The 72,089-nt window shown below is 34.1% G+C and overlaps 3 protein-coding genes and 1 long non-coding RNA gene across 6 annotated transcripts in view; 2 read left to right on the plus strand and 2 right to left on the minus strand.

Moving 5' to 3' along the window:
- Positions 1 to 6,510: 6,510 nt before the first annotated feature.
- On the minus strand, positions 6,511 to 14,185 carry LOC127877496 (retinal homeobox protein Rx1-like). Its single transcript, XM_052423435.1, has 3 exons — positions 13,760 to 14,185; positions 9,265 to 9,620; positions 6,511 to 7,945 (listed from the first exon to the last, which is right to left on the minus strand). The coding sequence occupies exons 1-3, from the start codon at positions 13,896 to 13,898 to the stop codon at positions 7,376 to 7,378; spliced, it is 1,065 nt and encodes a 354-aa protein (XP_052279395.1). The 5' UTR covers positions 13,899 to 14,185; the 3' UTR covers positions 6,511 to 7,375.
- Positions 14,186 to 26,743: 12,558 nt separating this feature from the next.
- LOC127877494 (uncharacterized) lies at positions 26,744 to 55,646 on the plus strand. The gene is made up of 7 exons (XM_052423433.1): positions 26,744 to 27,236; positions 42,937 to 43,041; positions 47,451 to 47,597; positions 48,024 to 48,163; positions 49,084 to 49,222; positions 50,021 to 50,150; positions 54,768 to 55,646. Exons 1-7 carry the CDS (start codon positions 26,871 to 26,873, stop codon positions 54,860 to 54,862), a joined length of 1,122 nt encoding a protein of 373 aa, XP_052279393.1. The 5' UTR covers positions 26,744 to 26,870; the 3' UTR covers positions 54,863 to 55,646.
- On the minus strand, positions 32,811 to 33,593 carry LOC127877507 (uncharacterized). The gene is made up of 2 exons (XR_008048467.1): positions 33,439 to 33,593; positions 32,811 to 33,035 (listed from the first exon to the last, which is right to left on the minus strand). It is a non-coding gene; the product is annotated as an uncharacterized LOC127877507 (long non-coding RNA).
- A 9,743-nt stretch (positions 55,647 to 65,389) lies between the features above and the next one.
- Positions 65,390 to 72,089, plus strand: part of LOC127877489 (protogenin-like) — a 323,646-nt gene continuing 316,946 nt past the window's right edge. For 2 of the 3 annotated variants that reach the window (XM_052423422.1, XM_052423421.1), the window contains exon 1: positions 65,411 to 65,755. In XM_052423422.1, the coding sequence (XP_052279382.1) occupies positions 65,695 to 65,755 (61 nt within the window). In that variant the 5' untranslated portion in view covers positions 65,411 to 65,694. Of the gene's footprint in view, positions 65,756 to 72,089 lie in introns of all 3 variants that reach the window. The other variant, XM_052423423.1, reaches the window with a different exon arrangement.

The following is a 72,089-nucleotide window of genomic DNA, read 5'->3' on the forward strand; positions in this document are numbered from 1 at the left end:
CAAACTTAACAACTTAAGATTTTTAGAAGTTTTGATATCATCCGGAAAATCTTGTCAAAATTAATAACGTTGGTTTTGACAGATACTGTTTTAACCCATTCATGCCTAGCGTCTAGAAAAAAAGGACATTGCAAACAGCGTAGACCCAGATGAGACGCCGCATAATGCGGCGTCTCATCTGGGTCTGCGCTGTTTGCTTAAAGGAATTTTTATATGAAATATTCTAATTATATAAATAAATATGGTAGACATCCCTAATTTTGGAAATAAATTGATCCAATTTAGAAGGATGGGAGAGTTTATTAGACATGAATGGGTTAAATGTACATTTACGATTCAATTGCTCATGCATTAATTCCCAATCATACATAAATCAAGAACAAGAAAAACCAACAATATGATATGAAAATGTATCTACAATTAAAATAAATACTTTCTTAAAAGAAAATATCAATTGACATGTCCGCAGCAAAATGGGTTTTAACGTTTGACATTTCATCCAAACCGTTCAGCCTACTACATCGGACGAAACGTCACTGGCAATGTTTGTCCGAAACGTCCAATCCATGTGCATAACTCATTTATTACGCCTAATTTGTCGGATTTACGTTAAATAATGGACAATAGCTAATATCCTTAGCTCATTGAAAACCAATAAACCCCCTCAGACAAAATAATTTCCGACAAATAACCATGATCAACTACTTTCTACGAATTCCTGCCATCTCGTCAAGAGATACAATTTCATTAATTTACTCCAAATAACCAGCCAAATCGTTTGCACAGAAGCGATATTGTAACGCTGTTTTCGGGGACAAAAGCTAATAAGCGGCAATTCCTCGCTCAATTACTTTATATCTGAAGCAAGTATTTGAATCAGTTTAATTTCAGCTTGTCATTCGCAAAGAGCAAACTAATATGAAATAGAATTAAGTTCCCAATCTAATAATATGATGGACTAAACGAATAACGTCGCCCGGAGAAAACGCGGCTAATCGTTTAAGAATATAATTTAGATGACAAATAAGAACATGAAAAAGGAACTTTAAAAATTCAACAAGATAGTGTAGAATCTTAGGAAAATGAACATATACCGTTCGATAAACTGATGATATTTTAAATAATCCTAATTAACTATAATCTTAAAAATAACACAGTTTATAGAAATATTACTAAAGAAAAAGAATTCATCAATTGATTTAACAAAATTAAGCGGTAAACCTTATGACCCATCATTATATGTTAATATAAAATATATTGCCGAATAATTAAGATATTCAGTTGTAACCCTACATTAATTGGATACGAATTAATCGGTTTTAAAGTTACGAAAATTTAAAACAAACGATTTGCGCATTGCGTCAGTTACGATGTTCTTTTGTTAGCAATAGGGACACAGTGATATTGACCTTGAATTATATATATATAACAGCTAAAACAAAACGTTTACGTTTTGTATTTTGTACTCAATGTCGTGATTGGTTAATGACAAACAAAGTGTTAATGCAGCAAGATGGAATTGAAGTGCAAAATAACAGGTTCAGCAACACACATTATAGTCAAATGATACTGATCATTACACCCGTTGACAAAAGATCTTGGCAGATGTACGGTTGTTTATAAAATAAACATACAAACACATCTTCACAACCTTTACAAGTTGTAGCACTGCAATCTTTGCAAGATGAAATTTTTACAGATTAGTTGATCAAGGTACAGTACAATGAACAGCCGTGAAGCATACATTCTAAGCTCTTAACAACATAACCATTCACAATATAATTGGCACAAATTATGTTCATTCTCCATCTCACCATTTTGTGCCATGGCTGAATTAGCGAATAACCCCCTGGTCAGTTGGTCTAATACGATTACAATTTCGTTTTATATTTCATCTGAATTACAGAGTTGATAAAGCATCTCACTGCAGAACGCCGTTTGAGACAGGATTATCACGCAGTCCAAGTGATTATTAGTGTGATACACGCTGACTCCTACCGAGTATTAAATTCGCTTAATAGGGATCTAAGGATCTAAATCTAGTACGTGGAATGTTTAACCGTCTAATAGCATCAACCTTAAGGGGAATTAAACTTTCCTTTAAAATAAGCCTTTGTAGAGACTTCGTTGCAATTAGTTTAAATGAAGTACAGGCATTTTTAACAGCTGCTACCTTTTTTCGTTTTCGTACGTTTTCCAAAATACTATTTCAATAATAGTCGGTTGTAAAAGTGCAACATCCAATATGGCATCGTTTAGTAGTAGTTTATACATAACCATAGCACACAATTGAATACCCCGAGCAAAACATCATTTTACTTGGCTTCCATAAATGTCATTTTGTCATTGTACTCTATAAGGAAATACGGTATACTTAAAAGGTTTTAATTTAAAACACCGTTCTCTCTTTTCTGAAACAAGCTTTCGTATAAAGAGAATAATTGTGACGCTTATCACCGGTTTACAGTTGTTTATGGAGAAATAGTGTGAAATGGAAATGAGATTTAAAAGCAATGATTTTCCAATCAAGCAGACCACCGGAAATAGACTGGAATTGATTTCGTGGTATAAACACATATTACATCTCGTTTTGAAACGCAAACTCATTTGCATCCATCCTCTTCTAACACTACTATGATTGGTGACGTTATTAGGTAGATCAAATTAAGAGAATTTCGGAAACCGATTAACAATTTTGTGACTAGTAAAACAATAAATCAAGCACTCCCATTAAGATGGCGGATACCTCATTGTAACTAGATTCTTAAATCGCGTGCGGACCTGTACAGACGGCATTTTAATGTCGTAACAAAGGCCGACCGTGGAGAAAATTGTTGATTCGACTTAATATCCACTAATGGGGAAGAAATATAAAAAGATAGTTAACATATCACTTGCTAAAAGGAGTTCATAAAAGAACCAGACGAAGCTGATGATTTTATGCTGTGGTTGAAGTAGAATTAACCAAGCTCTAAAGAGAAATTTGTCGTTATATGCTGACGTCAGCAGACTAATGATTTAGACAAAAAAAACGTATAAGAACAGCTCTTATTTGTTAACTAGTAAAAGTAACATATTTAAGATATCGTATTGATACATGTAGAAGTAGAAGTTCTCATTTGCTGTTGTTGTTCTTATTGCTTAAGAAGAAGCAGCAGAAGTTGCAGTAGTACAGTCAACTCGCCAATAGGGGTCACACCAATAGGGGGTCACTATCGTGTATTTCATTAAAAAGTATAATCAAATAAAAAAAAACAATCGTTGCATAGTGTGTCCCTTGGATAAATGTACAATTTTACAAATTTGTGAAAAGATGCTCGAACTGTTGATCTGACAAGGGGGATAATGCTGTAAACAGTGATCCGTGGCGATAGTGAGTGCTTTTGTGAAAATAATTTTATAATAGGTATGGTTTATTTATTTTCAATGGAACCTTTTTTTAATCTGCAATATGGTTAAATGACAGCGTTATAAACTGTTTATTTTATAGTTTGTGTGATCATATTATATTTTTTCATTGTCGTACTTTCATTTGTCATTTTTGCAAAACATCAGGAGTGTATTGCGGCAAAATAATAATACAGAAAAATGATATAATAGCATTTATTTTTACATCTTGTCATATATACACAAAACCCAAAAGGAAAAAATTTTAATGGAAATATTTAACGCTTTTTGGCATGTGGTTCTCTATTGGCAAGTTGATAGCTACATCGCTACAGATTGATAACTAGACCCTTCTAAATTGTATCAATTTATTTCTTAAATTAGGGATGTCTAGTATATTTATTTCCATATTTAGAATAATTCTTACAACAAAAATCTTTTAAGCAAACAGCGCATCTTGCGGCGTCTTATCTGGGTCTACGCTGTTTGCCAAGGCCTTTTTTCTAGACGCTAGGCATGAATGGGTTAAGAAAAAAAAAAGAGAAAGAAAACATATTTACTCCAAATTGTAATATAATAGTATAACTTGTATACTCATAGACAAAAATTACCTATTAAAAGGCTGTTCGTTTGCTTTAATATTGACAGGATAGGAACTAATTAAAAACTGCTATATTTCATTAAAGGTTTAAAAAAAACATTCAACTCTATTCTTTATCCAGTCGTGTCTAGTTAAATAGCATGAACAAAACCGAAAGCTTCGTTATTCGTTCAAACTCTCCCTGCAGTGCCGTCACATGCAGACGACGAAAACCGTCAACCCAATTAAGAAAGTCTGTACTCGATAACGCAGCGAACAATTACAACAATTACGCGCGCTCTCTGTGGTCACAATTATTATTATGTCCAACATAGAGAAATTATCACTGGCAATGAAAATCTAGTTAGCCTTGTTCGGAATAAAGCCACTAGCCACGAGTGATATTGACGCTTCCATTTCATAATCATAATCATACAATGGAATTGTGATCTAATTTGGTTCGTTTGGGAATACGGTGGTCAATTAGCGATAAAATTAGCGCCCATCGGAGGCTGTCGTCGACTCAATAAATGGCGAATAATTTGTGATTGAGACCCGATCAGAAAAATGGGCGGTTGGTATAGAGTGCTAATGATGGGAAAAGGTTATACAATCTGCCTCCAAAGAGTGTTTAAAGCTGCATCAATTAGTTTACAGTCAAGAATTAACGATCTGTATGCCATCTACGTCAAAGTGATTCCATAAAAGTTGCTGGAAAACAGTTAACATATACACTTTATCGTAGGCCCAGGTCCTCAAAATAGCGTCCCTTATTAGACATATGAAATAAAGCGCATTTAACTCTCCACTCGATTTTTAAGAGATGCATCTATTAAATAATTTTAGCAAACTATTATTTTCGAACAACCATTTTAATTAGCAATATTCTACACGAAATTAATTATTGTTTCTATATAATTGCGATAACAATACATAATCAAAAACAAGAATATAAGTTAAAACAGTGTGAGCTGTGTTAACGGTGCAAAATGTTGAAAAGTTAGACAATTACTTGGTATGTTTACTTCAATAAAACTTGTTACGCCGATAACGACATGTGTACTCGTATTTTTGTAAAACTGAAAATGTCGGCGATTCGTATGAACTACACCGAATATGGGTTCTTTACCAACAGTATACATGATCAAATACATGAACTCATTATCGACTGTACAGCCAAAAAAAGGTTTATAAAAAACGCTTTTTACAAATAGTTAATCCAAATGCTCATGATTGAAATGTAAACACGTCAAACGTCATACAGCATATTCATTCCAACTAAAATTCACGGTCATAGCGATTTATTTTATTTCTTTAAAAATCGGATAGTATAGGAAAGATAAACTTGTTATTTCGGCTAAATCGCTATCATCTAGCGATATATCAGATTAAGCACGATTAAAGATGCTTCGACATGTCTCGCCGTTATTGTTTTTATAAGCATTAACTGCTATATTACAAAAGGTAGGACCCTAACCTTTTATTCTCTATATTGAATCTATGTGTATATATAATTATACAACGAAATGCCGCTCTTTATTGATGAAATAAAGATAATAAAGATTGGACTCTTAACTCAAATATTGCTTGGAGAATCTGTTTTTAGTTAAGGCATACATGTTTACTCGTATCCTTTCGTAAAACAAGATATTTTATTATGGGATGAACCCCACAATGTCGAGCAGAAATAGCAATATCTTACTGAAAAGTGACATTTGTGTATGGAAACTTCTTTGCAAAAATGGTATTAAGTTATCAGATTCATCAAATTTTTCATTTCATTTCAGGTAATTAAATTTATTCCTTTTCTGACTTGTTCAAACCAAAAATTTATATTTAAAGTGTTACTTTGTTGGTTTTGCTGGAAGGTTGCGTATTTTCTGGACATTGTTTTTATTTTGTATTTGCGTTTAAGAAAAAATCGAAAACATCAAATTTAAATACTAACTAAATAAGTGCCATTGACGATTTACAATAGTAGTGATACGACTAAGATATAGTGTCGTACATCCGCGCAACCTGCTGGTCTTTGCGCCACCACCTGGTCTTTGCGCCACCTCCTGGTCTAGCGTCACCTGCTGGATTTTGGTCAAGTGCCTAACATACAGATCGACCATCAACCACTCTTTTGTTAATGCAGAAATGTATTATTATCTATTATAAAATATATATATATATATCGATTTCATTATCAACGTGTTATATGATTTCTGCTTTTGTTTTGTATTAGTGAGATTTTCATGTCAGAAAAATCATCAATTTGCCGATTCAAAATTTGTATGATGTTTACAATTATTTCGGAATGCGTTGATATTGCATGTAAAGTCAAAGAATAAATTACTTTTCTGTATCGCATCACATTATCCGATTTTAAAAGGCGTTATTTTGTCAAAAAATATAAAACCTATTAACCTCCTTATGTTTTGCATAACAAACGTCTGGTCATTAGTGCCACATCAAGGGTATTGTTGGCTCTTTCATAAGTGCATCTCCAAAAAGAAGCGGGGTCAGCGAAACGTAAACAATTAAATTAAATACTACTGTTCTGCTGTTACCATAGGTATTTTTTTATTTATAAACGTAACGACCATTTACAGACAAAATTATCAATAACAAGTTAAATAACAACAACGATTAATAATCAAACAGACAATAAAACACACGCTAGCCAAAGAAATGTTTCCAGAAAGGTGTGCTAGCATACAGACGTTGTAAATTTGTAAAAATTCAGGCCTTTGAAATAAACGAACACACACAAGTATAACATTCATATCTAAAAGCAGATATTATAAACAATACATATTTTGAACATTTTGTACACGACTGTTATAATATATACAGTACTCTCCGCATCCACAATTTCACAAACGACATTGATCAATCTATCAACATACAAATAGTCGACTGTTGAGCTACAAACGGCTGCATCTGTATATCATTTCATCAGCAAATACAACAGTTTCCCGCTCAAATCTGGTCAATGTGAAAATAACTTTGAAAACAAGCACTACTTAAATTCATGTGAGTCGTGAAAACGGGGCCGAATACTTGTGCGTTAAGTGTCGTCCCAGATTAGCCTAAGCAATCCGCACAGGATAATCAGGGACGACACTGTTTGTTTCGTTTAATGGTAGTATCTTCAGAGCGATTATCCAGTTATGGCGGAAAGTGACGTCACTGATGACGCACATGTATTAAACCCCGTTTTCCATGAGCGCAGCTCATATACATAGATACCTCCTTCTGTCCTTGTGTTTGCTTGACTTCAGCATCCCGACTTAAGGTCGGGCAAAAATCAGCAATATTGAACATGTTACGCCCGGAGTGTTTTCCGGAATGGACGATGCATTCATGCTCTGGACATTGTTTTCGATATTTATGCGCATATTTTAGAACATAAATATGTTATTACACCGGTCTTTGTGGACTAGGGGTACCTCGTTTCGAATCCGGTGACCCCGGCTCTGATTTATCATTTTGTACCGTATGCTCTTTCGCTTTTAGTCTTAACTTATCGATACTGGACCTGCGGAAATCCAGACCTTGTTCCGGCTCGGATACCTGGAACCTGCCAACCAGCTGACTCGAAAGCGCCGCAGCCGCCTGAGCCTGTGCAATGGCGGAAATGTCAGAGAGCCCGGTACGCATGTACATATGCGGAATACCCGGGAAAGAGCTACCGGGTGCTGTCGATTGGAAATAGTTTGGAAAAAGCCCGGCTGAGCTGACTTTGTTGAAGTATTGTGCCATATTGCCAAGCATCGCGCTTCCGTGCGGCATGGACAGAAGGGGATTCAGACCCGGGAGGTTCGTCATGCGGTTCGACCAGTAGGCCTCAAGCGGGGATTGGTAGCCGAGATGGGACGGCGGCATATCCGGGAGTCCCAGACCACCTTCGCGCTGCATGAAGCTCGGACTCTCGCGCCCAAGCGTCTTCTCGCGCTTACGCCACTTGGCTCGTCTGTTTTGAAACCAAACCTGGAAGAAATATGCATAAGTATCAGTCAATGTTCTTTACGTTACTAAATCAAACAACTAAAATTACTAAATTAAAAATGATATATCTTATTCTGTATAATTAATGGTTACTCTTACATACAGATCTTACGTTATGTTTTGATTTACATTTATTAATTAACTAATGTTTTTGTACACTGTCCTTTGAACTAAAGGGCAATACTTAGTGATTAGCTCTTGATAATATTCGCTTGTATATATCTTGTATATAAATCAGATTTTTGCTTTAAATTTGCGTCTGCTTTCACATTGCAAAGCGACAGTGCGACGAAACATTTATCAGTAATCTTCGATGAATGTGGACCGAACCCGTCAACTCGAACATAGAAATAATATAATAGATGCATCCTTGTATTCATTGACCATTGTCATACAGCAGCATGCTCTTGCACGTATTCACTTTATTCCTTACATAACAACATCTAATTTCCGCATGGGGTACCGTAGCGTTTAATGAAAACGGTCTTTAGCTGTTGTGTCGGCATTCCTTCTCATTAAAGCATCATTGAACAACTATGTGGACTGAATACAAAGCTGAATGAAAATTATCTAAACAGCATAAAATACCTGTACGCACACTGACGTTTAATTAGGCTTTATTGATGTCCATTTTTTTCATGACAACTGCTAAATGCATATAACATGAAATTTACACAGTTTTAAAAATTGGAAACTTAATTAATAGACGTAGCAGGACTAAAAGTGGAAAATGTTATTGTAAGTGTCTTAATCATGCGTTTTATATTGAAGAACAGTGTGCTAATATTTATAAATCCATTCAGCATAATCATAGCCATGATCTCGGTTCTTGATAAGGCACCAACTGCTATTCTGCTTTAGTTAAATCCATATAATTCGTTTGTTTTTTGGCTTTAAGACGCGAATCCCTTAAAAGAGTCTTAGTTCATCAACCCACGGACATGTACATATCTATTATAAAATGACGTGACGCCATCTTCGTATAAACGCGGTATCCTTTGTAAATTAGGTACGCTATTTTCTTGAGTGTTAACAAAATACTGAGGCGTACATATCATTAGAAAACCTCTTATATTTTTATATTTAGAAGAACATTTTTTTTGTTATTTTGATATCATTTAAAGAAAATTAAAAGATATTTAAAACAAACAATTTAGCTAAAATACGACGTGTCACTAAGGTTACACACTTTACAATCCGCATTTTCAACGTCGACATATCCTGTTTTAAACGTGACCGTTAGCCAAGAAAAGTGTATTATATTAAAAAAATAATTGAAGTATAAAAGTAAATAATTTTACCTGAACACGTGCCTCGCTGAGATCTAATCGCAACGCTAACTCCTCGCGGGTGAACACATCCGGGTACTGAGTCTTCTCGAACGCTCTCTCGAGTTGATGAAGTTGGAATGTCGTAAAAGTTGTACGACTTCTGCGCAGCTTCCGGGGCTTGTTTCCAGCATTTCCGCTCTCTTCATTTTCACCGTCCGACAGCGACGTGTTCAGGTCCTCGTGGCTGTGTTCGTGCTTTTCTTCGTTCTCGGATTTTTCCGGGCTTGAGTCGAAATAGTTTTCACCGTTCCTGGAGGCACCCGGTGATCGGTCATTAGAATCCTTAGACGGGCTTTGAACTGACATGCATCCGGACGTTTGGGGACCTGGAATGCCAAATAAAAATAAAATATTTTTTGTCACCAGCATATGATTTGATTTGTTATTTTTACTTATTAGTATTCTGTTTGTACTTGTAATTCAGAAAGGAACATCTATTAAAAAATATTAATTTGGCACATTATGGCCTCGTCGCCTTGTGATAAAAAGGCTCATTTGTGTATGCCCAATTTACAACAATTCTGTATTGTGCACACCTATTTAAATGGTATTTAAATTGCAATTCCAACATTGCTGTCCATGTATTTAATGAAATATATCATTAAGAAAATGAAAATCTAATAGAACATAAATGCTGTTTAGCAGACGTAGTACAGCGCATCAATGATATAATAGAGACTCGTGTATGAATACACAAAAATACTTAATTACGACAGACTATTTCTTATTCAAAGTCGCCGATTGAAATGGTTCACTATTTAATATCTGATATTGTTACGTAAATTTGATTAGAGCGCGTGCCACAATTGTCTGATGAAATGACTGAAAGAAAATTGATATTCCTATTGAAAACATATATTTTGCTTGCAACTCCTGTATGGGCGTGAACACTGTTGCGCCAGGTAGTCTGCTACCTATGCGTGGCACATTGTGACGCTCCGTTACGTCAATTGTTACAATTTCTTTTTCATCAACAGGCTTTAAAGAGGTAGTCAGTTTATATAAACACAATTTGAGACATTCACAATTAACCACAGAAAACATTGTCCCCATGATACTCATCAAAGTATACTTCTTCCGTTTTGAAATTTGTAATTATTGAAATGCATTGACCAATCTTTTCCCAAATAAAATATCATTTAAACTATAAAAGGCTTAAAGGAGAATTGCAATTTAATATGTTTTGCGGTTGAATTGTCGAAATTGAACTAAGCAAGTTAAAATATTTGCTACTATCAGTATTATTATTTTCATTCATAGAGTATTACGTTTATTTGCATACTGTTGTACATTACTGTCAATTATAATCTTTTTGGAGAAAATATTGATTTGCAGATGACACATTCAATCGTTTCGGGCGCTGTGAAATAGGATTCTTTGTAGAAATGAAACATAATCATCATCATCGTCATCAGCTTCTTTATTAGCAGCAGCATAATCATCAAAAGCAATAACGAAAATTAAATCCTGATATTATATTTGAAATAATTATTCGCATAGTCGCATCCCTTTAACGATTTAGACGGAAAACATATATGTCTGTCAGTTACCTCTTCAAGGCTGGCAATGACGGAATAACTGTTAACAAATCAAAATCGTTTTATTGTTTAAGGCGCGAAATATTAGTTTTTCTGGCGCCTAATTCATTAGGTTTCAGCGTCGACGTAGTCAGGCGCTAACATAGGTGTTTCATCTTACTCTCATTGGTGGCAATTTCATGTTAAGCAGTTATATATGTAATTACTTTTTGATGCGTGGCAACACCAACAAAAAGCCAATGAGGAATGGTATTTCTGTGAAAGCATTCCATCCCGTTTTTTTCCAGATTTTCTACTACTGTCCACCCATATGACGCATGCGCCTGATGCGAGGTTGATATACTTACTACTACTTCTACTACTACCAAAATATGAACATGACCAATATTACATAATGCATATATATTCTGCATTTAACAAACAATTATATATTGTACATACTTATATACAATTTTCATAACGTCTTGTTATTTACTTATACACACGTAGGCTCCAGTTTCTATAAAAAGTATTTCTTGTTTACCTTCGAAATATCGTTTCGCTCGGTCGTAACGTATTTCTTCGGTGGAATTGTTTGCGTTATTTTTTAAATTTCTAGTAATTTAATGCCTATTGATTATATGTTGGAAAAAAAGACGTTATATGCATACATCCATAATATTGCATGAAATAATATTGACAATTTTGGGCATCCGATATCAATATTTTGTGTTATATTAGACTTGTGTAATTATGGTTAATTTAGGAAACACATGGTTGTTATACGTACTCTAACTTGAAAATAGTAAGAATACAAGCGAACATTTAAAAAAAATAAAAATAGAACGTTTATGGTAAATGATATACGCACATTTCTATGAAGATTGTGTTGCATGTGTGTGTTTCCTTTAAAAATATAAAAACAATCGAAAGTACATAATCTGATTGACGATTGACCGATTTCAAACTATTTTATAACAGATTCACAAAATAATATCGTTTCGTTTAAGAGTTTTATTCGTTGAAATTGCTAAAATAAGTAATAATGTGTAATTATTTATGGAGTGTTCTATTGAGTTTTAAGTGAAATCGTTGAAAAATGTGGATAATTTAAATTGCGGCTTTAATTTTTTTTCAGCCGTGATGGCTAGAGCCTAAGAATCAATCGGTTCCTGGTTCGCATCACGATGGTAGCGCATTACATTTGGGCATCGTTCTTGAAAAACAGGGCTTCATGCATGTGCACAAAGACTGCCTAGACTTCATGTTCGTTGAGAAGAGACTTCCCTCCAACGGAAAAAATCCCAAAGCGGAAAGTGTAGTCCTTGGTTAGCTTGCAAATGCTTATAAGGGATGACCTTTTTTCGCGCATGCATTAAGCCCCGTTTTCCCAGAGCGCAGCTCTTTTTTGAAGATCATTTTCTGTTTTAGTTGAACTTTTGAGTAATGATACTTAAATGTGTTACATCAAGACATTTAAGGCATATTTGTATATGAATAATAAGCAATGTATATATTGTGAACAAACAATTCAATACATATTAAACAAAGGGCTTAAATTTGATGCATCCATAAAACTCATGTAAACATTTTTTTTCTTACACTTTAGGTGCAAAATTTGTTGGTTGATGATAAAAAATTTTGAAACAATGTTTTTTAAAGTATAAAATAAAGTTATTTCCGTCATTGCAGAAAATAAACTTTGATTATGTTATAAATGATTATTAATAAAGTCATTTGTTCAATCTTAATTTAATTGTATAAATAACTTTGTTATGCTTATGATCGTTTAAACAACTGTACATAAAATACCAAGTATCGATGATGAATTCTTACGCATTATATTAACAACTTACAAAAAATATTGTGTTAAACTTGAAATATCTAAGCATTTAGTAACAGTTCAGTCCGTTAAAATGCGTGTTCATATATATATATATTAATATTTTCTTTTGAACTGCAAACGGATATGGCCAGAAAATATTTTTTATATAAATAACACAGGTATGGCGGGATGGTTTACAATTTAATAGCTCTAATGCAGAACACTTGGAAATTAAAAGCATCAAAAGAAGATGATTGTAATTTTCATTGAGCTTATTTAAATGTATTAAAACTACGCAGACGTGCAGCCATTTGCATGAAGTAAAACAACACGACACATTGCCATGTGTCATTTAATTCAATCATTTAAACAATATTTTGCATGCTGCTTTACTGTCAAACTGATAGAACGTGATGATAAATTGAAATGTTTTTCAAATATCAAACCTTTCACTGGTATTTGCGCAATATGAAGGATGAAAGTCATTTTGAAGTGGATCGGTACGAAAAGTTGCGTATTAAAATTAAACAACATCGTCAAAACAGTGCGAAATGTATACGCTGTGTGCATTAAGAAAAGTTCCACCATAAATAGGGATATATATATATATATATATATATATATATATATATATATATATATATATATATATATATATATATATATATATATATATATATATATATATATATATATATATATATAAAACAATATTTACGCATCATGTATTTAGAAAAACAACTTCCTAAAGCTTTCTTATATAAATATATTTTTTTTGAATTATTTATTTCGTAGAATTGTAAACGACAAAAAGTACCTCGCCCGTGTGTTCGTGTAGATAAACAACAACAACACAATTTCATGATCTATTTAGCTGCAAAATGTTTACAAACTTAATTCATTAAACTGAACAATAACTCCGGCTGCGTCAGAATTGAAATTGCATCTGACGTAGTTCTAAAAGTATTTTGGCATTAATAGTTTGTAAAACAAACACGATAGATGCTTTGTTTTGATTTATTAAACACGTTTTAAACAATGTTTTAAGAAATAAATGTTTCTTTATAATAAAACTTAATGCCAAGTTGTTTTTAATCATATTAATACGAATAATAATACTTACACATTATAACACTCGGCGAATTTCTCATTATTTCAACATCGTCAGGAATCGCAGAAAGTTTTCTCTCAGCTTTCCCCAAAATACTATCAATGCTATACGCGGACGGCATTTTGTGCTTAGCTTCCATGAGTTTTAACATATAGATTCAATATTAGTATCTATGTGATTTCGTGTATATTTAAAATCTATCTTCCATGTGTACACTTTGTTCCTTCTTAAGAGTCTCTTTATTGTTTCTTCTCCCAAAACACAAATAAGTCTGTCGTCTGTGCACCACTGTTTCCAAGTTATATTCCGTAGACTTTCGTGATAATTAAATCACTAATTTGCCATAAATTGAGCCTATTCATCTAGCGACAACACTTGAGAATAAATGCGAGGCTCTCATTGGCTAGCGCTATTGTTATTTTGTTATCTCCTCTATTGAAGAACTTAATATTTATTAACTGCGGGAAATCGATCCACCGTTGATAGTGCGTAATCCTCCGCGAGGGGGCGGGGCTTAGGTCTCTGTACAATAGCACCATGCAGGCGTCTATAGAAAAGACGTCGATCTTCAGCGTTATCTGTTCCGCGAAAGAAGCGAGTGTACCAGTTTATTAATTTTTAACGAGGGATGTGAAATCGGTCTCATTATTTCTATCATGGTAAATTGGCGTATAAATTCGCTTGAACACATTTACACAAAGTTGATGTGACCCCATGCTAATAACTGTCCGCTTCGCTGAATTCCGTCTATCAATTTTATTCTTAAACCCAAAAAGGATTGCCATGATAACTATAGAATTTTCATTTGATTTGGGATTCAAGAATTCCTTAATAAGGTCGGGAACATTGGGAGATTAGTTAAAGAATTGCCAGAGTTAAAGGTTTAAAGATTTTCGTATGAATGCAAGGCAATTAAAGACGTGGCCGTAGACATTGTTAATGGATTCCCTGAAATTGGCTGCCGTTTAACAAGTACATTGTCTGTTAAATTAACGAGTGTCAGTTGCAGAAAAGACCTGCACACAACATTCGGGGCCTAACGCAAGCTGGCGCTTCGCGAGCTTGGTACAAACTATGAAAACGGTTTGATAGGGCAACAAAAATGAGCGAGTGACACTTAAAGGAGACTGAATGGGTGCTGATTGCTGGATATTTATTGATAATTCGCGTTTTCGATTGGACTGGACAAAGAAATCTTTTTCCTGCAAACGCGTGTCCAGTTAACTATAATACGATTTAAAGTGATTTTTCAAGAGGAAAACATATTAGCGTGTTTGCCAAACATTACACGTTCTGCGGGGTCTTATCAGACCAGATATACGTTGACACTAATCTGAATACTGCGGCCAAAGTTTACAGAAATACTAATCAAACATCACTTAGAGTTTTGCAACATCTTCAAATCGTCCTACGACGAATCGAACACTATTAACAACGTCTTTCGTAAAGAGTGTCAAGAGTAAAGTGTTTGCTTTTCAAATTACCCGGTTAGTAAAATGTGTTGTAACTTACGCCTATGGACAGATTGTTTAAACAAATAAAACACACTTCGGACACTTCCACTAAGTAATTTTTTGTTTCTCGAGGGCCTTTTAAAGGGATCTTTTCACGCTTTGGTAAATTGACAAAATTGAAAAAAGTTGTTTCAGATTCGCAAATTTTCGGTTTAGTTATGATATTTGTGAGGAAACAGTAATACTGAACATTTACCATGGTCTAATAGAGCCATTATATGCATCTTTTGACGATTTTAAAACCTAAAAATTATAAAGCGTTGCAACGCGAAACGATTGAATAATTTGGAGAGTTCTGTTTTTGTCGTTAAATTTTGTGAAACTACGAAGATTGCTTATATAAGGTATAAAATACGTTCAGCATGTGTACTCGGCGGAATAGCTCAGTAGGCGAAAGCGTTTTTACTTCAGGACTCTGGCAGGACTCCAGGGGTCACTGGTTCGAAACCTGGTCCGGGCAATGTTCTTTTCCTTTTTTTAATTTTATTCTTGATTTTTTACTGGAGCTTTTACGATCCAATGTTTAAATTTATCGATATAAAGCATTTAATGAATAAGTTAAAAAATGCCAAAATCTGTGAAAAGGCCCCTTTAATATCTATACTCAACAATCAAATTAATATAATTTACAGTTCGCCACATGTTCCTTTTATATGGGGTTGTAAATCTCTACGAGTGTTAAATAATTAAATATACTATTCGATTGCGGTCGATGGGTACTTACGTCAACAGACAGCTCAATGGGGAAACATTTAATGTTATTTAAAGGCACGCTTTTATAACATCGACCGCAAAGATCACATGTTTAGGTAATTGTAATCTCTTCAAACAAATTTTACACGAACAATATTTTTATATCGGACAATTTTAAGTGCTCACTATGCTCGAAGTTTGGGCTACAGTTCAGTTCTTGTGTGTTTACGAACATACCATCTTTTATACGTTAAACTTCAAATTGAAAATAGAAACCTAGTTTTAAACTGATTAAACAAGTAAACTATGTACTGTTGGTTACGCATTATAAAAAGTGGATCAACAGAAAAGGTTATTAAGACATTAGAGATTGTAATTTTAGTTTTTCAGATTAAATAAGTAAACGCATGTGTTATCAATAGTGTCATAATGTAAGTCCATTTCATTTAAATAAAATGTTTATAAGATTACGCTATTTTTTATACAAACAAGGAGATAAGTGTCAGCGTATCACCCGCTGTTCCTGATTAGCCCGTGTCTCTCCTAATCCAGTGGATAATCTCTCAAATTACAAGTTACTTGTTAAGTTTTCAGATATGAAAATAATTATTTTTAACTGCGCGTAACAAGTTTATTCTAAAAGTATTATCGCTGAAATTATGACAGCATATTGCATTAGCCATTTAGTCCAGATAAAAATCGATTTATTTCTCTCTCAGTTCGGTTAATATTAGCGCTTCTACTTCAAGCACGTTGGTGGTCAATTTTAGCTAATTGAATATACTTCGCAACCCAGGTAGGAAGTGTGGATAAAACGCAAGGTGCGTCCGAATGAGTGATAATTTATGACAGATGACTATCGGTGCAATGTATCACCATTGGCAACTGAAATTGCACAGCGGTAATGGGGTAATATATTACCAAAACAATTACTTTGATGTTTCTTTTTATACCGGAGCAGCTGCATGGTTAACAAATAATCACAAACTTACGTACATAATCATGTAAAATCATCGTCTATATCCGCTTTGTTATTATGATGATGATGATGATGATGATGATGATGATGATGATGATGATGATGATGATGATGATGATGATGATCATCATCATCATCATCATCATCATCATCATCATCATCATCATCATCATCATCATCATCATCATCATCATCATCATCATCATCATCATGATGATGATGATGATGATGATGATGATGATGATGATGATGATGATGATGATCATCATCATCATCATCATCATCATCATCATCATCATCATCATCATCATCATCATCATCATCATCATCATCATCATCATCATCATCATCATCATCATCATCATCATCATCATCATCATCATTACCTCCACCAATGCCATCATAATATGTATATTTGAGTATGAAGACGATGTACTATTGTAATTTATAAGCCTGTCTGTCTGTCATCATTATCATCGCCATAGGCATCGACGCCGATAATGTAATAACTTTTTAGTAATAAAGTGTTTTGGTATATCTTTATTTAGGTATTCACAAACTATTTTTGTGCGTCTTTATTCACATGAAATAAAACACTGACGTATAATCATCTACTTCACCAGCATCATCCTCATCGCGACAGGCGTCGACGTCGTCATTGTTGAAGTGGAATGTCGTTACCAGCATCATCAGCGTCGTCCGTCAAACATCAATAAGCCGTATCGTGTTGTGAAACAAATCAGTATCCTGATTTGACATTGTTTTTAAAACAATGAACAGTGGATTTCTGTTCAAGTGTTTTTCTGTTCAATTTGACTCATTGACTTCAAACTGCGAATAAATAAGCGGAAATTACAATTCTAGACCATCGCGCGCTTAACTTGCGACAGCTTCTTCGAGAGGTTTTGACATTCCACGGTTATCGCCCTTGGTGATCCTTCAAAATACACTTCAGCTGAAAAGGCGGGAAATTGACTCGATAAGCACGCGCTAATGGCAGAATGGCAGAGATAGGGGTATTAATATTAAAATATCAGCAAATAATGATTCAATCTGCTCTTCGTTAAAAGCAATTAGCAGACTACGCTATAGAAAATGGGATTACGAGTGTAATGCGTTTCAATAATCGTGTACACAGCGTTATCTTTCTTTCCCGCCCTTAATCGCGGTAGTTGACACGCGCCTGATAGGACGAACAAACTGTTTACCTTTTTAACAGACTCACGAAATGAGTGGACATCATGTTTTTAGGCACAAGCTATCGCTCCGGGAGGTTATGCACGTCCATCTACTGTTACATGATTGTGTCCAAAAGGGCAGTCGTAACAGAAAGGAAATAAAGATGGGAACAAAAAGTTTTAAGTATAATAACGTGCACTTACTTTCCGGATTGTCACTTAATTTTGGTGTTATGGAAAAAATATAATCCTGTTTCATGATTGTGTCGAAAAGGGCAGTCGAAACAGACATGAAATAAAGATAAGAACAATACGATTTAAGTGTAATAACGTTCCGGATTGTTACTTAATGCTGGTGGTATAGAAAAAATAGTTTCAGTAAGCTGACCGCTTACTTAACAGAGCAAAAATACTTTTAATAGATGTATTTATTTGTGATTTTTTAATTGTTATAACACCAAATTTTGTGCTCATTACACAGAGTAGTATTATGCAGTTTCATATTCGGTATTCAGGCAGGGATGAAATCACATTTTTCGCACGTATCGAAAACCTTACATATTTGTAGAACGTCTCAACGTTGAATTATTTATCTCTACGCGTTAGTGAATTAATCGCGGTTATTGTAGATTACAATACAAGTCACACACGTTTACGTATATATTACATAATTTTCATGGGCATTCATATTACGTAACTTTTTATTGTAACAGCGAATAATATCATAAACTCTTTTTTAAATCTATTTTAACTAAAAAAAATTAACAAGATATATTGTATGTACATATGTCAAAGGAATCGTTCATTGAAAAACAGATAAATCGCTATTTTACATCTTGAACTTCGTTCATGTACAAGATTAGCACACGTATCCAGTTTTAGAACGCGAAAACATAGAGCGTCTGACACATAACGCATTAATGGCTTTTCTCCGATCATAATATATTGTGTTTGTTTTTCAACAAGCCCATATAATCATCATCTTGAGAAATTTAATCAAAAGAAGACTTATGCCAATTTGTCCGCAAACTATCGTCTTTTGTTTGAAAGCTATGATGTTTTCTCCCATTGACATGGAATATCCTCCCCAGTCACGATACGGATTCGTAACTCTTGATTACCGCCGATTTGCACGTGTCACTCGTGGAAATTGTGGTAATTTACCTGCGTGAGTAAGCGGCATAGCGCGGAACAAAAATATACGGTTTTAACAATGAAACATGGACATGTTGTATTTTGAAATTTACGAAGAGACTCTTTCTGTACTGTGTGGAACTGCGATATGGATGTTGTTGTGTTTGTTCTTTTTAACCAAAGTTTATGTTGCTAAAAATCCATAAGGGATTTTATTTTTATGTTCTAAATGTGTGTGCGATTGTTTATGTGGGTTAGTATTTTTAATGTAATGAATTCGTGAATGCGGACTCACATTCCACTCACAATATTTTTACAACGACCATAGGCTAAAAAACTATGGAGATCTTAAGCCGTTCACCACTTTAAGAAAGAGGCCTTTCATTGACCTAGAACGAGAACAATGCTAATATTTAATTTATAAATTATTACTGTGAGCATCAACGTGATGCATTTCGTTAAAAAACTTTGTTAATCACAGTAACGATGCGCTGAAGCTGGCTTTTATAAAAGCAACATCTTGACGTCTCGGAGAACAGTAGCGGACTACTTTAGCATTAACAATCAACCATATCTGGTCGCCCATGCCCACCCAGTAGTTGGCTATGTACAATCACTGTAGACTGGTCGTTAGCGGGTCCTTGGTCTATTTGTAGCACTCTGTCGCCATCAAAGTTGCAGGTCCAATCACCCGCAAAGCATAACATACTAACTGGTCTTTCGCTTGTACATGGGACATATAACCGAGGTGAGGTGAACATGGTGTCAATATATCAGGCACTTAAAAGGCCTATGGATGTCTCCTGAAAATTGCACTATCCCCCGTAACACAACTTATCTAATCTACTGGGATGCCGACCACTTTAATTGGAGAATCCCAGTGAACTCGATACAATTCTATTTCTTACACGTCTGTACGGAGGTACAGATATGAGATGAGCGTGTGTTTTTTTATTTATTGATTTCGTTCTCACTTTTTAGTAACTCATTCCCACTATTTAACAAATCTTAAATACTCGTAAGAACGAGACAACTAAATCATGTTAACGACCCAATCAAACAATCAGAATACTTTGAGTTTGAACAGCATCTAAAAACGCGAATTTGTCCGATTTATGTCGTCCGAAATTAATATCCCATGTATCAGCCATTTTGTAACATGCGTTAAACAACGTATATTTCGGTTGGTTGATTATAAGGTTATCCTGAAAAGTAATCTGTCCCCAATAATTAACAAGGCGTTTACACGAGTTAGCTATATCGTTTCCACGAGTAACATACTCATTCACACGACATGCTAACTCTTAAAAACGAATTCCTCATTAGATCCCACGACTTAATAAGTCGTTCAGACAACTTACTAACTTGTTCCAAAGACTTACTAACTCGTTCCCAAAAGTTAGTTATCTTAGCCGTGAGAACTAGTGCTAAGTCTTTTTGGTGTGTATAAAATAACTATCTGGAACATTTAAATTGAAAATATATTAATGTTAGGGTCATATTGTGTTTTTGGTGATGATGCTTGTTTAAAAACGTACAGTGTACTAGTAAAAGCATGGCGCACTAAATTCAAAACTGACACCATTCAACGTTTCTTACCAATTACGCACTTATAAACGCCGTCGTTTTAACGAGATATTTAATCCGTTACCTGGAATAAATGAGTATGCTTGACAGACATTTTCCTCGCAAATTTCATTATCAGCTCGATGGACACTCGGAAACGAGTTTCCGCATTCATAACGTCATTGGTTGTTTGCGTGATGCTCTTGCTAATTTATTATCGAGCTATTACCTGGGATTCCCTGTTTAAACCAGCATTTGACAGGCAAACGTTCGGAATATTACGTTACTAACACTCAGTGAAGACGTTTGTAACGTGCAGAATTTAAACACGACATTTTGATAGGATGTACATTTCATCATGTACTGTATATTCCCTTGGCTGCAAGAAAATGATTAGCATTATAATGTACCATGCATTTGCATTTGTTTTAAAATTATATAAATTGCTTTGCAAAATCATAATTGTGTATATAGACACCGTAACCGGAATATATTTTTTAACAATATTGTCTTTATGGCAATAGTAAACGACGACACACTCCCGTATTCCCATTGACAATGGTTGACTTCCCGGGGCTAGGAGGCCTTAAAGGGATCTTTTCACGCTTTGGTAAATTGACAAAATTGAAAAAAGTTGTTTCAGATTCGCAAATTTTCGTTTTAGTTATGATATTTGTGAGGAAACAATAATACTGAACATTTACCATGGTCTAATATAGCCATTATATGCATCTTTTGACGATTTTAATACCTAAAAATTATAAAGCGTTGCAACGCGAAACGATTGAATAATTTGGAGAGTTCTGTTTTTGTCGTTAAATTTTTTGAAACTACGAAGATTGCTTATATAAGGTATAAAATACGTAAAATATGTGTACTCGGCGGAATAGCTCAGTAGGCTAAGGCGTTTTTACTTCAGGACTCTGGAAGGACTCCAGGGGTCACTGGTTCGAAACCTGGACCGGGCAATGTTCTTTTCCTTTTTAAAATTTTATTCTTTATTTTTTACTGGAGCTGTTACGATCCAATGTTTACATTTATCGATATAAAGCATTTAATGAATAAGTTAAAAAATGCCAAAATCTGTGAAAAGGCCCCTTTAATCGTGATACATCGACTATCTCCGGAATCCTCCGTAAGATTGACCTTAAGCAATAAATCGTCGGCTACTCCAGAGTGATGGAGGCCTGTGTGTGTAAAGGCCATCATACACATGTGTGTAGGCTTCATACATTAATTGTGCGCATTTAAGGGCATTTTAAGACACCCCATGATACTTTAAACTGAAAAAATATAACTACATATTAATGCATAATCAGTGTAGTAATTCTAAATGACGAATGACATTGTATGATATTGCACATTTTGAAAACAAGCTATTACGTATTTCCTGGAATCTTCGCTGTTTTAATGACCTGAGAAAATATAAACAACATATGTAAACTATGTTTTTGTGAGGGGGTGAACGTTTGGACCACCAAATGAGCAATTTGGATAGTTAAACGAAAACGATAATTTGTTTGTTTTCACTAACACCTTTAATAGGAGGTAGATAGATTTGCAAAACTTTAATTGCTGACTTTTCTCCACTTTAACAATGATGCTCAATGAGAGAAGTTTTTGAAACTCTTTGGACAATTTCTTTTTTTTTATTTTATCTGGTTAATTAAGAAAATAAATTGTAGCAAAGATGACCGAACACTTATTTTGACAAACCATAACAATAGCTGGTACTGTACTGTTACTATGCACTCGAAGTATCGTTTTTATCTAAAAGTGTGATATTGACTTTTAAAGCTGGTAAAAACAGACACGTCTTGCTTATTCATTCGTGTTATTGAAAACCAGAAAAAAACGAATGTTATAAACTGAGATATGAATTTCTTATTACAATTAATGTTAATTCTAAAGATTTAACTTATCTCAAGAAAATTATGACAAGAAAATAACTCTATAAAAATACTTGTATCATATAAATTGTCAATGGATATTGTACTCTACATATCTTCTCAAAGTCTTTCGTGATTATGTGAATTTTTATTTAAATCTCTTTCGTGCTATTAGATTTATGATTTGCAGAATAAATAACGCTGTGTAATTGTGCTATATACAAAACACTGCCAAGGCCAATATCTCCAAATCAAATTACTCACAGTTCTGGTGTGACGATGCTTTTGAAGAGGATGGATATAAAAGCATCAATTTACGTTTATCACCACAATTATGTATGTGGTTACGAAAACAAATTTGGATACGAAAATTTTGGGTACGAAAAAAATATGCAAACAAAAAATTGAGTACGAGAAAAATTTGGATACGAATAAAAATTTGGGTACGAAAAAAATCTGGGTACGAAGAAAATTTCAGTAGGAAAAAAATTGGGTACGAAAAATTTTGAGTACGAAAAAAAATTGGGGATACGAGGAAGTACCGGTAGTACCCGTGGGGAACTTGACCCATTCAGCGAAACTGGGAGGCGGGTTACATTCTCGATCAAATCTAAAAATAACTACTTTTGGGGGTTTCCCAGCGTCAGGGCGTTTGAAGTGCCACCTGGCAGTTTTCGTGTCTGGTTCCTGTCCCGAACATCTCGATCAATTTGAAAGAGGACGGAAACCAAACTGCCTTTACCTTTATCAATGATAATCAGCGAAGTATGAGAAAATTTAGCTAACTCAATCGGTTCGGTCGCCATTTTGAAGACTATTTACATAGTATGATAACCTAGACGAGCTGCTTCGCTGAAACACAGACGATAGTTATAGTTTTTTTTTTATCTCTGCACTTACCCACAATATTCTGTGCAGATTTTTTTCATCGTCATAACTTGAATTGTAATTGAATTTAATCGCGCACAATAAAATCGACTTAAACACTTACTCTGTACAGGCATTATTCTCGTATTAGGTCAATGAAGTTCCATCTACATTTTATTTGAATTAAAAATGAAGTGCATTAAGAAGAGATTTAATAAATGACAATAACGTTAATAGTGTGTGAAGGCTATGGTACTTTTGTCTGCATATCCTCTTAAATCCCTTTATCAATAAATAAAGTTTCACTTGAATCGATACAATAACTTAGCACAACAAATTTACGTAATTTAAATACATAATGTAATTATGCTAGGCACACACACATAAAGACAGAGGAAAATTACTCCAATTATAATATATAAAGTGATATGGTCTATAAAAATTTGCTTCCTCTCAGTGTCCCATATAAATGTTAGAAGCTGTACCATATACACGTCAATTTACTTTAATATTTATGAATATATGCTTTACATAGGACAATAAACAAAAGGCACTACAATTGTACATCATGCAGAAATAGTTATTGTATTTTGAAATCGGTATTGTTCTGATCTTTCATTATAGCAAAGTTCATTTGAATACTTTCCATTCTGTCAAGGTTGTTTCCCATACAAGATTAGACGTTTCCATGCCTGTGCAATCCGTATCTGCAAAGCGGACCAATAATAGGTGATCGTAATACACCCTAGTGCCTCATTTTATGCCGATCCGGGAAGCATTACCACAAAAGCCATGTAGAGACATTTTAGTTACTTCTTATTTCTTATTTGTTATTACTTATAGTTCAGCCATTTTGAAAATCACCATACACAAAGACGACAAGAATAGATCCAACGTTGTTTTCATTGTATGCTTATGCTAGTGCAGGGTACTATTGCGACCTCGAACATTCATTTGTCTTGATTGTTTGTTATCTCACAATACCTTTTGGATGGAATAAAGTTGCAAGCACTATTTTCGCGTTTGCTTAGCATAACGATTACCGCCCGGAACTATTTAAACCCATTTAACGACGCATAGGTCTACGGAGACGGTCTCTTCCTATACATAATATACAAAATATTAGGTTTAAGTGATTAATGTTTAAGCAAAAGGATCTTATGCAAAAGACTTATGAAAATACTACGGGAGACACGGGATGAAAAGGTAAGTTCCGTCTTATAAATGACAAGTATTACTATCGTCTGATTTGTAGTTATTAATAATTTCTGATATTTTGGATGACTTTTTTGAATTTTTTTTTTACTTATATGTCATTACTCATTAATTGTTTTATATAACACATGTACTTTGTTCTGATTTCCTCAGCTTCATTATTTATGTAACTTTGAAATAAAAAAACTAAAATCCACGAACAACATCGAAACAAAATTAGATTCAAGATCAATAAAAATAGAAACGACTTCATTCTTTGTATGTGCTGATAGAGCGTCACATGGCATTACTTGTTTGAATGGTTGGAGCATTCAGAGGAAACTATTAGAGATGTTCACTCTGGTGCCTTATTTTTTTTCGAATGTCAGGGTTTGTTGTACAGACTTAAAAGTCTAAACACCTCACAAATTGACCATTCGCAGTATTTCGTGTCCTGCACAGCTGAGCTGTATCGTTTGATAAGCATACATAACCACTGCAGACACATGAAAGACCATTTGAAATGTATATTTTGATTACAAACGATTCAGACAAACATTCTGCATAAATACAAGCATACACCGATCGTTACATTATGACACATGAATGAAGACTTGCATGGTTTGTGTCCATAAGTATGTTATTAATATCGCTGAACAAACTGATAACTTAAAGCAAATAACTAATTTAAAATAAATAAGAGATAAGAAATAGTAAATATCTTAAACTTGCACTCAATGGATACCGTACATTACAATGATCACCTCTGCTTTAAAGGGATCTTTTCACGTTTTGGTAAATTGACAATATTGAAAAAAGTTGTTTCAGATTCGCAAATTTTCGGTTTAGTTATGGTATTTGTGAGGAAACAGTATTACTAAACATTTGCCACGGTCTAATATAGCCATTATATGCATCTTTTGACGATTTAAAAACCTAAAAATTATAAAGCGTTGCAACGTGAAACGATTGAATAATATGGAGAGTTCTGTTGTAGTCGTTTAAATTTGTGAAACTACGAAGATTGCAGGATAGCTCGATTGGCTTATGCGTTTTTACTTCATGCTGCGGGCTACTTTTTTTCCTATTTTTTATTTTATTTTTGATATTTAACTTGAGCTTCTTAAATTTAATGTTTACATTTATTAATATAAAGCATTTAATGACAAACTTCAAAACATGCCAAAATCTGTGAAAAGGCCCCTTTAAAGGGATCTTTTCACGCTTTGGTAAATTGACAAAATTGATAAAAGTTGTTTCAGATTCGCACATTTTCGTTTTAGTTATGATATTTGTGAGGAAACAGTAATACTGAACATTTACCATGGTCTAATATAGCCATTATATGCATCTTTTGACGATTTTAATACCTAAAAATTATAAAGCGTTGCAACGCGAAACGATTGAATAATTTGGAGAGTTCTGTTTTTGTCGTTAAATTGTGTGAAACTACGAAGATTGCCTATTTAAGGTATAAAATACGTCAAGTATGTGTACTCGGCGGAATAGCTCAGTAGGCTAAAGCGTTTTTACTTCAGGACTCTGGCAGGACTCCAGGGGTCACTGGTTCGAAACCTGCTCCGGGCAATGTTCTTTTCCTTTTTTAAATGTTATTCTTGATTTTTTACTGGAACTTTTACGATCCAATGTTTACATTTATCAATATAATGCATTTAATGAATAAGTTAAAAAATGCCAAAATCTGTGAAAAGGCCCCTTTAATGCAATACTACTGTGAAATTGAGTAAAAACTTTCGTGCAGTTTTCTTCGCTATTTGGGCTGTACGGCATCTTTACATATGATGCCATGGTGCAATTAAAAAAAGTAGCACACACAGTTAAGGTATTTATAATAAACTGGAAATACTTTAATCGATCTCCTCTTGGAGTAATGCGTGGAACCAGTCAATACTTATGGAAATGTTAATACTTGGTGTAACCTTTATTGGTTTAGTTGTCAGTAGCCGGTTATCTTTAACCGATTTAAATCACTATTTCTGGTTCTTTAATTTATGTAAGAATTGTGAGCTTTGTATAAAAACACAATAGTTTTTTTCCTTATTTCCAACAGATCTAATAACGATATGACTATTTCCTTTTTTACTTATTATGCTTACTTATAAGTTTGCCTGTTTCCAAGACCTGTCAAACAAATCGACCTGTGCAGACAAGATGGCGGACACCGATGAGGATGTTATTTCTAGTACCGAACAAAACTGTAATATTATTGAAAATGAATTGATAGTTTTATATCAACGGTGTCAAAATAATAGAAAATCTTCACGGCAAATCCGAAATGCAGCAAAACTATTTTTAGAAGAGGTCGATCCCAATGAAAAACGGTTAAAACAACACAGTGTTTTGTTTCCATGGTTTTTCATCGTGACATGTTCAGCTGTCGTCATCGGGGTGTTACTTCTCAACGACGATGTATATAGACTTGCAACGTCAAGCTGGCGAAAATCTTTGATAAAGGTTAACTTTCTTATAAGAAAATTATTTTAAATATGAAAATAGGTGCTACATAATTTACGGTCAAAAGCTTTTTGATAACCATGTAATGTAATAAAAATTTGGACATTATTGTGAACAAAACATCATAACTGTTTCCATACAAAAATAATGCATCCAAACAATTAAATCTTATTTTTTGCTGGATGAAGCATTTTCCATCTGCCAAGCTATTAGATCTTATATTTTATAATTGTGTGCTTATTTAGCCTCTGGAATTCAAAGATAGTTCTGTAGCTGCGGCGTAGTAGATATGGAGTCCACTTAGCAACTCGGAGATCTCAGTTTTGATCCTTTAAGTGAAATCATTCTTAAGATCACCTTTTAGAAACTAAGTACTGGTCCTACCCAGGAAACAGATTGTTTGTAATATGAATCAATTGAACTAAAGCTTTTCTTATATGCACGCTGTTCTTGCATAACTCGATTTAACATAGGCATTGATTCGTTTTTTTTGGGGGGACCCATCATTCTCAAACGTGCGTACTCGGGACGCATTGTTTAAAAATTCTGATTTTCAACATCGTCAAAGTTGTACATGATACCGAGTTCGATTCGTGGAGATAAGCGAAACACATGTTAACACCGTTTTGAAAAGTAGAACGGAAGAACATTCAGAATGTAATACGCGTATTTTGATTGGTTGAAATATATCAATTATCCAATCAGTTACGTCGTTTTATTTAAAAGTTAATTGGACGTTTAATTTGCTGCCCCGGATGGTAAACAAAGAAAATGCCACCCAAAAAGGTTTCCAAAATTGATCCTCAACAATTTAAACTCCCTCAGTGTGTAGATATTTATCGATAACGCAGCCTGGATGTACAACATGTGGTTAAATGTGAAGAATAAACGTCAGAAAACACAATTTGTGTTTGTCTGTTGTGAGCGCAGACAGTTATATTGTAAAGCGATGTTATTATACTTTTCTGGATTAATTGATCATTGTTGTTTTTTCTAAAGTGACAAGTAAAAATGTGCAAGTTCTGAAATAAATAGCATCTTTTATTTTTATACGGTACATACATAATAGTGATACAGATCGTACAGCATTCCGTCCTATGTAACGTAGAAGAATGTAAGTACATATAACAACACAGACTTCTGCTGTTCATACTGCAGGATGTGAGAGGGGTTTTTATGTACAGAATAAGGTCTTGACCAAATTAAGGAACAGTTTAATTGTAGGGAACCAAGACAAACTTATGAGAGTGAAGTTGTGCAATTTTTTCAGGAATGAATTTATGAAAAAAGCTCTCCCTGTTTGAAGAAGAAACAAGGCGAGAAGGCTACACGTCTTAAATACAGTATGAGTGTTGTTACACTAAATCTGAATTGAAGGTGTAAACCTTTGACTAAAGCAGATATTGTCTTTTGTCACACTGTTTGAAAGGGATAATTTTGACCAAAAAATTATAAACACTAGTCATCCAATTTATTTAAACTCTAGTCAGTCCAAATTGTTAAATAAGTTAAAAGTTCTTTGTTTACGATGTTATATGTTTCACTGTTTGTTATTTAAAGTAAAACAAATAAAGATTTTACTTGCTGTTAACCTATTTCTTTTTTAGCTATAAAATTGCATAAAAGAGCCCCTGGCTAAGGCGTATCATGTTAAGGAAATTATTTGTAACGAATTTACAAAGACACAATCTGGGACCCATTGTTTTCAGTTTGGACCCTTTGTTTAAAAATACAATGTATGCGAGTCCCAGGGACTCATTGATGTAGATTTCAAAATGAATCACTGCATAGGTTATCAAAATAATGTAATGTGTCAAATCAACTTTTATTGTCAGGATAATCAATGTATACTGATGTTGAACAGAGGGACAGCATACTTGTTTTGCAATTGAAATATTTCATACATATAGGTGTCTCACAGGGTTTTCGTTCATAAACTTGTGTTGCCTAATTTAAATTCTGTTGCACAAAAAAACTAGCAATTTTAAAGCAATACACAATCACAGTGAGTCTTAACTGCATACGCTTAGTTTGTAGCTGTATATTAAATATTTGAATTCTAACAAAAATGTCATATTAAAGGGGCCTTTTCAGATTTTGACATGTTTTGAAGTTTGTCAAAAATTCTTTATATTGATAAATATTAACCATGGATATAAAAATCCCCAGTAAAAAATCAAGGTAAAAAGAAAAAAAGGTAACCCGCAGCAGGACTCAAACCACTGATCCCTGGAGTCTTGGATTAAAAAGTCTCCCATTTAGACCACTCAGCCATCCTTCCGTATACAATGTTAGGTGTATTTTATACTTCAAATAACCAATCCGCATAGTTTCACAAAATATGACGACAGCAACAAAACTCTCCAAATTAATAATTCTGTGTCAATTACGCATAAAATGCCAGTCAGGACCCGTCATATTTGTTAATTTGCGTCCCATTCGCTATATTCCAGTAGACCATAACTCCTTGTGGCTAGACGAGTTGGTGACTTCCGGTCAAATGTGAACAGATTTGTCTGTTGAAACAACGAAAACAATCAACTTTGGTTGATAAAGTATGTTTACAAAATGTTTTTGTTTGTTTGATACTGATGGGTATTTTACCTTATTTATATTTGATTTTGTGTATTTGCACTCAAGTAATTGTCTCTAGATGTGTGTGCAGATTCTGATTTTGAACAATAATTATCAGTTACAGGATCAGTATCTTGGGTACTTTATGACATCTCGTTCCAAATTGCTTGTGTAATACTGTCTTCAGCAGGGTAATTGTTGTCATGGTGTCAGACCACAATTTCCTGTTTATTGGGCTCTTAATGTGATACCTCCTTTTACTATTGTTACACAATAGGAGACTGAAAAAACAAATATTAAAGATAATATATTTGACTTTTTCTTATCTACAATTTATGTTAACATGTATTACTTTAAAGTGTGGATGTTCTTGTTTTTGAATGATTTTATATGAAACTACATACATTGTCTTAAAGCGGGTATATACGATTTTTTATATGTGTTTATTTGTAATATATTGATAAAATATGTTACAATTACACAAAATAGACAAGGAAAACAATACATTTAAGCCGACTTTCATAAAATGCAGCAAAGAAAAATTAGCGGCCCGAGCCGATTGTGACGAACATATTTTCCTACAATAACCGAAGCATTCGTCTTTGTATTAGGATTGGAGTTAGTGCTCGTGTGTCGTATGAATAGATATCGTTGCAGAAATTCAAATAAACCGTTAAACTAAGTTTAGATTCACATTGTACATGTATGATATACATGCTGGCGAATTCGGCTGTACAGCCGTTTTCAATTTGAGAATTAAATATCTGGCTTATTTCGCATTTTTCGACACGTGTTCTATTTAACTTTTATTTTAATTTATATTGAAATATATATATAATTAGTTTTTTACACATTTTATATAAATTCATAAATATTTGACAAAATCGTATATACCCGCTTTAATGTGTTTTTGTGTTTTGTTTTAACCCATGCACTTGAACTTATTACATGTGTCTATTCAATATTTTTTTGATACTACATTGTATATAAATGGTAGTTTTATTTACAAAGAGAAACTCATCAAGATACTTAATACAATTAATCAATGAAAAATATGAGCTGAAAAACTAAAACAAATCAAATGCCTAAAAAATTAACCTATTCTGTTCACAATTCTTGTTATTACTTTTGGTATAATTATATTCTAAAATGTCATTTCAACTTATTATGAAATGACTGAATATTTTACAAGTATGAGAAGTAAACCATGCAATAACAATATTCACTTCAGAATCAATGTATTATTTGCCATCTTTTAATGTTTCAATTTTCTTAATTCAAATAAATATTTATATTAACCAATATTTTTATTATATTCATTTCAACCTTTTTTTCATGATTAGTAATAAATAATCATCAAAGATTGTGAAATCCTGGTAGATCCATGTTGGTTTCTCTGTATTGGCTGACCTAAAATCTGCGTTGTATACCCACCCTTGAAAAATAATGTTTGGTAAAAATCACTATTGGGATTACAATATGCACCTTGAACAATCCTGCACTTGTAATGAAGTTTCCACTACAGTACAATTATCAATGGTACTGTATGCATGCACATATACTTTTAATGTACATACTATTAGTAAATATTACAAAACCTTTTTATTTTACATTAGTACAAAGTACCCAAGAACAACATTATTTAGATCATTAAGAACATGGCCAATCTCAGTTTTGGCACGAAAATGGGTTTTTACATGTTCGCAATTGTGAAAACGACCCGCTTGTTCCGCGTAGAATTTCAAGGTCCTATCCAATCGGCTTTCAAAGTTATACCCATGTAAATGTGTGCAAAAATTTCAATAGAAAATGCGAACATTTCCAAAGTAAATGCGGCAGATGATAAAATATGAGAAAATTGTCTAACTCAAGCTTTGAAAGCTTGAGTTAGACAATTTTCTCATAATTTTTACAGAAAAAAATCACACGTTACTTAAAATATTATGACACATGTAGGGTTATTCGAAAAGTCATCATGCAAAATTTTAGCTTCATTCTGTAATTTAAGAGAAAAGAAGTTTTTTTCCTTCTTGTAAATATTAAGGTTGTTCATTTTTGCGGGGAGGGGACGATATGTTGTAGCTTTTTTAAGTTTCCTATTTAAATTAATTGCAGAAACAATATGTTAGAATGTGAATACAGACCATAGTAAGCCATTCTCTTAGCACTTGTTATAATTTTTTGTTCAGCAACTCGAAACTCTACAGCAGACTCTGAAAGATTACAACAGCGTGGCAAGCCTTAAGGCCGATCAGTTGAAAAAGCTTGGTCAACTGTACAACATTGACCCCAAGTTCCCTAAAAAGGCACGGATTGTGTTACTCTGCTATGTTCTCGGCCTTTCAACAACCGGTCACATTCAGACAGTGGCAACCAGAGACTCCTGTCAGCATTTAAATGATGATCAACAGAAACACTGACTGTAATAACTGTTATATCGCTGTGATAACTGTACATCTTTCGAGAAAATATTTTCGAAATTAATAAAGCTTACTTGTCCAAAATTTGTTGTATAAATCATTCCAGAAATGTTCAAAATAAACAAGTTTGGTCATATTTATGTTTTTCAATTGTCTGGTTCTTTCCCTGGTTACAACCCTATTGTGTCTAGTCATAGCAAAGAGCACACGTTTTAAAATTTACATTTGAGCCTTGTTTTGAGAAAACTGGGCTTAATGCATGTGCGTAAAGTGTCATCCCAGATTAGTCTGTTCAGTCCGCACAGGCTAATCAGGGATGACACTTTACGCCTAAACTTGATTTCCGGTAAGGATGGACATCCTTGAAACTAAAAATACCATTAAAGCGGAAAGTGTTGTCCCTGATTTGCCTGTGCGATCTGCACAGGCTAATCTGGGACATTTTATGCACATGCATTAAGCCCAGTTTTCTAAAAATGCGACTCATTTATTTATTTCTGTTTCAAATACAATTTAGTAATAATATTAAAGATCTATCATGTATGTAACAGTGTATGAATAAGAAATAATAAACACACACTCATTAGTTGTGTCATCTATGAACATTTAATAGCATTTTCAAGTTCAACATAAATATAAATTTCTAACTTTTTTTCGTTCGTGTCAAGCAAGTCACTAAAATAAGGGTTAAAGTCTGTGTCAATAATTAATGGCATAAAAGCTGCGGGTCTGCTAAACTGTTCCTTTGTAGCCTCCTGAAATCCGTGGTGAGCGGTTGATGGGAGGAGAAGGATCCATCGGATATCTTTAAATAGAAGTTGTTAAAATGGACCAGTTATCATTTAAAATCTAGTTCAGAAAAAGGATGTTCAATAACCTATAAGACAGCATTGTAGTATTTTAAAACAACTTAACAGTATACAAAAACAATATAGTCTTCTTTTGATAACACATAATATTTAAAATAATTGCAAATGCTATTTTTTATGTTTGAGCATTTGAGAACTGTGTTTTGTTGTATTGTATTCAACTAGATGAACGTTTTCAATTTACCCCACCCACTAAGCATAATGTTGAATTCCGAAATTATAATTTCGTCTTTAATTGAAACAGCACACTAATTGCAATAATATTTAGATATAAGTACACAATAAACATTTGAATGTTATTAATTAATAGATTATTATCATAAATATGAAACCACTTACCAAGTACGCAATGTTTCTCTGTTTCTTTTGTCCAAAAAATAATTCGCGAGACCGGAAACCGGAAGTCACCAACTCGAAAAGGAATTATGGTCTATTGGAAAGTCACGAATGGGACGCACAATCATTTTGACGTATTTGTTCTCGTAATGTGAACAAGAAACTCTGAAAGACAACTGCAATACGTAATTTTCTAGAAGGATGTACGAGTTGTCTCGCTTGTTGATTTATGGACCAATCGTGTTATCGCGCACCCGCCGTTGCTAGGTGCAAGTCCCAAATTGAGATTACATTGCGTAAATGTGAGCTATTTATGTCACTTACTGAGGTTACGATAGCTTATTATCTGGCAAGCACTTGAACTATAAAAATAAATACAATCTTTAATTTAATAGCTGTGTGTTAAATCTCGGCTATTGTTTACGTAAATAATCGATTTCTATACTTTTAACTAATTGACTTTGACACAGCCAGCATATTTAGCATACATCCGCTGCTTGTAACTCAAATGGCATGCATTTAAATATTCCCTTTTTTGTCTGCAAAAATGTCAAAACAAGGTGACCTACGAGCATTCTTTCAAACGAGTTCTAAAGATGCAGAATCAGCCAAACAAGTGCAAGGTTCCTGTGGGACTGAAACAATGCCCCCGCCACTAAAAAGGCTCGAACGTTTTTTCCGGAATGGCTAAATAAGTATCAATGGCTTTCATTCAGAAATGATTTGATGTACTGTGAAACATGCATGTCTGCGAAGGTGTGAATAACAGGAGTGCTATACTACTTATATATCACTTTTTTATGTTGGGACCTCCATTTTTATTGACAGGACCCCTGAAAATTATAAACTTGAGTCCTAGGGACCCCTAAAATTTGACGTGAATGTAAAACCCTGCATATAATGGCTATTTTAGAGCATGGTAAATGTTCAGTATTACTGTTTTCTCACATAAATCATTACTAAAACGAAAATTTGCGAATCTGAAACAACTTTGTTCAATTTTGTCAATTTACCCAAACGTGAAAAGGCCCCTTTAAATACATGTTTTTTAATTTTTACATTCCCCTAACACATGGAACAAACATAGATATATCAGTAATCATATGAGCTTATTATATGTCAGTCATTGTGTTTCTAGGATTAGCCGCTAGCAAAAGCATGTAAATAAATAATGTTAATATATTCAGTAAATATATACAAACTTGTTTGATAATGTATGGCTTTACAAAACACTTCACTTAAGTTATTTGAACGTAAAAGAATAGTAACTCAATACACATTAATAAATCACTGTCATCAACTTACAAGAATTTATGTATACATGTGCTTGCAAAGTGATAATGTATTTTGAAAAAACTGTGGAATTAATTAATTTTGTATTATAAACCATTCAGTGCATGTATGAAAAACAAGTATAATACAGCCTAGTATGCAGTTTGTTCAATACAATGTTTTAAAATTGTATTACCTTTAAAATAATTAAAAGTGCTGCTTTTGTACCAGCATATTATACATTAATCATGTAACAACAAGTAACAGCCAAATGATGTATTCCACAATAAACAGGAAATCATATTAATGAATTAATTTAACAAGCTTTTTGCTACTGTACACTGTCATACTAAAAATGATCACAACACAGTGGTCTAGGTACTGAGTGCTTTTACATACTTGTCACAAGTTTTGTATTACTAGTTTAACATTTATTGGCAGGCACTGGTCCACATACAGACTAAATTTGCATGGGAACAATTCGTTTTTTGTCCTCAAATCGTTAATTAAACAACCGGTTGACAATGTTTGAACATCTGATCTTTATAATTCCATAGCTGATTTTGTTTACAGACAGACACGTATACGCTCTTAAAAAATCTATGCAGGTTCTCATATGTTCCATCGAAGTAAGCCAACAGAACCTATAAATAAGATCACCATGGCTAATACCTGTATTCCTTGGACATTTTGATAGTTCTAACTTCAGGAATCCCTCCTTTGTTGGTTTATGGAAACCAAATCAGTCGGTTTTGCTCAACATTCACAGAATGGCTTGTGTGATGCCCAACACTATGCAGAGCAGATTCTGAAGAAGGAAAACTAACAAAAACACTTAAAAATTGATAAAATATGCAAAAGTTTTGTAAATGTCCTTTTTTGTTGATTTTGAACAGTCTGGAAGATTAGGTACAAAAAACCAACAGTATTTAGTTTAGCGGTTTAAAGCCAAATCTTTATGAAGTGATATTTAACCTAACAGCAAATCGGCAAATTGAGAGCAGACGAAGTGTAAACAAGTTTAGCATGAGCTAAAATACTGAAAAATTAATTTGGAATATTGATAAATTTGGTAAATAAATGTGTTTCTGATGGATTAAAACCGCACCTTACTACAATATCGCTTATGCTCACATGTAAACTGCTTTTGAGAGCGAATGGAATTTGGGTCACAGAATCTGACGTGTAAACAGCCCTTACAGTAGTTTGGCGCATTTGCAAAACCGCAGGAAGTGCGATACCCGCGAATACAGATGACGACTTCAATGTTTTCAGAACATTTTCTTTAAACAAGCGTTAACTTATTTATGAGGATAATAACAAAAAGTAAACCTCGAATATATTGAAGCAAATACATTCAAAATAAATCGGTATTCATACTTTACATTTTAGGCAGTTACATTTACCAAAATTTTGTTTCGAAAAATAGATTGCGATTTCAAGTAAACCAGTCTTGGACTATGGCTTTTTCCCTTATGGCCGGGTATCAGGAAACAGGAAGCAAATCAAATCAGAGCAAAACGTTGTATTTTGGCGCTGAAAAACCCGTGATGCAAGAAGATAGAGAACAATGAACTACAACATATTGCCTTTCATCGCGTAATTATTCCCGAGGCATGCATATAAGTGTGATATAGCATTTGTCGAAGTGTCTATGTAGCTCAAGTGGTCTATGAATGCATCGCGTAAATATATGACGCGGGCAGAAAATATTCGAGTTTGATTCCCTTATGCACATGGGTATATAGCTTTTATCAGAAAACCGATACAAATAGCGGTCAACTCACGCCGCTGCGCGGCGGGCTTTTGCCCATATTAATAATAGTTTTATCCGTTCTTCGCGTACCAAGTAGTCAAGGAAACAGAATTTTCGATTTTATGGAAATAATGCCCATAAAAATACCTTCAAAGATTAATTTTATTTCCAAATCCATGTCAAAATTGTTCATTTACAGCATTTTTAACTATTCGAAGCCAATTGTGCCATACACAATCACAATTAATGTTACCTCTCGCATTGTTACCTCGTATCAAGACCTGAAAAGGGAAAGTAGTAGATTCAAAATGAAATAGATATTAGGCCCACAAAACTTGAAAATTCAATTGACTGAACATATTTTATTCAAACTTACACAATAATTAAACCTTTTTTTATGACTTCCATTTACAATTTTACAAGTGTCGGTTTTATCAGTCATTCTTCTTTTGAGCAACATGGGAACAGAAAAGTGCTCAAGATTTTCATAAACGCAAACGTTCGTCATTTGTTAAACTTAACTTCAGCATATATTATACCACATGTGGTTAGCGTGTGGCTATGATATTAATTAGTGAAAACATCATTTTGAATGATAAATTATCATATTATAACGAAAATCAACTTTTCTTAAAAAAATAACTATCAAATATTTATATAACAAGGTATCCAACTCGAAATCACCCGAAAACGGGGTGCATCGTTTTGAACAACCATTACTTCATCAATTTTGCAACGATTTTCACGATTTTGATCTTATTCAACGCAGAAATGAAATTCTTTTCTGGAAATGTATATGTCTTGGCAAGTTGCAATAATTTTACAAATACTGGGTCAACTTTTAAGAAATTCACGATACACAACTCGCGTAACCCAGTTAACATCGATCAGACCGTATTCACGATGGGGTGCATCTTTGCAACGATTTTCACGATTTTGATCTTATTCAACGCAGAAATGAATTTCCTTTCTTGAAATGTATATGTCTTGGCAAGTTGCAATAATTTTACAAATACTGGGTCAACTTTTAAGAAATAACACGATACACAACTCGCGTAACCCAGTTAAAATCGATCAGACCGTATTCATGATTGAAATCTTCACGGGGTAAAGGGGATTTTTCCTGCACCGTTCACGGACCTCGATACCATAATTCAGTAAAAACGTGTGAACAAACTTTCTTACCGTGCTTGCCGTTGCATTATGCATCAAAACTTACTGTCCAGCGCCGTTTGAAACCTTTGTTTACATACATTTCAACTAACTGACATTTTAAACACATTAGTGATTTCATTGGTCCAATGCGAGGGTGTGTCTTTACAACTGGAGATTTTATTCATAAATACGGTCTGATCATTGTCAAATAGGTCAAGCGAATTGTGTATCATGTTATTTCTTAAAATTTGACACAGCATGTGTAGACATATAACACGATATATACATTTCCAGAAAGAAAATTCATTTATGCATTGAATAAGACCATGCTCATGAAAATCGCTGCACAATTGATGATGTAATGGCTGGTCAAAACGATGCACCCCGTTTTCGGGTGATTTCGAGTTGGATACCTTGTTATATATATATTTGAAAGTGATTTTTTCAGAAAAGTTGATTTTTCGTTATAATATGATAATTTATCATTCAAAATGATGTTTTCACTAATAAATATCATAGCCACACGCTAACCACCTGTGTATTATACTAGTATTATAAGATTTACTTCAATATGTGTCAAATCGGGACGGGGATTCCCATTGAACATATGTATATCACCTGACGCAAAAATATAACAAAGGAACATGTGTGTTTACACTAGGGCTGTCGTCTGCTTCACTTTGCAATTAAAAGGAAATTTAATGACCATGATTAATTAAGTTATGGAATTACCATGAATGTTGATTATTTTTGTTGAAGTAAGATTTTAAAATGCATCTACATGTATACATGTTTTTTTTCTCCAAATTTTGGTTGTGTTTGTTTTTAATTTATAGCAAAATTATATAAGTTAAGCAAAATACGGGTTCAATTAAAAATAACTCATAAACAACACATTTCTTTTCAGCATATATCTATATGCCAAGCGTTATTTCGCTCTTTCTATTATATCATTTTTATTTTTAGTATTTGTGACTTTGTGCAGTTTGAGAAACAGTCCTTGTGTCATTAAATGAACAGGCCTCTTTAAAGAGGAACTGTTATTCTATGGATGTGTGAAAACAATATGAATTAAAGCCATCCATGAATAGAATACTTATGTTGGTTTATAAATTCAGTACATGATCTATTAAATTATGTAAGAAATTTGATCTAATTTTCTCATTTAAATCCTAAAACATATTGTCACAGAGAGTGTAATCTCGTGATATTCAAAGTGAGAGGTCCATGCCGATGCAGATATTTGTTACGTCGTTTTATACCCTTTATTACTTGTATTAATTATTTAAATGCCGATCACTTTCCAGCCATATCAGCAAGAAAGTTACTAGTCGCAATCTTAACTATTAGGTGATAACCCCCTCTTGTGTTATTGGTCTTGTAACCATATTGAGAATATTCATCCATACTTTATTTTCTACATTATTATTCTTTCAATTTACATTAATTTTTTTTAATATTTGCATGATACCGAATACAAAACACACTTTCAATTTTCAAATCAAAAGCTTATATTTCTTCTTAATTATATTTACCCAGGCACCTTCACCAAAGTTGCGAAAAAGGTCTTGCTTTTTCTTTTTTGTGCCCCCGTTCGAAGAAAAGGGGTATATAGTTTTCGCACTGTCCGTCTGTCTGTCAGTCTGTCATACTTTTCGTGTCCGCGCTCTATTTCAAATAGTTTTCATCCAATCTTTACCAAACTTGGTCAGAAGTTGTATTTAGACAACATCTAGGTCAAGTGTGAATATGGTCATGCCGGGTCAAAAACTAGGTCACAGGTTCGAAAAAGCAAATCCAAGGGAAGTAATAAGATTTAAATGGACATAATTACCTGACCTGCCAAATTATATATTTTTATGCCCCCCTTCGAAGAAGAGGTGGTATATTGTTTTGCACATGTCTGTCGGTAGGTCAGTCCGTCCGTCGGTTAGTCCACCAGATGGTTTCTGGATGATAACTCAAGAACGCTTAGGCCTAGATTTCATGAAACTTCATAGGTATATTGATCATGACTGGCAGATAACCCCTATTGATTATCAGGTCACTAGGTCAAAGGTCAAGGTCACAGTGACTCAAAATAGTAAAATGGTTTCCGGATGATGACCCAAGAATGCTTAGGCCTAGGATCATGAAACTTCATAGGTACATTGATCATGACTGGCAGATGACCCCTATTGATTTTCAGATCACTTGGTCAAAGGTCAAGGTCACAGTGACTCGAAACAGTAAAATGGTTTCCGGATGATAACTCAAGAGTGCTTACGCCTAGGATCATAAAACTTCATAGGCACATTGATCATGACTGGCAGATGTCCCCTATTAATTTTCAGGTCACTAGGTCAAAAGTCAAGGTCACAGTGACTCAAAACAGTAATATGGTTTCCTGATGATAACCCAAGAATAATTAGGCCTAGGATCATGAAACTTCATAGGTACATTGATCACGACTGGCAGATGACCCCTATAGATTTTCAGGTCACTAGCTCAAAGGTCAAGGTCACAGTGACAAAAAAATTATTCACACAATGGCTGCCACTACAACTGACAGCCAATATGGGGGGGGGCATGCATGTTTTACAAACAGCCCTTGTTAAATAAATCAAAGCGGCGCAGTAGGCAGCATTGTGTTTCTGACAAACACATCGTGGTAAAAGGTCAAGGCCATCCTTCAAGGTCTAAGGTCAAAATACAAATCCAAGGGAAGTAATAAGCTTTAAAGGGAGATAATTATTCAATATTGAACATAGCAACTTGATATTTGGCATGCATGTGTATCTGACGGAGCTGCACATTTTGAGTAGTGAATTTACAGTCACGGTGGCTTTTAATTATTTGCTACTAAAAATAGAGATTTGCTAGAGACAGTTATTTTCAAGGGAAGTAATTTATATAATAATAAATCTCAGATTATATATTTCCTTACCAAGAATATAAGTTCTTTTCACAGTTACTGTACATATTTTTTATTTTGATTATTTATAACTCAAATGATTGATCTGTCAAAGGTGTTTAGCTCATTTGTTTTTTGGAAAAAAATGAGCTATTGTCATCACCTTGGCATTGGCCTTGGCGTCTGCATTGGCGTCGGCGTCCGGTTAAGTTTTGTGTTTAGGTCCACTTTTCTCATAAAGTATCAAAGCTATTGCATTTAAACTTACTTCACTTACTTAATATCATGAGGGGACTGGGCAGACAAAGTTAGATAACTCTGACGTGCATTTTGACAGAATTATGTGCCCTTTTTATACTAAGAAAATTGAAAATTTGGTTAAGTTTTGTGTTTAGGTCCACTTTATTCCTAAAGTATCAAAGCTATTGCTTTCATACTTGCGACACTTACTAACTATCATAAGGGGACTGTTCTGTGTTTTGGTCCTCTACTCTTAAAGTATCATAGCTATTGCTTGGAACACTTGCAAACTGTCATATGGAGACTTTACAGGACAAGTTTCATAACTCTGGTTGTCATTTTGACGGAATTATGGCCCTTTTTTGACTTAGTAACTTTGAATATATGGTTAAATTTTGTGTTTACATCCACTTTACTTCTAAAGTATCAAGGCTATTGCTTTCAAACTTCAAATACTTTCATACTATCATAGGGTACTGTACCTGGCAAGTTTAATTTTACATTGACCCTTGAATGACCTTGACTCTCAAGGTCAAATAATAAAATTTTGCTAAAATTGCCATGACTTCATTATTTATGATCAGATTTGATTGATACTTTGACAAAACAACTCTTACCTGACAACTACCTGACATACTACAATAGACTTCACCCAAACCATCCCCCATCCCCCCCCAGAATCCCCCCCCCCCCCCCAAAAAAAAAATAAATATTTTTCATTTTATTTTTATTTTTGAAAGATCATCTTATAACACCCTCACTTTTTACCCCGCCGACCCCCCCAAAAAAAACATGGTTTATTTTTTTTTGCTTTTATCATTTTACTTTTGAAAGACCGTCCAACTATCCCATTCAAGAATCCCCCCCCCCTAAAAAAAAATTTTTGTGTGCATTTTTATTTCTTATTTTTTGAAGATAATGTAATAAATGACCACACCCACACTATACACCCTCTCTACCCCACCCCTCCATCTTTTTTGATTTAAGTATTGAGATAGGTCCCTTCACCTTTTGGCTTTAAACAGAAAAATAGATTGAGCGGTCTGCACCCGCAAGGCGGTGCTCTTGTTTTTAAATGATACAATTATCATTTCTTTCCTGTAATAATTTGTGAATGGTAGGGTTCATTACATACCTGTGGACTTATGTCCATAGATACATGATGAACTCTGGCTATGATCTCTTTGATAAACCATAGGCCTTAGTTGTCAGTGATGTCTGACTTGGTCATTTTTAACTGTCTACAGACCCCCCCCCCCCTGTTGGATTTGACAAAATCCAAGGGAAGTAATAAGCTTTAAAGGGAGATAATTTCTATACTGCCAAATGATAAATATAAATTTTATTTTAAAGCGGCGCAGTAGGGGGCATTGTGTTTCTGACGGACACATCTCTTGTTTTCATTCACATCATGTCAGAATAAGACTTCCAATTTTTTGTCACAGATTCAAAAAGTAAATGAACAATGTACTTGTACATCCTTAAGCGAAATAACAGTAAATTAATGACAGAGACTCGTATTGACAATACATTTTTGTTTATGAATAATCATCGTTAGAAATTGATGCAAATATAAAGCGTTACAAGCTATTGAATTTTTTTTAGAGTTCTGTTGTTATCAGTAAATTGTGTGACAATATGTGGACAATTTACATAAAGTTGAAAATTCATAACAATTTATACTATCCTGGATGGCCTTGTGTATTAGGCGCTAGTATTTGTTCCAAGGGTCAGTGGTTAAAGGGGATTCCTTTTTTTCTTTCTCAAATTTAAATATTATTGATTTTTGGAGATCTTTAAGTTTCGATGTTAATATTTACCAATAAAAAGCATTTAATGACATTTTTCAAAACATGCCAAAATCTGTGAATAAGTTGTTCTAAGTTACAATATCATACTTGACTATGACATGCAACTCTAAAATTTCCGCATTGTCATGAGCAGCATAGTACTTATGAAGATGAGCTAAATTTCAGATTCATATACCTAGGAACTACACCCATGCGCGCGGATATAGTAATATATTCAACAAATAAACTAGTCATCAGTGAATTGATTTCAATGTAAACCGTGTCAGGCACATGCCGCATGTTCAGAAAAATTAATGTTGGCATGAGTTATCTTTGGAAATATTTTGAAATGGAGATAAATAATGCAACCATAAAAAGTATTACTAATATTTCAGGTTTTGCCAGTTTTTGACTGGGCATCATTACACTCTGTACAATGCCTTATTCATAATCCACTGTCGAAAAATGGAATGCGGGAGCTCCAACTTAAGAATTGTGAGGTGAGTTGTTATGTTTTCTTCTTTTGTTGTGGTGATAAGTTATTAAGAATTTAACAGACCAAACGCCTAAAAAGTAACCATGCAAAGAATTAAAAGAATTGAAGCAAATAATTAAAGCATTTAAAATGAAAGTGCATTTTATTGTTTTGTCAACTCGGTAGATAATTTTTGACGATGCTGCGAACCAGTTCGTCTAAGTTATCATACCATGAAAAAAATCTTTACAATGGCGAACTATGTAAAAGACCTAGCAAGTCCGATTGAGATAACTCTATGAAACAACTATGCATTTTCTGTATTGTATTTGACATTTGTCGTGATTCAGTAAATAAATTGCGAATTAAAACGTGTATAATTAACTTTCAACGCGATCATGAGTGTAAAGAATACGAATTATTTCGAACCTGGCATTTGTAAACGTTATAGCGACTATGGTATATAAAAGCATAATAGCCGCATGACATCTGTGAAACTCGTTCATTATGCGTGCTTTCTCATTTTTTCATATTAAATAAACTTTTCAAACAGAAATTACAGAGCCACATCAGTGCACATACTATGTTTGATAATTCATTCGTGTGTTGGGTATTGTTTGCTGTTTTAAACACATATTAGTTCACATCGCGGAGATTTAGTTAACCTTACCGTGTGGTCATGGGCGAACTCACGTATTGAATTCCAGTGCTCTTACTACTATGTGCCCATACCTACTTTCGGGAATCATCATGGAATTATTGCCGTACTTAACGAACAAACATGACTAAGCTTACTGAAGTAGAGAAAAAAACAATAATCAAAAGAGAAAAATTATATGTTTATTCACATGGGCATGCGAAATCACGTCCGTACACATAGCACCATTAACTTAGGAAAGGCAACAACGAAAACTAAAGTTTGGTATGATATACATGTGAAATTTAAGAGCATGGTGTAATTAAAGAGCATGTCAAGTTTTGAATTTATATGCTGAAACGTTATGTTATAACCCACAAACGTTTTACTGTAACATAACGATTTTTTAAGATAAGTGGTACAGAAAATACACGTCGAATATCTTTTTAAAGATATTTGTTGTTATATTTGATCGAGAATGTAACCCGCCTCCCAGTTTTGCTGAATGGATCAAGTTCCCCACGGGTACTACTTCCCCGTACCCCCAATTTTTATGCCCCTGGATCGAGAGATCGGGGGTATATTGTTTTTGGCCTGTCTGTCTGTCTGTCATTGTGGCAGTCATTCATTGTATGTGTGTGTCACAAAACTTAAACCTTAGTTAAAATTTTATTTTTTTGCAATATTGAAGATAGCAACTTCATATTTGGCATGCATGTTTATCTCATTGAGCTGCACATTTCGAGTGGTGAAAAATAAAGGTCAAGGTCATCCTTCAAGGTCAAAGGTCAAATATCATTGTTTTTTCTTTCCTAAAACTTTAACCTTCGTTAAAGTTTGATCATAACTTTTATAATATTGAATATAGCAACTTATTATTTGGCATGCTTGTGTATCTCATGGAGCTGCACGTTTTGAGTGGTGAAACGGCGAGGTCAAGGTCATCCTTCAAGATCAAAGGTCAAATATGGCTTCAAAGCGGCGCAATAGGGGGCATTGTGTTACTGACAAACACATCTCTTGTTGTTCGTACCCATTTTTTTCGTACCCAATTTTTGTTCGTACCCAAATTTTTGCTCGTACCCAAATTGTTTTTCTTGTGTATTTTAGTACCCACATACACAATTGTGGTGATGTAGATAAACTTAAATAGATGCTTTTATATCAATCCTCTTCAAAAGCATCGTCACACCAGTACTGTCAGTACTTTGATTATCATTGTGCTATACGTATTGTAAAGTGTTTTAATAATTTTTGGATGACATTTAAAAAAAAGAATTTCACACAATTTGTATTATTTGTGGACCACTTTTATTTTATTCTGCTATGACAGAATTTTATGCATAGCCTGTCAAGAAAAGCAAATTAAGTTAAATTAAAGCTTTAATAAAATCAGTAGATATATTGATGGCGTGCTAAATTTACATTTATAAATATAAACAAAGATTAGTTGATAAAAAATTCTGACAATGGTTCTGGTATTTCACTGTTTCTATATATTTACTTAGTTGATAAAACGTTGATGTAGTCAATTTAGTTTTATTATTAGATTGAAAATGTATAGTGAAAAAAAAATAAGTTAAATAGTTCTGTTAGTTATAACCAGCTTATCAATATAAAGAAGTGAAACTCCAGCTGCTGGAGCAGTATTGAATTTTCATTAAAACAATTAGTTGGTCCTTTTTTAAGGCAAGTGACCGATTGCCCAAACAGTACAAAACAGCACAATACAGCACAATACAAACCAACATAAACACAAAATATGAATAAAGCTGGGGTCACCGCCTTGGAAAGGTCAATGCAAAGCATTGGGGGTTTAAACCTTGTTATGGAGCGCTCAACCTCACACTTGACCCAGCAATATTCATAATACATTTAAGTGTAAATAAAATTTAATGTCATAGCATTGTAACTTAAATTAAACAATAATAAAAGGGCATTAAAACGCATTCAATTTGATTGCTATTTAATTACTCAATTGCATTGAAGATACAAGAGTAACAGAGTTACAACTTTTTGACGAACGATCAAATAAAACTATTAACAATTGTCAAGTACATTCCTTCTTTATAGAAAAAGATTTGAGAATATAGCGTCATGGAGTTAATATCTCAGATAATCATCGCGCAAATACAGTAAGAAGCAGCAATAATGGGTGTAAAAATTCCATATTACATAGCGTGGTTGTTTATGTGACTGCTAAAAAAATAAAAATAATTAAATCAAACAAGAAACGCCTATCAGAGAGAAAATATAAATAAAATGGAACTGTTATAAACCCAATGACCTATGCATGTAGATTACAACTGGGAAAGTCGGTCGTATGACGTCACAAAAATCCACAATGACATAATGACTTGAATAAATTCCAGGGGCAGTACTTAATAAGATATTACTGGGGCTGTGCTACTAATAAAACAAGTTTAGGTGATTTAATATTAAGACGCAAATGAATAAAAATGGTAATTCCATTAAAGCGACATTATTGGAATCAAACAGTATATAGGTGTTTTGACAACTGAAGACAGAAATGATTAGATGTACGATTTGAGTCCAAATGTAGTTTTCATGCAGATTTGTTCATACGACACAATGACACAATTTTATTCAACAGTGAAAAATGCCTATAATGTAGTTTTCATGCAGATTTGTTCATACGACACAATGACACAATTTTATTCAACAGTCAAAAATGCCTATAATATCACTAATGATTCCAAATTTTAAGGGAAGAAAGATATAGTGAATCGAAAACCATCAAACACGTGTTTTAAAGTACATAAGCATCGCATCCTTTTGATAAAAACATGTTAATTAAATTGAAAAGTTTAATATGAACATTTGGTTTAACATGTTTTTATTTGCGGACACGCTTTCAAAACATCTCCGTAAAATGATGGATGGGAGATTCCATTATTTAAATGCCATTTTAAAGAAACATTATATTTTGAAATTAAATCACCATACTTAGAGTAAAATCAAGCAAATTTATTATCTTAGGTTATCATACAAAAAGCCTTGTTTTAGCAATTTTTTTAGTTAATATTAGATTACGATCATTAAAATCTTTAACACACGAACATGCGCTGGCATAACGTACCAACTGCGAAATGTAAATACCATAGGAAGGTCCTTTAGGGATGTTGCCATCTAAAAAAGGAAAATTCACAATTTCAAAGTTAAAATCGTCCCGTTTGTCGTATGATGTCTATTTCATTGTTATGATATGAGGCTACAATTACTGCCCGATCTTCATGAAACTTAGTCAGAATATTTGTCCCAATGATACCTCGACCGAGTCCGAAACTTGGTCATGCTGTGTCAAAAACTAGGTCACTAGGTAAAAAAAAAAGAAGTACCTTGTGAACACTGTAGAAGTCACATTTGATGCCCAATCTTCATGTAACTTTGTCAAAATGTTTGTCTTAATGATATGTTAGTTCAAAAATGGTTTCGGTCTATTGAAAAACATGGCCGCCAAGTGGCGGGGCAGTATTCCTTATATGGTTATAGAGAAACCTTGTAAACACTCTAGAAGTCACAATTTTTGCCCAATCATCATGAAACTTGGTCAAAACATTGGTTTCATTGATATCTCGGACGAGTTCGAAAATTGTCCAGATTGGTGAAAAAACATGGGGCAATTTTCTCTATATGTATATACTAAGTTATCATCAGTTTTATAACAGGCGGGGTATTTTGTGGAGAATGAAAAGTACAAAACATCTCAGGTGCGTATATTTTGTCATAGTAATGTGTGCGTTAATCATCTGATGATCTATAATCTTTTAAATCAGGTGTGTACAAACATCAGAAAAGTGAGCGTTCTTGAAGATCACACTGCTGGTGAGTTAATAGATCAATTTATTGACAGAGATGAGCCAGTACTGGTGCATAGGGTGGCTTCTTTGCAACCTTCAATATCTGTTCAGGAATTAACAGAAGTAAGTCTACACATATTCAATATCAAATAATTAATACATTCAATTTATATATTGTCGAAAATGTTCTGTCATTATCAAACCGTAAATCATGAGGCAATTTACTCAAAATGCTAATGAACATACATTAACATATATCTATAAAAATAGAGAGAACATAAGAATTATTGCATGCAGATGTTAATCTTAATTTCTACATTCCAATAAAGAATTTGGCACACCTAAATAACAGATCTGAGATATAATCAGTCGATATTATATAAAAAATGTTCCGTTAAAATTTCAAATATATATATATATATATATATATGTGTGGGTCTTATTCTAAAATAATAAATGGGATGTTTTTATTCCAATTGGAAATATTTGACAGTTTTGGTGTAGAAAATGGGTTAATTGTATGGATTACTAAACTTGTATTTGTTCCAGCTTTTTGTTGACAATGACCTTATGAGCATATACACTGGGTGTGAGTTTGAAAGCAACCTGCCCTCACACGAGGTACGAAACCAGAGGGCACTGCTAATGGGAATAAGAGATGGAAGGATATATAGCTATTATGCACGCTGGTATGTCACTGTCAAAAGTTAAATGGAAAACATAGCTATGTTATACTACAAAGAATGAAATAAATAGAAACATGAAAAAATGATGCACTTGCTGTTGATAGGACTGGTTTGGAGGTATTGCCATCTCTTATACCAAACAAAGGTTTCATAAATCAAATTAAAAAAAAATATTGTTCGGTATATTCAGGGTATATACGATATATACGATTGAAATGTCATCTTCGTCTCAATAAATCTTGAACCAAATCATTAATAGGTGTGAGTTTAATTATACAAAATACAGTAAATATGTTCTAATGGTTCAATTGATTTCATGTTTTTAAATGACATTGATAACGGTTAAGCTATTTTAAAATGTATGCTGAAATCAATATGTTTACTTATTGTTGAAGAAAGAAAAAATATATATATGTCTTATGCATAAATCTTCAAACAATTATTGAGATTTGTTAGCAGTGCCCCTCTCTGTTTGAGATGAATGAGCGTTCCACTGTACAAACAAAACATTAGCAATTGCATAAAACATCAATTTCATTGTTCTTTTGGTTAATTTATTCTTAGGCTTTATTGTTATTTTTTATTCATAAATGTTTGTCTATTTTTGTGGGAAGATAATTTATATCCCCTCGCATTAAATACTTCGACATTGTTTTTGTATGCACAAATGTATATGGATTCAATCATTGGTTAAGATGGGTTTAAATAGTTACGGTAAAAAACAAATAATATATATCTCCAAAGTAATGTGTATTAATAAATACAAATATTTAATACAGATCAAAATCTCCAGTGAAATTATTGTGTATATTTTAATTGTACTTGCAGTTTCAATTTGACCAATGCCAATTTCAATTGCCAATAATCTGTATACAAACCTACAAATCGTATCATTTTCCATAAACATCTTGCCATCGTTTTAGGAGGAATTGTTTTGCTGAAGCTGCCAAGTTGTTCAGGCAAGTATACCGAAGACCAGAGTATATTCCAGCATCCGTGGAACTCTCTCCTTCCAATTGGGTGTTTATTTGCTCTGAATTCACAGATCGCAGAACACTAGAAGTGAGTTGCATAGTTCTAGGCCCAAACAATTTTACATAAAATAATTTATGTAACTTAAGATAAACGTGCACAAAAAAGCTTTGCTATTTTTCTTTAACAACTATAATTGCGGCTTCTTGATGAATTGCAGGACGATGAAAATGAATTATGCGTTGTCCATAAGCCTTTTTATGAAAGACGAGATGAAGTTGGTACTCGTTTTGGTTTTGTTTATATCGTGCCTTTGAAAGTTAGAGTTTGGGTACTCTGGTTTCTATCCAACAATTAGTAATTAAATGGTTATTAACTTCCAATGTACTGTATTGTATTGCTATGTAGTTTGCGTTTAAATCATCTGTTGTAAATTCATATAAACACTTAAATGTGTTTTTAAAAATAATATTCTACATCCTTTGAGATTATGAGCTCCTTAAAACCGGTTTAAACTTCTCATTAACCGTTCCAAGTTGGTGAAGCCAGGCGATGGAATTGGAATCTTGCCATAAATAAAGGACCATTTAAAAGTCACAATATGGAAGGTTTTCTGCTGCTTAAGTTGAACTTCTTGTATATATTTGGCTCTGTGAGTTTGTTTACTCAAAACATCACTTTTTGATTGAAAATAGTAACATGAATTCGCCGATATATAGGCGATTATATGAAAATGGTAAAACAAGGACTAAATAAAGAATGAAATAAACTGTGCTAAATTGGATATATTTTAAATTTTCAAACGTTTTGATGAAACTGAAGAAAGTTTTAAATGAAGCAAACAACCGAAACACTCAATCGTATGATCCGTTTTTTCATCTCTGGCAGATGCCTGTGCAGGACGAATTCATGGTGTTGGCCCAACTATTGGGCAGTATGGAGCTGGCTTTAACGCCAAGAGAACCTTGCAAGGGCAACTGCACACAGATAAAGGCCACTCTAAATCAAGGAGATACATGTAAATATATCATATAAAAAAAGAAACTTCGCGAATTCGGAGTTTAAATTCCTTTAATAACTTTTTGGAGGTAATTTGAATTGATTTCGCTAAACTATTATTTTTATGCCCCGAAGGAGGGCATATAGTGATCGGACTGTCCGTCCGTCTGTGCGCCCGTCTGTCCATCCGTCCGTCTGTCTGTCTTACCGTCACACTTTGCGTTTAGGTTTAGAACAATGCTTATGACTTCTATGTCCCTTGAGATGTAACCTTCATTTTTGGTATGCATGTGCATATGGACAAGGCCTTTCCATACGCACAAAAATTATGACCTCTGTGACCTTGAAGTTGAACTTAGGGTCTGCGTTTAGGTTTCAAAATATGCGTTTAGGTTTCGAAAAATGCTCATAGCTTCTACGTCCCTTGAGATATAACCTTCATATTTGGTATGCATGTGTATATAGACAAGGCCTTTCCATACGCACCAAAATTTTGACCCATGTGACCTTGACATTGAACTTAGGATCCCCATTTAGGTTTCGAATTCTGTGTTTAGGTTTATGAAAAATGCTCATAACTTCTATGTCCCTTGAGATATAACCTTCATATTTGGTATGCATGTGTATATAGACAAGGCCTTTCCATACGCACACAAATCTTGCCCCTTGTGACCTTGACCTTGAAGTAAGGGTCTGCGTTAAGGTTTCGAAATTTGCGTTTAGGTTTCGAAAAATGCTCATAACTTCTATGTCCCTTGAGATATAACCTTCATATTTGGTATTTATGTGTATATGGACAAGGCCTTTCCATACGCACAAAGATTTTGACCCCTGTGACCTTGACGTTGAAATTAGGGTCCGCGTTTAGGTTTCGAAATATGTGTTTAGGTTTCGAAAAATGCTCATAACTTCTATGTCTTTTGAGATATAAACTTCATATTTGGTATGCATATGTATATTGACAAGGCCTTTCCATACGCACACACATTTTGACCCCTGTGACCTTGACCTTGAAGTAAGTGTCTGCGTTAAGGTTTCGAAATCTGCGTTTAGGTTTCGAAAAATGCTCATAAATGCTATGTCCCTTGAGATATAACCTTCATATTTGGTATGCATGTGTATATAGACAAGACTTTTCCATACGCACACAAATTTTGACCCCTGTGACCTTGACGTTGAACTTATGGTCCGCGTTTAGGTTTCGAAATCTGCGTTTAGGTTTCGAAAAATGCTCATAACTTCTATGTTCCTTGAGATATAACCTTCAGATTAGTATGCATGTGTATATGAACAAGGCCTTTACAAACGCACACACATTTGACCCCTTTGACCTTGAACATAGGGTCCACGTTTCGATTTCAAAATCTGCGTTAAGTTTCGAAAAATGCTCATAACTTCTATCAAAGCGTTTATAGGGGCATATGTCATCCTATGGTGACAGCTCTTGTTGTGGTTTGATTTTGCTTTCTTAATCCTTTGAGATAATAGGCCATGTCCTATTAGGAGTCTCCATGCACCCTCCGCCTTGTGATTAATTTTCACCTATACCAAGTTGTTCAGTAACTCAAGTTAGTAAATTGTTTCACTTGTCCTCAAAGATAAACTCAATTGAAAGTGTTCATATCTACCAGTTTCCATGGCAACCGCCACTAAAAATTGGAAAACGGACTAGGGCGACTATATCACAGCATTATTATATTATTTCTTATCGTGATACAAACAAATTAGTGTTTAAACAAAGGCTACACATTGTGCTCTATTTTAAAGACCAAATTATATATTTATATCATTTGCGTATTCATGAATGTTAATGAGAAACTTACAAAATCTGGGAAAAATAGACAAATAATATCACTATGTAGACTGAAATATTTTTTAGTACAGATTGTTTTTTAGTAAATATGTGAATGTCAGCATAAGCCACTACTTGCAGACATTCAAACGGAGCGATATAAAGGACATTTCTTGAAGCTAAATAGATTAACCACACCCCGAAAAGTGCGTTGGGTAAACATTATAAACAAGTAAAATAACATAATCTCTGACTATCAGTTATTTAGTTGCTCATTGCTGCTTTTACATGTTCTTTTAATTCAAATATATGTTGTATATACTGTTTAACTGTTCTCATCACCAACTCTTTCCGTTTCAGTATCACTTTCATCAGCGTCATTATCTTCTTCAAGTTCATTTGCAATGTCCACTTACACATTAACAATTTGAGGCGGGAGTATATCTCCATCAATCAAAAGAGGTTCAATCAGGCCTTATCAGTGTTTTTGGTCCATCCATGTCCTTCCATTTCAAGTGGTATATCTGGATTGGGTATGTGTGACGTTTTCCATATGCCAACTTGATAATTCACTCTACGGATGTGTTTCAAGTGAGACATTGCTTACAGGGAGGCAACACTGACAAGTCTACATTCTTTGACGCATTTGGGCTATCATCACAGACCTCCTTTATCCAAAGGATAAAGCAATTGATCTACTGAGTCGGTTCTAGCATTTCCATACATGACACACGTGAATGTATTAAATTCACCCACTACTTTGTCTGCAACTGTCCAGGTATTTCCTGAAGCAGCCCTTGGGGCAACTGTTCGCGGCCTTTTGTTCATCAACTTAATAGGTTTGATATGCCATTTCCTTTGAATGCGCTTGTTGTGTCTCATCCGCAGTTTGCATGTTTACCTTAAAGTGCTGATCTGAACTCTTCAGTTAATCTCGTAGCAATTTCATTCATGTCATATAGTTTTCTAAGATTGCCAGCACCAGTGTCAAAAAGTATCTTGCAACCGTCAAATAATTAAATGTAGTACAAAATTATGAAGAATATGTCACTGCCAGGGGTTCGATTTGAATAGTGTTGTAAGCCTGTTCTTTCCCATGCAGGGCATACATAATTATCCTCACGCTCCGAATTGGAGCGGGGGGATTATGTAGTTTTCTCCGCCGCCTGACCGTCCGCCCTGGCCACTATTTCATCCTACACTATAAGCACTAGAACCTTGAAACTTAAACACATGGTAGCTATAAGCATATGTGAGACAGTGCACTATTTAAAATTTTGATCTGACCACTGGGTCAAAGTTGTGGCGTGGGGATACGCGTCGGCCACGGCCGCTCCATTTCTAGTTACTCTAGTGTCGGTTTCCTCTTGTGTCGATTTCAGGTCTTCAATAAGTGTCTTTTCAGTGGTTTCTCCATCTCTTGTTGTGAACTGAAAGGCTTCTCCTTTACAAACCAGAATCACTTTCCTGCCCTCTAGTTTATTTGAATATTCATCGCTCTCCCGTGACTTGCACATGATCTTCACAAGTTGTTGCTTGTTCTCGTCATTTGTGAGGATATTCTTCCAGTCTGCCGGTTTGCTGGTGTTTTCGCCTTTCACCAGAAGTTTTTCTTCACACCGGGGAATAAATAAATCTATCTATCCATATAGCAAAGGTCACACATACCCGATAGAGATATACCACTTGCAACGGGTGGACATGGATGGACCAAAATCACTGATACATGTCTGATTGAACCTCTTTGGATTGATGGAGATATACTCCCGCCTCAAATTGTTGAAGTATTGGAGGACATGGAAAATGAACTTGAAGAAGATAATGACACTGATGAAAGTGATACTGAAACGGAAAGAGTTGGCGATGAAGACAGTTAAACAGTATATTTAAATTTAAAGAGCAAGTAAAAGCAGCAATGGGCAACTAAATAACTAATAAGAAGAGATTGTGTTATTTTCCTTGTTTTTTTTATGTTTACCCCACCCATTTTTCGGGGCGTGTTAAATCTATTTAGCTTCAAGAAATGTATTTTATATCTCACTTTTTGAATGTCTGCAAGTACTGGCTTATGCTGACATTCACATATTTACTGAAACAATCTGTATTTAAATATGTCAGTCTATATTGTGATATTTGTCTATTTTTTCCCGATTTTGTAAGTTTCTCATTAATATTCATGAATATGCAAATGGCATAAATATATAGATATTTTTATAATAAAGCACAATGTGTAGCCTTTGTTTAAACACTAATTTGATTTATTACGATAAAAAATAATATAATAATGCTGTGATATAGTCGCCCTGGTCCGTTTTCCAATTTTGAGTGGCGGTTGCCATGGAAACTGGTTGATATGAACACTTCCAATTGAGTTTATCTTTGAGGACAAGTGAAAAATTTACGTAATTGGGTTACTGAACAACTTGGTATAGGTGAAAATTAATCCCAGGGGTGGGGGGGGGTTGCATGGAGACCCCTATTAGGACATGGCCTATAAAGCATCATGAATATGTAAGTGAGCGTAATCTCTTACTTTAAGGCAAGTAAGATTTATATTCTCTTAGCCAAATTTCACATTCAGTTACCTTACAACATAAATTGCTGGTCTTTGAAAGATCTTAATAGGGTTTAAGCGGTTCGTTCTGTAAGCCCAACAGTTTTCATTCCCCGGTGTTTGCAACCATTAATATTGTATTTATTGATTGCTTGTCACAACATAGACGAGCCATAACTGTGTAACAAACAACTGTTGAAAAGAATTGTTACAACACATTGGCTGCGTTGTTTTTACCATGAAATGCATTACGTTACATGTACTTTTACCATCATCTGCTCTCCTTGCAGTACTGCTTACGGACTTTTTCTACGATCTAGAGTACATCACCTGCACTAGCGACACCAGCATCACTGTCGGGCTCGTCGGCAAAATTGACCTTTAAGTCAGACAGGATCGGGTAAACAGATTTAGGAAATGAGTTTTGATTCATCACTCATTTTTGGCAAAAAACAAATACTTTACGTTATTTTCCGTAGCAACACAGAATTTGCCTATGAATAATTATAATGAAACAATATGTTAAAATATTTATGTTTCTAATCAGATCTGACAAATCTGTTTGTTGTGGAAAATACCGGTACATTTTACTAGGCTACAATTGAATTGTGTATTTTGATTTGCCTTGTGTATTGTGACCTTTCACACCAATTTTTTATATAGAATATTACGCAAGTGTTTTTCTGGAATTACACACAATCGTGCATAATAGTTAAAATACATGAGTGAGCTTTTAATATAATCCAAGGTCGATATTTTATTGTAATGCGATGTAAGGCCATTCCAAAAGCCAGAACTTAACTATTTTATGCAATTTCGCATTGGATCACTCGTACACATTCAATGGTGTTGATCGATGTTTACTGCTTAGTTAACCCTATACGTAATCTACAAATACTATCAGTATCCCTTATCTTCAAAAAGTCATGCTGGAATTGACACTAGTGAGTTAGTTGCATGTGATAATTTTGTATTCTTGTATTTGTAATATTGACGCTATGTTTTCATAACATTATTGAGGAAGTATCATGATTTTACTTTATCTGTTTTTTGTTTAGGAACTTTAATTTCAAGACTTTTACATACTGTCTTCAGTGGTCAATTCATGTGCTATTTTACTTTGTCTGTTTTCCATTATGAAAGATTGCAATAAACTGCTAATGAATGTGTGTTTTGTATGTTGTTTATTTATCTATCCGAATTGTCACAAGAACACGTTCTTCAAGTTAACGAACAGTAACCTTGTTTCGGCAAGCACATATGAAGGCCATTGTTATTTTATGATCATAACTTTACTTTTAGCGTTACCATACGCGAGGTTAAAATATTACACAGATCTTTTGTGCTTTAAAAGAATAATTTCAGATCCCTGCACCCTCGTTTGATAAAACCAAACCTTTTAATCTTATAAGGTGAGTATACAATTTTGTCCTTGCTTTTTAGCTCACCTGATTGCTCAGGTGAGCTTTTGTGACCGTTCTTTGTCCGTCGTATGTCCGTCCGTCCGTAAACATTTGCTCTTAAACACTCTAGAGGCCACATTTCTTGTCCCATCTTCATGAAACTTGGTCAGAAGCTTTGTCCAGATGAAATCTCGGCCGAGTTCGAAACTGGGTTGTGCCGGGTCGAAAACTAGGTCACTAGGTCAAAAAAAATGAAAAACCTTGTAAACACTGTAGAAGTCACATTTCATGCCCGATCTTCATGTAACTTTGTCAAAATGTTTGTCTTAATGATGTCTTGGTTGAGTTCAAAAGTGGTTCCGTTCCATTGAAAAACATGGCCGCCAGTGGGCGGGGCAGTTTTCCTTATTTGGCTATAGAGAAACCTTGTAAACACTAGAAGTCACAATTTTTGCCCAATTATCATGAAAGTTGGTACAAAACATTGTTCAATTGATGTCTCAGACGAGTTCGAAAATGGTCGAGATCAGTGATAAACATGGCCGCTAGTGGGCGGGGCATTTTTCTCTATATGTATATAGTGGCAATTTTCTTTTTCGGCTATAAAGAAACCTTGTAAACACTCTAGAAGTCACAATTTTTGCCCAATCATCATGAAAGTTGGTCAAAACATTGGTTTTATTGATATCTCAGACGAGTTTGAAAATGGTCGGGATCGGTGAAAAAACATGGCCGCCAGTGGGCGGGGCATTTTTCTCTATATGTATATAGTGAAAACATGTGAACACAGTAGAAGTCACATTTGTGGCCCAATTTTCATGAAATTTGCCTTGATACGAGAGTTGAGTTCAAAAATGGTTCCGGTCAGTTGAATAACATGGCTGCTGGGAGGGGGGTTTTCTCATTATGCCCCCCCCCCTTTCGAAGAAGAGAGGGTATGTTGTTTTGCTCATGTCGGTCCTTCCGTCCACCAGATGGTTTCTGGATGATATCTCAAGAGCGCTTATGCCAAGGATCCTGAAACTTCATAGGTACATTGATCATGACTCGCAGATGACCCCTATTGATTTTCAGGTCACTAGGACAAAGGTCAAGGTCACGATGACCCGAAATAGTAAAATGGTTTCCGGATGATAACTCAAGAACACTTATGCCTAGGATCATGAAATTTCATAGATACATTGATCATGACTTGCAGATGACCCCTATTGATTTTCAGGTCACTAGGTCAAGGTCACGGTTACCCAAAGCAGTAAAATGGTTTCCGGATGATAACTCAAGAACGCTTATGCCTTGGATCATAAAACTTCATAGATACATTGATCATGACTCGCAGATAACCCATATTTATTTTCAAGTCACTAGGTCAAAGGTCAAGGTCACGATGACCCGAAATAGTAAAATGGTTTCCGAATGATAACTAAAGAACGCTTATGCCTAGGATCATGAAGCTTCATAGATACTTTGATCATGACTCGTAGATGACCCCTATTGATTTTCAGGTCACTAGGTCAAAGGTCAAGTTTACGATGACCCGAAATAGTAAAATGATTTCCGGATGATTACTCAAGAACGCTTATGCCTAGGATCATAAAACTTCATAGGTACATTGATCATGACTCGAAGATGACCCCTATTGATTTTGCAGGTCACTTTGTCAAAGGTCTAGGTCACGGTGACCCAAAGCAGTAAATTGGTTTCCGGATGATAACTAAAGAACGCTTATGCCTAGGATCATAACACTTCATAGATACATTGATCATGACTCGCAGATAACCCATATTTATTTTCAGGTCACAAGGTCAAAGGTCAAGGTCATGATGACCCGAAATAGTAAAATGGTTTCCGAATGATAGCTCAAGAACGCTTATGCCTAGGATCATGAAACTTCATAGATACATTGATCATGACTTGTAGATGACCCCTATTGATTTTCAGGTCACTAGGTCTAAGGTCAAGTTTACGATGACCCGAAATAGTAAAATGATTTCCGGATGATTACTCAAGAACGCTTATGCCTAGGATCATAAAACTTCATAGGTACATTGATCATGACTCGAAGATGACCCCTATTGATTTTCATGTCACTAGGTCAAAGGTCAAGGTCACGGTGACCCAAAGCAGTAAATTGGTTTCCGGATGATAACTCAAGAACGCTTATGCATTGGATCATGAAAGTTCATAGATACATTGATCATGACTTGCAGATAACCCATATTTATATTCAGGTCAGAAGGTCAAATGTCAAGGTCACGATGACCCGAAATAGTAAAATGGTTTCCTGAATGATAACTCAAGAACGCTTATGCCTAGGATCATGAAACTTCATAGATACATTGATCATGACTTGTAGATGACCCCTATCGATTTTCAGGTCACTAGGTCAAAGGTCAAGTTTACGATGACCCGAAATAGTAAAATGATTTCCGGATGATTGCTCAAGAACGTTTATGCCTAGGATCATAAAACTTCATAGGTACATTGATCATGACTAGAAGATGACCCCTATTGATTTTTCAGGTCACTATGTCAAAGGTCAAGGTCACGGTGACCCAAAGCAGTAAAATGGTTTCCGGATGATAACTCAATAACGCTTATGCCTAGGATCATAAAACTTCATAGATACATTGATCATGGCTCGCAGATAACCCATATTGATTTTCAGGTCACAAGGTCAAAGGTCAAGGTCACGATGACCCGAAATAGTAAAATGGTTTCCGAATGATAACTCAAGAACGCTTATGCCTAGGATCATGAAACTTCATAGATAAATTGATCATGACTTGCAGATGACCCCTATTGATTTTCAGGTCACTAGGTCAAAGATCAAGGTCACGGCACCCAAAGCAGTAAAATGGTTTCCGGATGATAACTCGAGAACGCTTATGCATAGGATCATAAAACTTCAAAGATACATTGATCATGACTTGCAGATAACCCATATTGATTTTCAGGTCACTAGGTCAAAGGTCAAGGTCACGATGTCCCGAAATAGTAAAATGGTTTCCGGATGATAACTCAAGAACGCTTATGCCTAGGATCATAAAACTTCATAGGTACATTGATCATGACTCGAAGATGACCCCTATTGATTTTTAGGTCACTAGGTCAAAGGTCAATGTCACGATGACCTGAAATAGTAAAATGGTTTCTGAATGATAACTCAAGAACGCTTATGCCTTGGTTCATGAAACTTCATAGGTATATTGATCATGACTCGCAGATGACCCCTCTTGATTATCAGGTCACTAGGTGAAAGGTCAAGGTCACAGTGCAAAAAAACGTTTTCACACAATGGCTGTCAAGGTCACGGTGACTCAACTTAGAAAAATGGTTTCCGGATGATAACTCAAGAATGCTTACGCCTATGATCATGACACTTCATAGGTACATAAATCATGACTCGCAGATGAAATAATGATGAAACTTGACCAGGATGTTTGTCTGGACAATATTAAGGTCAAGTTTGACATTTGGTAAAGATTGAATGAACCGACTCCTCTCAGGTGAGCGAACTGGGGCCATCTTGGCCCTCTTGTTTGAGGATTAAAGTAGACTTGTTGAAAATATTCGTTTCCACATATCGCCTGTTACTCATAAGCCTGATTGCCGGTTCGTACTAATAAACATCATCCGAACAACGATTGCGAAAAGTCGTCGAAACGGGTCGTATAGTATTCGAAACGACATGCAGTGTTTAAATCAAACGCGCCGACGTCTGTTGTTGGCTATTTGAAAAACTATTCAGTTTCAATAATGTTACTGAATAATGAAAAAATGCAACTTATGTACAGAGCATGACTCATAGATGATTCAGAATGCACTTGTGGTCAACCAGGATCAACATATTACTTTCCCAGTTGTGCATTGAATGAATATATATGCACAATTTGTTAGATAAGCTGCGAAAAAGTAAGTTTAGTCATGTGTATATATAAGCGCATTATCAATTTCGGTTAAAGGATGTCTAAATAACGTCCGTTTCCAATGTTTCGCGATTCTTTAAAAAAAAAATAAGTATATGATGCAGTTGTGTTGATAGTAGATAGCCTATGGTTTCGGTTTCTTAGCTTACCACATTGCTTATGCAGCTAAGATTGTCAGTGAATAATCAGATTACATGGATTGAATGTATTAGCAGTACATAATAGACAAGCCGTAAAAAGAATTCTATCTGGAACTTTATTCGCTGGTTTTCCATAAAGAAGTCCTTACTTGCCAGCCTCCAATTCAGCTAGCCTCGCTTTGTTACAATTGATACTACATGTAGAGTATATTTCTTGGCTTACCGGACCCGTATTTGCATCAACTGTCGTGTTTTTGCTTCTCTGTAGCTGTCTTATACTAACACACATCCAAGTCCATGCAGCAATACCAACTATGCCGGCATGTCGTTGGCTGTCTGCTGTTGCATATACTGCCTCTCCTGCTTTCCAAATGCGACCTGTGTTCACCGTAACGTCTGCTTTAAAAGCGTTCTCAACTCCAACCTAGGAACTAACATTCTTTGAGTGCGAGGGATATTTTTTATTAGTATTATCAGGAAAAGCAATGCAATATTAGTTCCTTATTGAACGCTAGCTCACAGTTTGTAAAATATGTGTATAGAGTGTTAACAAATGATCGGAAGGAAAAGCAATAGGGTTATTTTTAAAAGTATTATAAGCAAAAGCAATTACATTATTAGTTGCTTCTTGAACGCTAGCTCACAGTTTGTAAAAGTTGGGTATAGAGTGTTAACAAATGATCGGAAGGCAAGGCGTGTTATCAAGTGCGATTTATTTTATTATTTGCTTTATTTATGTGGATTATGATTTCACAATTTGCGGATAATTACATAAAGAATATGGGAAGTAAATCCACAAGTTTTTGTCATCATTTAAGGTTTTGTTTGCACAGCATCAATTAAGATTATGGGTACAACTTTATCGAAGGCTTTTTGATTAAGTCCGAAGATAGGAATATATTAAAATTGTTATATATTTAAAAAAATGTTAGCGAATTCAACCTTTTGAAAAAACAAAATAACACATTTAAATGCGCCATGAACGCTCTCCAGTTTATGTAATGTATGTATATAAATACATGTAGTAGAGAAACCGCTGTGTTTTGACGAATACCGTGCACAAAGCTTATATATATCTTTATCGGAGATAATAAAAATATATTCAAAATATTACATCGACACAACTCAATTAACAGTAATATCAACTGGGAATAAGTTTGTTGTAAATATTTTATTAGTGAAGTAATGTCAAAAATACTTTATGAATATGTCTATTAGTATGATTTCCAGTTTATGTATTATATAAATAGAATAGAAAATCGCTGTGTTTTGACGAATACCGTACAACAAGTTTATATTTTTTTTTATCGAAGATAATAGAAATACACTCAAAATATTGCAGTGAAATAACACTGTTTGAAATAAGTTTGTTGTAAATACTTGATTACTTAAGTAGTGCACATCTACTTTACTTATACGTGTATTTGTATAACTAAAGTTCCAATGTTAAAATATGAATAAACATGATCAGTGTTATTAAGTGTAAATGCATATATCACAATTTATAGTATATTTGAACAAATAATAGGCTATTTTCGTGTTTCAAAAACTTCAATATATTTTATTTGTACATGTATCTTTATTCCTAAGTTTCATAAAATTGGGTCATCATATTGAGTTGGTTGTTGAAAGCTCTCTGTAGAGGTATTTCCCTAATTTAATTTCTGTAGGTTTAAGCTATTTGTGCTAAATATACTCATCACTTATCATATGCGTTATATAATCTTAAACATATCGATTTTGTTGGGGGCATGTATTAATTATGATATATAATTTTGAAAGATATACATTTATGAGTTTTAAGAGAATGAAGCAATATCATTTGCAAATAACAAATATAAAACATTAACAAGACATTCGTGAATTCAATTATAATTAATATTATAATTGGATTGTTTCCTTTTTTGCGTATGCGTTGTTTGTCCTTTTGCGCGAGTTTAACGAGGTCATAACATTATCCTAAGTGAGGCGCGCTAAAATCTCTTCCAATACAGAAACGTATTCATCCATCATTACGGTATTGTAATATATTCATGCTACGATGTTAGTGGCCGGTTTATATTGTGGAGCTATCATAAACGTTAAAGGGGCCTTTGCACGTTTTGGTAAATTTACAAAATTAAAAAAGTTGTTTCAGATTCGCAAATTTTCGTTTTAGTTATGATATTTGTGAGGAAATAGTAATGATGAACATTTATCATTCTCTAAAATAGCTAGCCATTATATGCATCTTTTTAACGATTTAAAAAGCTAAAAATTATAAAGCGTTGCAACGCAAAGCAATTGAGTAATTTGTAGGGTTCTGTTGTTGTCGTTATATTTTGTGAAACTACGACGATTGCTTTTATAAAGTATAAAATACATCTGAAATTGTATGAGCACGGATTGCCGAGTTTTAAGGGGTAAACTTTTACTCCAGGAATACAGGTGTCAGTGGTTCGAGTCCTGTTGAGGGTTACTTTTTTCTATTTTTAATTGCAATCTTGAATTTTTACTGGAGCTTTTTAGTTTAAATGTTTACATGTTTCAATATAGAGCATTTAATGACAAACTTCAATACATTCCAAGGCCCCTTTAATAAGAATCTTGTAAAGACTTTTAAATACACACGTGTTTGAATGTCGTTCAAAACCAAAATAAGTACAGGGATAAATGGTCCAGGTTTCGACCTATTATATTAATCCACAATGATAAGCGCCAGCAATGTATATTCTCGCTTATTTTTGTTATTCTTAATCTAAATTATGTTTTTACTGTTAATTATGCTACAATTATAACTAATTGCATTTGTACGCGAGGCCATAAAAACCCGCGTTTCTTACTATTTGTACTATAAAATAATAAACATGACCGTAATTTTTTTTTATTCCTTTACTGCGAAATGATCTATTTGTTCTGCTCGAACATAAAACCAGCGGTTTAAGATGGCTTCGTTGTTAACGTAGGTTGAATCTCCTTTATATATCTATTTTCATGATTTGATTAGTATTGTCAACATGTCGTACTGTTTTGCATACACATGTGTCATGTGTCTTGATACCTCGATCAAGATAGAAACATTTTAGATACCATTACTTTTTATGTAAGATTTGACCTACATGATACATAAACCTTCGGGTTAAAAAATAGGTAACATGTATGTTAGTTAGGACATAGCTTTTATGTCTATAAAGTTAAGATATAGTACAGTCGAAACTATAACGGCCACCTGAATTTACCGGTCACCTGCAGACAACGGCCAGTCTGGAATCCCCCGACATAAAACACTATATTACACTTGAATTTAACGGTCACCTGGCCATAGCGGCCAACGGCAACTATATTCCACTCCGTAATTCATGTTTGACCTGAAATCAACGGTCACGCGTCAGTCGTCTCGAGTCGCGAATATTAAAAACACAGCACATCATTTGTCCGTCTATTTTGCGGTTAAAGCGTCTGAAAGCGTTAATTGTCTTTGATATTATAAAAACGGCCAGCTGCGAGTAAACAAATAATAAGGTGTTGAGGAGGTTTCTTTTCCGAGGATAATTGTGGGGGTTTCTTCAAAGGAAAATATGTCAGAGTTTGTGACACGTTTTAAAGTAATTATCGCTAATTAAATGACCGCTAATTAGTACATTGTACTTACAACATTGAGTATCGATTTAATAAATAGCATATAACATTTTCGGATCATTCTTTACAAGAGCTTTCTAGCGTACACAACATTTTTTTTAAGCAAGCGGAATAATAAATCACGGAATAACAATGAGTGGTAAACGTAAGTTCCTCACATTAGAGGAGTGAGTCAAGTGTTTGAAACTGTATGAATCTGGAAAAAGTTTGCGTGTTATAGCAAGTGAGCTCTGTGTTGGACGTACGCAAGTGCCGAGTGTGCTAAATCGTAAGCGAAAAATTATGGAAGAATATGAATCGAATTGAAATGTGATTTTGAAGCGTCCAAAATATGACACGGAATACAGCTGGTTGAACGATCTGGTGTTTAAGTGGTTCACCGAGGCTACGGCTCGTTTGATTAATGTTTCTGGACCAATGATTCAGAAAAAAGCAAGGTAGTTCGCTGGTGAATTAGGTTTGATTTTAAGGGCAGCAATGGTAGGCAGGAATGATTCTTGAAACGCAATAATATCGTGTTTAAAACTCAAAGTGGGGAACGCTGCTGCGTATTTCGCGGGATCTGTTTGACATTGGGGATCTGACGGCCGTTGAGAAGGACCTTGCCATTTGTGATACAAACATCACGGACTGGGAGAGGCCGGCGTCGGAACTTATGGACAAACTTAAACCCACACAACCGGATGCGGAATCCGATGAGGAGGAAGAAAACTCTGCACTTCCACCATCCAGCACCGTCTGCTCCGTCAGCGAAACGTGCCAGTACATTGATCACCTAAAGAACGTTGCTTTGTCAAAGAACAACCAGGTGATGCTTGACTCCATCATGAAATTTCAGGACGAATTCTTTGCGCTTTTTTTGCGTGGAGTGAATTGTAATGATTGTTGCGAGTGAATGGTTGTATATGTTTGTAAGTTTTTTGCGTGATCAGTTATCTTGTTTTTTGTGCATGATGTGCTATGGGTTTTTTTAAATAAAGAATGAATGAATGTTTGTATTTTGTATGATGTTGTTGAATTAAAAAGCATTTTGTGTGATGTTTGCGTACGAATAAATTTTAACAAACTTTGTGCGTCTTTTTCTTTGAATTACAACGGTACAATTACACCGTACTATCGGTTAATGACAGCGAATCCGCTTTTTAGACTTGTACGGACGTGACATTAACGGTACGTGACAAGCTTTATTTGCTGAATGATCGAGATGCATGTGTAAACAATTATACTAGCGCTGATAAAGTCATTGCTTTAGTTTAATAAAAATATGAAATTAAATCAATCTATAAGATATTATTCTGTATTACCGGTATTCAATGTAAGTAAATTCTGTTATTATGCTTAGTTAATGGCAATGAGCATTTGTTTTACACTGTATGCAAACGACTGGGTGGGGTAACGACGTAGCAATACTACCAACTGACAAACCATCTTAAAATTGTGATCTGAATTCAACGGTCACCTGTGGACAACGGTCACTTTGGTCATTTCTATTGACTGACCGCTGAATTCAGGTTTGAGTGTATATATCATGTGTGTTTCCAACACTTTCATTGGAGACTTCTGGTCAGTTGCTAGTTCTGACCCTAAGGTAAGGCGTCAAAATACAAATTATATATTATCAAGTTAGCGGCAAGCATGTCAAGTTCACCAAACATGAAGCAACACATGTTATCGTCATTCCCAAACTCAAGTTAAAGAGAGACAATCAAGCAGATACAACGCATACTATATAGAGCGATATTACTCCTCTTAGTTTTCCTCTATATGCGCCTTCGTCTGCTACAATGCACCAAACGCGCATTATTGGTTTTAAACCTATATCCCGCTCAGCGCATATTATTACACAATATGCACACTCACAGCGTTATGTAGTATGCTCTAGTTCCCATCAAGACTTAAACTTGTTTGATTGTAGGTGAATACGTTGTAAATGCAGATAAAGAAATCTGGTGACCCAGGCGCAACAATGTCGACGAAGTTAAGCAGTTTTTGTTGCATTTCTGTGTCAGTAAAAAGGATTTAAGGAGGTGAAAAAACGAATAGATATTTGTGATGAAAGTGCATACACTATGACTGAGAGGTGGTCAATAAAACTGTGGTATATCAATGTAAATAGACCCAATTTTAAAAATGTGCTTTAACTACGGGTGTTTGTTTGTCATACTCTATGGAGTGTCAGTGTTTGTCATTGGTGAGTTCTATATATTCTTTCTTATTTGCTAAGCATAGAAAGTCTCTCTCGGGTTCAGCGTGGGTGATGTGCGGGCAAAAAAATGTGAATAGCTGTTTAACACTCTTGGATCTAGCGATCACAATGGCGGATTAGCTAGCGTGAAGATATAGGTTAACGTTATTTTTGTATGAAAATGCTTCACTAAACATTTCAAAACGAAATTAAATTATTGATGTAGTCGGTAATGGTTGATTTAAGAAAATACTTCGGCATCATTTTTAATGTTGCTAAGCAGAACATATAGTTTGATTTGTTGTGCTTGTTTGCAGGAACAACGAATGTAGGTTAATGATTCGCGTATTTGAATATTTTATCGTCTTGAATACCAGATTAGATATAACATTTATATATTGCCTGCATGCATTCACTTTATTATGTTATGGCAGTAACGATGTATCGAACCACACTTTAATATTTAATGAAGTTTTTTCATCAAAATTAGTTATATTTAAACAGGATCTTTATATTTTAAGAAGAATTTGATGTTTACTTTGTTTACTTTAAGATGCCATATCTTATCAGAATTTAGTTTCAACATGTGAAACCAATGAAAGTGAAGGCAAATTGACATGAGTGAAGACATATTCGTACGAGTCAGTTGCTTCAATCGGTAAAGAACTCAGTTGGCATCTTATTGAATCTATGCAGCAAAGAAAGAAAAAAACACGATATTTTGTCGGCGCGTTAACCGTGGACAAGCTAATGTGTGTTGGGCCATATTTGCAATCTTTCTGGCACCAGTTTTTTCACCATTCTTGGAATCCGACCGGGTCATTTGGAATGGGATAATTGCGTTTTCTGACTAAGATTGGAAAATTGGTGTTGTTCTAGTTTTGCCAACGAATACTCAAATTTGTTAATAAAAATTATGTATAATCATATATGAACTAAGTTTCAACTTAAAGAGCTGTATGGGATATGATTCAAATGTTGAGCATGAAACTAATACATTTTGTTGAAATCTTTAATTGGGATTTTTCTGACGGTCATTTGGGAAACATGTATACTTTATGAGATTTGTAAAGGGCCGAATTTTGCCAAAATATTAACCGAACTTCAATACTGCGTATTCAAATAAACCTTATGCATAGATGTTTTTTCTAATAGTAATTTTTCAAGGAAGACAGCAGCCGTAAATACGTAACTAATACCAATCATTAAGTTATGTCCTGTTATTGTAACAATGATTGGATTACATGATAATACGTTTATTCTTTTACAAAATTATATAACACATCCATTATTTGCATGTTGTTTTATTTCAATCTCTATTTCACAATTGACACTGATTTTCTAGATTGAAATAAAATGATTTGCAATTTGACACTATTTCAATTTAACGAACGTTTAATAACAATATAATGCACTATATTGAATTCTTTTCCAAATTTTCGAACCTCATAAATTTTGTAACTTTATGATAATACAACACAAACAACATACTTTTAATGTGGGCTGTAAAATGTATGGTATACTTCAATATTGCTATTTTATTCACATTTAATTTGCATCGAGTATTTCTTTCGTTCACTGTGTGATTCAGATAAGCAATTAAATTGAAGTAAAAACATACTTTTCTCCATTATATTTTCAGTAATGTTTATTTTGCCATTTTATTAAATGCACTCATATAGTTTAAACCGCATGCTTCATTTAATTTTCAATATCTCCATTACACTTTTAATGTATCATTGTACATTGTCGTTTATACAGTATACCATGCGTAATAATTGAAAACTTTGCGTAACACAATGGCTGCCTTGTCACTCGCATCATAAACATTTGAAGCTGCATTGTTGGAGTCAAGTTCAATGACTGAACATGTCATAATTACAAACAGTTATTTAATAACAAAAAGTTATATTTTTTACAATGAATATAAACATTTAATGTAACTTTTTATGTTATTCTGTAAAACTATAATTTATGAATTTATTCTGCAACAAGTACACTTAGAAAATAATAGGCGAACCTATGCTTACACTGAACCGATTAAATATAAACGCAACTGATTAGTCTTAAAATACTTTAATGTATTATTGATTTAATGGATTTGGTCTGTGCATATCATGCTTGAAGCCTGCATTGAACTTCCATAGGCGATGACACAGATTCGTTGTTTGTGGTATTTCTCATTTATGTGATTTTGTTCTGTTTTAAGTGCTTTTGTGCTCAGTCCATTGCTTTTGTGCCATGTCCAATGTTTTGCGCTTTGGCTTCTGCTTTTGTGTTGTATCTAGTGTTTTGTTCTATTCTAAAACAGTGCGTGCTATGTCTAGTGTTGTGTGCTGTGTGCTGTGTCTAGTGCTTTTGTTCTTTTTCTAATGCTTTAGTGCTGTGTCTTTTGCTTTATATGCACTGTCTAGTGTTTTATGATGTGTCTAGTGCTTTTGCCCTGTTTCTTGTGCTTAAGTGTTGTGTCTATTGCCTTATTTGCAGTGTCTAGTGTTTTTATGCTGGTTTTAACTCTTTTGTCCTGTTTCTAGTGCTTCAGTGTTGTGTCTATTGCTTTATTTGCAGTGTATAGTGCTTAAATGCTGCATCTATTGCTTTTATGCTGTGTCTAGTTCTTTTTAGTTGCGTGTGGTACTCTCTCTGCAGTGTCAAGTGTCTCTGTTTTGTGTCAAACTGTTTGCTAATCAGCCACTTACCATAAATAAAGGACTTTGTACAATAGTGATCTTTCCTGTCGGTGTAGATAGTGTTTCACTTTTTTTATAACAATATTTTTTCACATTTGGTATATCGGCCTTTTTACCATTTTGGAGGATACTGATTAGTGATATGTTTACTTTTATAAAAATAAATGACATTTGTGAAATTGTTTGTAAGCACTTATGGTTGATACAAGTTAATTTGTTAATGTTTGTGGGTGTGAAACGGTTCGAACATTACTTACAGAAGTTTGTGCATTACGTATTACTGACTTGTCATTATAAATAAATGAAATATATATTTGTTCTTCTTCCCGTTTAATATGAAATACTTCCGCCCTGTGTGGTCACTTTCCCGAGGGGAGCACACCTCAATTTATAACAATTTTCATTTACCCACATTGAAAGTCGTTCATAAAAAGGTGTCATATGGGAAAATAATACATGATAAACACTCATTCGTTTTTAATGTATGTAATGTATATTTTATTCTGTATAAGTCTAAGTTATAATTTCACTCTCTTTTTTTTACTTTAACGGATACTGAATTGCGATTATTAAATGAAATACATAATTGTCAGTTTTATGTTTGCATATGAAATACTTTCCTATTGAATGGTCTGGTGCCTGAGGGGAGCAATACTCAATTTGTTACATATTACACACAGCTACATTCATACTTTATAAATGTATTATCTGAAAGCAATACACGACAAACAATCTTTCATTTTTATGATGGTAGTGTATATTGTATCAGTATAAGTAATAATTTTAAATTGATGTTTCAATCAATATCTTTCTATAGATTATTTAAATCTAAATGTTAATTAATATATACGAAGAAACATCCATATAGGTAAATGATTCTTCTTATATATTAAATAACGTTTATATATTAATCCTCTAAAAAGTTCAACAGATTAGGAAGTCGACTTTTGTGTATTTCTTCTATATTGCCAAAAGTACTGGTTGTAAGATGTTTCCGAAGAACACAGCACTACACTGGCTTGATTCGTTTTAGTGAATAACCACAATAATTTTCCGACACATTCATGAAGCATAATTTGAAACAAAATTCTTGGTACTACGCAGAGCAAGCCAGATGCTTAAACAATTATGATGTAGTCTTTTTTTGTTCGAAAGCGTTTGGCCCAAAGCTCTTGTGGACCAATTATTTGAAGCAAGGACATGTATTTGGCCCTGCAATGGGGGCGTTATTAGTTCAATAAATGTATTTTATCAATGTTTTTGCTATGTACTTCCAACATTGATTGAATTGTTATTGACTTCTTTTTGCATCGCTAGTTTTGTACTTTCTATGTATCCAAAGAAGGTCTTTGTGTTTTAGACCCATTTTTGCCTTTGTATGTGTGTTGTTAGTGCGTGCATATAATTTGTCACAACACACCACACAATACACAAGGTTTAGCGATAATAGTTAGTCATGGTTCGTCGTCCGTCGTCGCAGTCGTCTAATCTTCGCTGTCAACAATTATTAAAGAATCTTCCTATTACCACTATGTAGATTTAAACCAAAATAAGAAGGATTGTTCCTAAGGTGGTCTTTAAACAATTCGTCAAAAATTGGAATAAATTTGGAATATTATGAAAACTCATGTTCATTGGCAAATTTATCATCATTATTCGATTTATTAAAACATGGCTGCAAGGGGGTGGTCTGCTTTCCGTTTATGGTTATATGGATTTACAAATGTTCATTTGATGACTAACATTTATATTTCATTATATTTTATTAATTTTTCGTTTGAAACCTCAGGATTAATTATTCACCACATTGATCCGCATCGTCTTACATTCAATAACTTTCTTACACGTCTCTTCAATCAAAGTGAATAAAAGTAAAAAAGTGAGTGATTCAAGGCCTACCTGTTCCTCTTGCTGTGGAAAAGCACGGTCTTCGTGTATTCGATTGTGAAATGGAGATACAAATTTATTGGTTTGTGTGTTTATGTTTTATTTAGTTGTGGATATGACATTTGTTTCATTATAATTCGATTAAGTACGGACATATTTTTTCATTGCAATACACGTGTTTAATTTCGATGTTGCGTACGTTTAGTACATTTTTGCTTTTGATATCTGCTAAGTCTTTGCGTGGTTAATGTTGATAAGGATATAAGCCTGATGTCTGCTCTCTTAAATTTGCTATGGATATAAAATGCGATTTTTAAAATGTTTCATTATTATGTGAATATTCATTTGCAATGAGTTGACCTCAATTGTTCTTATATGTATATATTGCGCTTATCTTACTTAAAGAAAGTGAGCTGCGTAGAATGTTGACAATGTCAAATTTATGTATGTTACAAATGACCTAAGAATGTCAATAAAGGATTTCACTTTTGTGAGGTGAAAACACACAATTCAACTTAATAGAAATTTAATAATTGTACTTGACCTATTTTCAAGTTTGGATGAAATAGATATGCTTGTTAAACGTACATTGAACCTGACAATCCTAAAAACCTTACAATATTGTGATAACAATAAAATCTGTCATATATAAAACGTTTTAAATTTGACTAAAGACATAATATGGCGGATGAACTCTCCAAGAGCTCAGTAAATGAAAGGATGCCGATTGCATTCTAACAAGGATACAGGAAAGTAACCGAGTCTAAAATGCGTTCCTTAGTACAGACAAATAGGAATTTGTCAACAAAACTGATCCTCTATAAGTCAAGAGAGATGACGATTGCGTGAACAAAAAGTAATTACTTTTAAACACACAAATAAGTGCTTACATACAAATGTAAAAATAATAAAACTTTTCATATTGTTATATGTCTTTTTTTGTTTTAAACTGAACATTTCCGTATTTACTAGTTTGCGCAAGTTACTATCAAATAATCGACGTTGAATTTCATATTGGATACGAGATAATATAGCAAATATACGTTGGAGGGCTTTGCGTCAGATCGTAATTTAGATTAAAGTGTGTTATCATATTCTTAATATCGATTTGCTGTCTCAACTTACGGTCTGTGCTTCGTATTGTTCCTATTTGATCTAGATTCATTTATAAAACTTATGTCACACATGTTGACATTTTCGCTCGGCATTTTTATGTTGCTATCGTATTGTATTTTGAAAGCCGTACATAAATGCGGACGATTAAGTGACACACGTAGTAACACAAAACAGGGTGCGCGGATAACAGACGTTATTAATGATTCGGATGCTTCTCGGAAAGGAGAGAATGTAGTTGCAGGTTTATTTTCTTGGGTGGGAAACGAATTTACCCAAAACTTTTATTAATTGAACTCGATGCCCGGGCATTCTTTTTATTTTTCATACGTCCAACGATTCGTTTCAGTATCGAAGTAAATAATGCATTGAATTTGATTAACTTTATTATTATAAATTGAACTTGATCATTTCGTCATTTGTCAATTAGTTCAGCAACATTGCTGTTTTTAGGGAGTAACCCATGTTATTACAAATATGATATTTGCTTGGGATTCATTCGTTTCCACACCAGATCTAAGGTTTTAAATGACTGAATTTGATTGAACGTTTAATGCAGTACTTTGATGTGTATAAAATGCTCATAGCAAATGAGCTTTTTTTCAAGGAGCTTTTGCCCTTTCTTACCATTAAGACATGTGTTTGCTGTG

This window comes from Dreissena polymorpha, chromosome 4, assembly GCF_020536995.1.
Source record: "Dreissena polymorpha isolate Duluth1 chromosome 4, UMN_Dpol_1.0, whole genome shotgun sequence".
Lineage (NCBI taxonomy): Eukaryota > Metazoa > Mollusca > Bivalvia > Myida > Dreissenidae > Dreissena > Dreissena polymorpha.

Bases quoted from the DNA above. Each gene is read 5' to 3' on its own strand.
- LOC127877496 (XM_052423435.1), bottom strand. From the start codon at position 13,898: ATGTTAAAACTCATGGAAGCTAAGCACAAAATGCCGTCCGCGTATAGC. The intron at 9,621-13,759 runs GTAAGTATTATT...TTGGCATTCCAG, and splicing joins TTCGCCGAGTGTTATAATGT to GTCCCCAAACGTCCGGATGC. The intron at 7,946-9,264 runs GTAAAATTATTT...TATTTCTTCCAG, and splicing joins TCAGCGAGGCACGTGTTCAG to GTTTGGTTTCAAAACAGACG.
- LOC127877494 (XM_052423433.1), top strand. From the start codon at position 26,871: ATGCTTACTTATAAGTTTGCCTGTTTCCAAGACCTGTCAAACAAATCG. The intron at 47,598-48,023 runs GTAAGTCTACAC...TATTTGTTCCAG, and splicing joins CTGTTCAGGAATTAACAGAA to CTTTTTGTTGACAATGACCT. The intron at 50,151-54,767 runs GTAAATATATCA...CTCTCCTTGCAG, and splicing joins TCTAAATCAAGGAGATACAT to TACTGCTTACGGACTTTTTC.